A 61,624-nucleotide genomic window follows, 5' to 3' on the forward strand; every position below is an offset into this window, starting at 1 on the left:
CATTTAGCATAGAATAACTTTGGGCTAATGAGTAAAAGTGCACCGTCAACTTTTCACTGTAGAAAATCTACTTTATTGAACGATGAGCAGGCTGTTCGGCTTTCTTTTTGAATTTAATAATTAAATTGATTTATTTAACTATTTTAAATCTTCTGTCGGAGCATTCAGAGACCACCGTTTATGTTCTTACGTAGAACGTAAATTGCATTTGATCTGTTTCTATAGTATTTTTATTAAGCTTGCACGCCTTTTTCAGCGCCGCAGCACTAAGTTCCTGTTGTCACACACGTAGTTATTATCGCATTATTTAAAACTAAGCGCATTTATTATTATTACTAATGCGTCAAATATTTGTCGCCGTTCATTCGCAGCGTCGCAATAGCAGTAATAATCATCGTTATGGTAATATAAAGATAAGGGACAGAATCCCAATTCATGGACTAGAATTAGAGCGCTTAGGTGTTTTCAGCAGAGAAAAAACAATTGTCTTGTGAGTAGGTTTTCTATGTATTTGTATGTGGATACTAATGTGTACCGCGTGGGCGATGAGGTTCCATAGAAATCAAAATCATGTGTCTTATCATCTCTGAAACGAACGAAACTCGAGAGGTAACAAGGTTCTTTATCTTTCCATAGGCAATCTCCATTCAAGCGTGAGGGTATACATGTATTCTATATGTAAATATAATTTACTGTAACTAAAGCAAAAAAGTAATAACAGATTATGAGAAATATGCCGTAATGGCATCTTGTATATATATATATATTTCCCCCATTTTGTTTTGAGTAGTGCGGCTATATACAAACGATGTATGTATTTAATACAAGAAACTGCAGCGGGAATTAGTTCTGTCTTAAAATGACGTTAAACCGGAAAAATGACCTGGGTAGATTTCGTCGTCCGAAGAAAAGCCCCAGGATAACAAAGACGCGTACTTTTTGAAATAGTAATATAGTTAATTCTCAGAGTGGGAAACATGTGCTGAGTCTGTATACATGGCTGTATCTTCATGTGGAAATATATAGGTATGCTTAGATCGCATTGCTTAGTATAAATTATCGACTTGTTATAAACCAGTGTTCTAATTAGATTACAATTTTTTGTTTTTACTTCTTACTGCAGATATCAAAACCCGAGAATTTATATTAGGTTCAAGAATGAAACGAAAATTAATAGCTATTGTATGGTTTTTAACACGTGAATCTGCAAAAGAAAAACAGCCCTACATCTTTGTTTGTAGAAGTGCTTTAAAATATTTTAATTACGTTACGCATTAACTGATCCTTTTTAGTTGCGTCTGAAGTGAGTCTAATTACATCGTTACCGTAATTGTAATTCATTTAATACAATACAGATGTGCTCACCAAGGCCATTTCACCTTGATCACGAAACATTAAGAAATTAAACGGCTTGTAATTTATTAGAAGGGTGGAATCTTGTGTTACTACTTTTTTCAACAGTCTCTCTACTCTAGTCTTAAGCGTATTTGAATAGGTTTTATTTGAACTTCTGCTGAGGGTGCATTTTTGACAAGGTTAAAGTTTTCGCTTGACATAAAACGCATATGTAAGCTATTGACTATCTAGAAACATATGTTTACTATACAAATTCGTTCGCACAAATCAAATGATGAGTTATTTGGTACACTACGAAGCCTCCTGATTCCCTTCTCTCAATCTCCCTCTGAGAAGTGCATTTCACAAAAGAGCCATTAATCTTCGTACTGCTCCTTATCATTAGTAGTATTACTTTTACCATCATTAAATTATCGTTATGAACAGCAATGCAGCGCTGCTCTTAAGAATCGTACAAAAACGTAGTTGTGCTTTTGTTTCCTGTTCGCACAGGCTTTGCAAAATTCAAAATGACGATACTTTATATATATTGTATCTTGCTTAGATTTAAATTTACATATCGTTACATGCGTCCTGCCATTTTGTTTATAATACAACGAAATCATGTGGCGCATGGTCTCGAAACCGAGGATAATAACCGACCAACTTAAACCTGAATCAGGGTTGGTCGTTTCATATGCCTAAATTTTGTTGAATATTTGGCATATTAAAACATAGTTTTTCAAAGTCTCCTTTCCATCTATAATATACTAGAGAAATGGTAACTTCGACAAACGTACTCATTCCCCAGTCAATCGATGACTATAAGACGCTATTAATTATCCACTGAAATTTTCTTTATGTGTTTCAGCAGAATGATACAGGACAGACACCTTCTTGGTAAAGCAAGACAAAGCTAAGTAGAAACATAACAGGAACAGGTCAAAAAGATGAGTGCAATTCTAATCGTGGATCTATTGATCAGGGTCGTGCGCGTCTTAGACAGTTGTATGGTTAAATAGATAACGTAATTTGCGAAGGATCGGCATTTATTTGTAGTAAAGCGATGGCAAGGTTCAGTGTTGTATTCTTATATGAACGTGTGTCCCTCGAGGGTCAAGTAATTGCTTAGAATATACCTTTCATATCTTCATCGCTTTGATAACCAATGTTAATAGTAATGACAGTTAACAAGGTAGTCTGTTTATCCAAAACATAATGGCACGCACCGTAATCATAGAGTTTTGTTGTTCTATTAAACAAGTGGCTAATTCTTTCTAACACACAGAGAACGGCTAAAGATGCACCGATCCAGAGCCACACTCTGTATGTATTGACGGTCGTTTTCTTACGTATGTCCTGCTTAGGTCCTTGCTCGCAGAGGGAGTCTAGCTTACCTAGCGGTGTTCCATTTGCTCTTGCAGTTGCTATATCTGAATTGCTTGTTATAATTGCTATATGATGAACTTATGTTTTGCTTTCTGCTGCTGCTGTTGTTGTTGTTGTTGTTGTTGTTACGCAGTGCTGGAACCAGGGGTGCCACTAATGAAATGGAGAACCTCGGACGAAAGCCGCTTGCTCGAAGATGATAACGTTGATCCGTTTGATGAGGTCTCGCACTCTCGCGAATCCGCCGTTGAACCGCCAACGGATGGCTGTCGAAGAAACAAAAGAGAACTTCGTATGACCTATAAGCATAGTATATATACCTACTAATATCCTGTGTGATATAAAAGTATTACGTTTTTTCATCATCCAGTTAGCTATCGATATAGGTGTGATAACGATAATCAGTGAAAGGTACCCTTTGGTTATTGTCACCGTGCTGTTGAATATCGATGAGTTGTCGAGCAACATTAGCGTGGTTCCTCCTTAACTGTTGATGGTACTCCATCTGGTCAGATGAAATTAGTTTGCCGTTTAAATCGAGCGCTGCCTGACAGGAGGTCAGGAAGCGGTCAAATGTTTCTCGCAGCTTTTCTACTTCAATGGATGGTTGATTCACTACCGCAGACGGAGTGAGGAACGCTCTTGCGTAAGCCAAAGGGCCCGCATTTACCTATAGCGGATATTGATATGGGTCTTAGATTACGTAAACTTACGCACTTCCGGTACAAAATTCCTGTCCAACAGTTTCGGAGGCCCTCAGAAAATGTATATGGCAATTGTATCATAATACACCACAAAAAATTGCATGCTAATTAGATATTTAAACTTTTCAACATCCCTTACTCTGAAGTAAAGGGATTGTTAAGTTCGAGCGGCAACCTAAACATTATTTTTTTAAAGTCAGATCTCCAGGACTCTTGGTTCTCCACTAAGATTAACCGTGAATAAGACACGTTTATGCTTCATCGAATAAACCAGAGAAAACTACAAGGTACGGCACCTAATTTGGGTGAAACTTTTGCTGGCATATTGTCGTAACCGATTTGCTCTTGTCCGCCATTTCTAGTACTAGGAAGAAGCCTATTCTTTCTACAGAAAACTCGTAACTAGAGTTATTATCCAATCTCTTAGCGAACAAGGAAAAGCCATTTTTGATACCTATACTTTTGACATGGAACATTGACATGAACTGGGTCGTTCAGATAACGATCGTTATTTTTGCGATTTTTGCATTTTGGACTTTTTGACCGTATTAAATATCTGTATTTTTTTGTAATTCTGAGTCTGTGGCCAGTCCAAAATATTATTCTGTTGGACTCTATTTGAATGACATTTAAACTGATTTGCAGTAAACATATAGTGTAATATATGGTAATTGTTACCGCGATTAACTTTGTAGAAGTTGAGTGCAGATTAATGATAGAATATTTCGAAAATGATTCGTGAGTTATTTAGGTTTCTAATTGCGGCTGTAGTCACAATGGATGACGATCTTATTAGATAAAAATGACCGTCATGAATGTCACTTCTAAGACATACAAAAACATCATTAAAATACCTGTCTTTACTCAAATATATTCGTAGAAACGAACAATTAGAAAAGCTTCCAATGCAGGTGCCGTACCTTGGACAATAAATTCGCCTGGCTTCAAAAGGGAACTAATCTTTCTATGAAATTACAAATTGTGGTGGTTGAAAGCATATAGAGTGTTCCCTTTTACCTGCACGCTGATGCTGCCTTGTAGTTTAAGTTGTAGTTTCTTCACATCCGGAGGCTTCTTGGCTATAACTTGGTCGAGCTCAATCACACGTGTGCGCATTTCGTCAACCGCTACTTCGATCGGACTAAGATCGAATGATTTGCGGCTGCGTACAGCAATGCGTTTCTTCACATAAGGGAAACGGTACTCGGCTGAAAGGTTTAGATTCGGCCCAAACCTTACTATGCATCCATAAATCTATTACATTTACCATATTAAGAGCTAGTTGGGTTTCACAATCATCGTAAACGTCACCACAGCCGCATGGAATAACGTCTGACACATTAAGCGAGATAAAAGTCATAATCTGAGTTAAATATGCATGCTTATTAGTTTCTAGACTTTTAAATATTTTCAGGTAGTATGTGGCTAAGTAACTCCTAATATGCTTTTTCTATGCAGCCAATGAGTATGTAACTATTTTGGATCTGAAGATTAACTATGATCTAGACGTATACTTCAGTTTAAACATGCAACGTTCTGATCCGGAGTCACACTGTATACTGGGGTGGAGACGCAGTACCATTATGCCACCAAGTCCTGTTCACATGGGTACTATAGCACCGGGATGAACAAATCTGGGTATCTTTGAATCGTATAGATCACCTAGGTGACTACGTGAGCTAAACATAAATCGTCACAACAAAATAGTATGATCCAGTTTCAGACTGCCCCGAGCACATAGTAATGAAGGTGAAGTATTGCTCACTGGTAAGTACTGTACGACGTCTACACTGTTCGTGCGGTTCGCCTCGCGCTTTGCCCCCCGTTAGCGTAAACGGCGTTTCGAACATGAACTCGTCCACGTTGTGGTGCCGCTCAAAATCGGACATCTCCACATCCGCTGACTGCTCACCGAAGTAAGGCGTCACATGCGTCACCTGAATGTACGCACACTTCGGATCAAGCTCGCTTACCTTCACCTGCAAAATTGCACGTAAAAAATCTAAATCCATTGCTACTGATTAACTTTGTTCGCACAAGGATTACAAAATCACAGAGATCATAACAAGCTTTTTTCCTGTAACCCAAAGGAAATTCAGTTGTATCGACAACAAATATAGGCTAATCTTACTGCCAGTGGTTGATTTAGTTACCTGGCTCGAATCCATAATCATCTTGACTACATCGGACGAGCCAAATTTCTCGACGAACAAGTGTCGGAGTCGCTCCGAGATTTCCGGTAGCGACGTAACCTTGGGTTCTTTATAGATGTATTCTTTCTGATCCTCCTCTCCGAAGAACGCTTCGCCGAAGAACATGACTCGATAATAGGTACCAAGCAGTCGCCGTCCGGAAGTCTCCACTTCGATAATTTTTTGGCACGAGGCATGCAGTGTCTTGTAGCACTGCGCGAGTGCTTCGTAATTCTTGTTCCGTTCGTAGAAGGGAATACAAAGCATGAACACCTTTGACATTAGCTCATACCTTTCTGCCTGGTACAGAGCACTGGCGCATTGTTCCAGCCTTTCGACCAGCGATTCCTCACTGTACGGGAAGTCGTGCGTTCCGGTGTCTTCTTTCAAATTGCTCTCATCGCGAACGACGTTGGGCGAGATGTCCTTAAAGGCATGGCAGCCTTGCGGGAAGACATTCTGGTGCTTGAGAAATTCTGCCTCCAGGGCCGCTACATGGATGAGGCAGTACGCTGCTTCTGTAAGGTTACCATTACGCTCGTGTTGTCGCGACATGGCCTCGAGCCACGTGCGCCGTAATGCCGGCGTCGCACTATAGCTGTTTGCCAGACGCAACTGGAGGTCGAGTAGCATCTCAGGATCGTTTTCGTGCTCTCTCATAGCAGTCGTCGCCATCAGCACTGTGCGAACCTGTGACGCGTATAGAAACGTTAGATATAAGCCTAAAATTCGCACAAGTTTTCTCCTGATCACGACTCAAACTCAGCACCAGTGCCACGTTATGGCAGTACGACGGCACCTGTGCCAATTCTGTGGTTCATAAGAAAAAAAGGACGAAGTACCAAGACTCCCGTCAGTCCAATGGGAAGCAGCTAGGAGATAGGTAAGAGCGGCAGTTACGAGAGATAAGACGGGCCGGCTAACCTGATTATGTTAGCAGACAGCTATTGGGACTCGTGGAAAGCACAGTCACGATTCTTTTCGGTACCCGCTGTTCAATGAGCGACCCATTGATCCTTGAAATTGACACAATAGTTGATTGCTGCCAAGGCGCCATTTAAATTAATCAGTGAGGCCTAAACAGTTTTCTCTTTCATTTAGCGGACACATGTATAACGACAGCCATTGAGAAAGGAACGATCATTGCAGGTGCCTACGTAGGAAAGAAGGAAAACTATGGCGCTTATATATATATATATATATATAGCATGACTTCTTCCATGAACGAACAAATATTGTGTTTTACTTTTTTTGTGAGATCCTTGACTTGATTGGGGAATATAGTATGTTGCATGGCCTTGTCCGCGGCTGCGTAGTTGTTGATAACCGACAATGAATCTTGGAAGCGTGCAGAGTTCAGATTAGTAATGTCGCCTAACAATCGGGATACCGACACTATTAACTGAAGATGCACCTATAAGTAGTTTTCAAAGCAATGATTAGTTAATGTATGTTCTGCTCTAGTGAGCATAATACGGGTCTGTTGTTAAATTGACCAATCGGCTACAGTTTGCGTATCCTCAAATATCCATCAGTATCCGAACTGGTACAAGCCAGTTGTGACTGAAGACCACTGTTGTTGGGTCTGTCCGTATGTTTACCTTGAGTTACATATCAGTATTACTTCCCACTATGAAATATAAATACTGTGATGAATAGGACAAGAATCAATTAGTAACCCTTTAATATAATCTGTATTATTTAAAACGTTCAGCTAATAGCAACATACCCTAGTAAGAGCCCTTCGGGACGTATATTCGAAATTAGCTCTCATGAGCAAGTAGAGCAGCGCGCAAGCTTCCATTCTTACTGACGACAATTTAGAGTTACAACACCGTAGCAATTCAAAGCACAGTCTCCCGCATAGCAGGGCGCTGCCTGCAAACAGGGCTTGTGGAAATTTGTTTACGAAACCCCGAAAAGCGGCGAACACATGCTTCAGTAGCGTCTCTGATTGGCCCACCTGCAAGCCAAATTGAGCACCATTTGAATTTTACTGGCGCGTTCATTTTTGTTCTAAACTATGTTTATACCGGCTGACTACGTATTGTCCATTTCAAAAGCTTTTTCTTGTAACTAACTTTCTGTATCTTGTGGAATCTGGCCGTAAAATAGATTTCACAAGTTAGGCGCAAATGGTTTTGATTTACCTGTAAAAAGCTGAGGTAAATATCGAAGAGGCGCCGCATCAGCGGATTGTCACCTTCATTATACAACAGCGATTTTTTACAATTGCCACAGAAAAGCCCCAGCACGTCAAGGGTGATTAGGCCAACTTCTGTGGCCATGTTGGCTTCAAGCAGGGCCCGGTACATTCCATTGCCTTCATCGGATTCCCAGTTGGTACCGGCCGATCCTGGCTTAACATAGGCCGAATGTCTCTGGAAGTTCGGCGGATGGGTTCGAGCAGGAAGTGTCATTGACTTCAGATGGGCTGTTGCTGATGCTCGACTACGATGCTGTTTCTTTCCCTGATACTTGAATTGGTGCAGACACAGCTCGAACAAATGAAAGAAATCTAGGAGCTCACTATCCGTACACGTCTGCCACAATCCGATAAGCACTTCTGCAAGTACGACAGGAACAATAAGCTGCTGCTGCTGAGAATACAGGACGAAAAAAGGCCCTTTTCTAATCTGCTTCAACGCAGGTAAGCTGTAAAATAGATAGGATCTGTCATCGTGGTAAATCAAAGGTGAACAAGAGGTTCCTTTTTGAAACAAAGGAGCATGCAAATTAATTTGCTTCTCAATAGAAGTTAGCGCCGTGAAATCGTAAGGCGGGCAAATATAAGCTATCATGCTTCTGTTCTTAAACAGCAATCAAGCTGTCTAACTTCACAAAATTACCTGAATAGTAATCGTATGTACCTATCTGTCCGTCCTGTCTGTCTGTCTGATGGTCCGTGTATGTGTGTCTGTCTGCATGCGTATCTATCTGTTTGTCCATCTGTGTGTCTGTCTTTGCTCAGTTTTCTCACCTTCATGTAGATGCTTGACGATGTAGAGGAAGGAGACGAGAAGATCCTTGACTTCGTGGGCATCAAATTTGTCATATCGTACAACTCCAAGGGAGCCGGCGAACGGCATTGACGGAGAGCGCACATGACCAGTTCCGCCGGTCCCGCCAGGACCGTGAGCTGACAACGAGTGGGTAGGACTACCACTTCCTCGGAGAGTGTTTGATTCTGAGGTCGTCTGAGCAGAAACAGCACTTTCGAGAGATGTCTGCGAACCACTGGACATGGCCGACAAACCGTTGGAAAATGGAGGAAGGGATGCTAAAAAAAGATACATTATTACTGTTAGATATTTAAAGTTGTAGGGTCTCAATATTGACAACTTTTAAATTAAACGAATAAAAACAAACACTTTTAATATAGGCTAAATAAATCTTCCCTATCGCTTGAATATGAAGCCTGTGCTTCGGAGGATACCGTGTCTAATATTTGTGATACCATATCCAATTCCCTCATTTGTTTTTTCGTTGAGCAAATTGTGTTCGTATTGTATAGACTACTAACAGAGTTTCTCAAACAAACTAAAACTACATGAGCTTCAGTCTGTGAATCAGTCAGGAATGGACGTAATCACTAGCCTTTAGAAGCCTCGATTCCAGCCCAAGTAGTAGCAGTCTAGTTTAATGCGGTCTTGCATTGTTATCAAAAAACTACCCTGAATACGAACCTTTTGTTTTGTCAAGCCAAATGTTGACTATGTATAAAAGCCAAGTATTTGCACTACCTGCTTTTCTAATTCGATCTGACGAAGCCTTTAAATAGCGTAACATCAAATGAAGCGCCCGAATGTTAGCATTAACCTTTTGCAACCTAAATTCTCAACAGTATGTTCTTCATTTCAGATACAGTACAACAAATGGGATCAAAGTAAAGCAAGCCAGCTTTACCGACCTTTTGTATGTCTATTCGTTTTTTCATATACTTTTATATTTGCGCTTACCCTGACCAGCGATGATCGACAGGTAATTAGAATCTCGGAGGCTGGCCCTTTCCTGTGCGCTTAGCACGAGCGTGTTTCTTTTCGAGTGCTCGGGAGAACTGTTTTCACTGCCATTTGCTCCACCTGCAGCGAGTGTCACTGTTGAAGAAGCGCACGAACCAGCGTCCGATAAGATTTGGGACGTTCGTCGGGATGCTGCACTTGAGCACAAGGAACTACCTCCCATTGACAGGGAATCCATAGTCGTGATTGATGCAAACACTGAACTAGCCGCCGAAGGAAGGTCAGATCCTATCGCAGCCGAAGGAGGCCCGCCCGAGGTAGCCTGCGGTTGCTGCAGACGATTAATATTTTCCAGAAGAAGCGAGATCACCGGTAGATAAAGTGACGCTATCCGCATCTGCTGTGACTAGGCGCGATAAGCATTGAATCGAATGAACAAACAAAGTGTTATTTAAATAAGTGATTTCAAGCAGACTTACGAGCCCTGCTTTTTGGTACAATATTTAAGAGACCGGAATAAGGCGACTTTTCATATCGGACTTAATACACATGAAACGAATTCTATACTGACATCAAAAAGAGATTTGTTTCTTTTATGCGATTTATGCTGAAGTTAAGCATTTTTTTAAACGCTTACCGAGCCTTGATATCGGTCGTCGAACGCATGTTTGGCAAGTAAGTTGCAGAGCACCTTGATAGCCATTTGGCGCACCTTGAGTACCTCTGAGAGAGCAGCGCGAAGTTCCACAAGAAGGACTCCGACAAGATAGTGCGCCTGACAAAACTCCTCCGTCAGTTGGTACTCGCTTTCAAAATCTGTTGGCGAGCAATTGGCGATATCAGAAACATCCCAATCCAAGATGTGTACAATGGAAAGAGGATGAAAATTACATATAAAACGAATCACACATTAGTTTTTTAAACATTGGTCCATTTAGCTTGTCCGTTTAGTACAGATCAGAACTACTAAGAGGAGTGCAGCCCCAGGAATGAAAATGCACTCGTGCTAAGCATGTAGGAAAACATCACCATTTAGGATACACCCAACTACAGGATTTGTTAATCTTCGACTAGCTCTACAAACGACCTCTCCTAGTGTTAGTTACTCGCACTACGAAAACATGGGAAGACCCATGTCGTCACTGTCACACTGATTTAATGACTGCGCTGATTGATGATACACTTTTGCTTTCAGCAGATTCGTATCTATGGAAACGATCAGTAGTATTACTAAGGGAGAATTTGACTTGAAAAAATCTAAATGAATAAAGACATTTTTCGACGGGAATCAATTTGTTGATGCATTGTAACCCCCATAATGTGACGATTTTAGGAACAGCTAAAACCCTATTGCAACCGCAGTTTACGTGCATTTCTTTTTTGACAGAATAGAACGTCTAGGTAACACAAATGGGCACATTGTGTTACCTAGACGTTCTATTAGCTCGTTCTACACTAGATTATATTGTGCGAAATAAGTTAGTAATTTATATATGCGCGTAGGAAAAACAGTGAGTTAGTTGTAAAAGAAGAAAGAAAAGGGTATGGTTAGTTGGGTGCGTGATTGACGTGTAACATGAATGAACTTGAAAACTTTAAACGCTTTATGCGACCGTTGAAACGTCTTCGGACAGGTCACCATTTCTACTTTTCTCGAATAACTTCACGGCGAAGGAATCAAGGCCAACTTGGCAGCCATTCTACAAATCACATCTTGTCTATTGACATAATCAAGAAAATCTGATTGTTGATAGGCGTGTTTCGCTTCGAAGAAGTTCAACCAAAGCTCTATGTAGATTCAAAGTGCACACGGTGCAACGGCCAAAGCAACCGCAAGGTGGCGTACAGTCATCTGTAACTCCTGTTCTCATGCTAGCACTTCAATTCCATAAAATCGCATCTAGGCAAGCTCTTAGTTTCTATTTGCTTTTTTGTGCGTTCTATTATGCCATTTTGCTAAGGACTGAACAACGGAGTCACTACACTGTGATGCCGGCCTCGTTCGCGTTTGGTAGGTCGTGGGCGTTCCTCAAGGATACCACAAGCAAGGCAGGGCCATTGTGACACATGTTGCCTAAGGGATGCCTTTAAAGATGATCTGTTCTAGGGGTACAGACATTTCATTTCGAGCAAGCTTGTCTTTCAAGTTAACCTATGTAACTTAGCTCTTTGCCAAGACATTCTTCTTTCAAGACAACTCTTTTAAGACTTGATTTATTAAGTAAACTCGAAACAGTTATTTGCCGGATAATGACAAGGGATAACTTTAGCCATTGTTATATTTTTAGGTCGAGAGAAGCGTTGCCCTCCAGTTAACCCGGAATAAGTCGCAATTTATTTTTAGATCTGGGAATTGGCAATATTTATCCACCCCACTAGCTCAGGCCGGCCCGCTCGCAGGTAGCACTTAAGGTTCGCCAAGCAGCATGAGTTCCTCTTTAACTCATTTGCAGTTCTGTTCACTTACCCGGCGAGGGGAGAAACAGCTCCTCCTCAGCCACGAACGGCATGGGGGAGGCGGTACCTGAGCGACAAAAACAACGGTAATAACAGGGAACTCGAAATAACGAAGCGAAAATTTACGCAAACGAAGAGAGAGAGGGATACATGAAATAGGCAAAAATATGTCTTACAAATTATATAAAGCTAGCTAAATGACAAACAGCGAGCGATGGGGCTGAGGTAAATATAGAGACAGCATCGAAGTGAGGAACGGTACAATGTTCGAATGGATGAACAGTAAAAGCAAAGCTTAACTAAAAAGTGATAATGATCTACTCGATTTTTGCGTGTAAACAATACTACGATAGATTGACTCGAATTTCTGTATGAAAATGTAGAATCTATAGCTATGTGCTACAGTTCCTCTTAAATAGCCATAGTTCGATTGCAATTTTTTCCAATAGTAGATATGCAATCATCTCAAACGTTTACGTTTTATGACATGAGTCAATGAAATTTCTACAGGCAAAACTACACAGTTTTCTCCGTTCTGAATTAAAGCCGAGACAGGGAAGGTCTGGTGAGAGTATAAACAGCCAGAGACATCTTAAGTACAATTTTCTATGAAGCATGTTTGCTCTAAACAGATGAGCACAAAATGTACGGTGTCCTAGCCTTACTGAGTGATTCTGGCAGAAAAAAATGAAAACAGTATGTCCCTACAGCGTTTTATAGATTTATAGCACAGTATATCGTATGCACTTTTAAATATGCCTCTATTGAACATACTGCATCCTAACAAAAAAAGGGTGACAATGATTCTGTTTTTATTCGTACCTTTAGAGTTTTTGGAGTGTCCCCTAGTATAGTAGCCGCGCAGCGACGGGAGATTAAGGGCAACAAAATGTTCATGGGAGCAAATGATCTCGAGAAATTCAAATTTGAGCGCGTGGAGGTCGATCTCGTCTTGCGGCGAGAACCGCTCCAGGAATAGCGATACGAGCCGGAACGCAAAGCCGCGGTTCATCAGCGACAGGCACTTCTTAAGCAGATGTGCCAGCGCCATGTTGGCGCGGCGAACGTCCGCGCGGTCGCGTTGTTCCTTGGCCTCTTTACATTTCTTAAATATTTGCGCTCCTAGGGCCTGCACCAACTGGAGGACCTGCTCCTCAAACTCCTTCGGAAATCGTTCTTGCCGTTGCATCTACATGTAAAAGATTTACATTGCACAATTACTCGGTATTCTTACCAAGAATTTTAAGATTACAAGAAGACAATTTAGTTAATATGATATATCGTGATCCTATGCAAATAATCCTTGACGATAATGATAATTATTAGTTTAAGTAAAAATAGCCCAAATATAGTGAACGCTTTTTGCTTCTATCTTACCTTGATGCGTTCCGTATTTAGTAGAAAGAGAGCCATTGATTTGGCCATCACTTGGAAGAAGAACCAGGAGTGTTGGAGGAATTTATTGATGACAAGAAAATCGAGATTCTCTTGCGCGAACATCTTGCAAAGGGCTCGGCACAGTTCGTGATGGACTGTCTGGCCAGTTGGGGTGACAAGTGACCCCCGCGCATTACCGTTTTGGTTTCCGTTGGAGACGGGTTGCTCGTTATCGATTGTAAAGGCATACTGCACATACGAATGCAGCGCGTCTACTTTTCCCGCCTCGAAAACTGTCGTTACTACATGAATGAGCACCTTGACCGTGTTAAGTGATACCTCCTCGAGACCAGTTGAAACGAGTAGTCGAAATAGCTGATTGATGATGGTTGGGAGGAAACAAACTAGAGTGTGTCCATCCACTGCATGTAAAGCCTGTAAACCAGTAAAAGATGGCGAACACATGACGAATGGCGAGCGTTTAGTATACTTACGTCCATAGCAGTTTGCTCATTCTACCCAAGCAGCTAGTTAAGAAAATGGCCACGAGATTTATTCGTGTATCCAACGTACTAATCTAACGTACCAAATACGAAAAATATAAGTATCCGAGTTGTTTGTTTGTACTGCACTAACAAAAGTCAACCAAATGTTATGTCGTATTACTGTAACTATATCCTTTAGATTCACGTAATAACTGAGCTCTGCCACAGCAGATCAGAGGTCTTGATGGTATAGATAGGTGCGCAAGATAACCCTAAGAAGAAAGCGCCCATGCAAATCTTTATTTGCTGTGTTCATACTATTTGTATAAAGAAAATATGGCCTTTGTATTCTGTTATTAATGGAGAATCTTGAATCCATTTAAGTATAATGAGCTTGCATCGCTGAACGCAGACAGATGTCTTTCATCTCAACACAAGTGTATAGCTTTCAGTATAACCTCTCCTCAGTATATATATATATATATATAAATGGTGTAAAATTGAAATAAAAAGTACCTGCCAAAAAAATCAACTTTTGCACCATTTCTCCCTACCTATGAATCAATAGGCTCATTATCGGCATCATCATCGGGCATGTGACCCTTTGTCCCACCTCCATAGAACCTCTCCCACATGCTCTTTCGGTCTCTCAAGGAGTCGGTGCGCCCTTTTCTCTCGATAAATTTAATTATAAATTACCTTTATTAATTTTGTAATCTCTCTTCCTAGGTCGGATTCCGCGTATGCCTGCTCCTACGGTGCGAAGGAATAGAGAGAACGGGATCAGACGAAGAAGGTTGAACCACTGAAGCTCGCTGTGAGGGTGGTTGACCAGCTCAATCCGATTGGCGCACTTATATCCTATATACTATTGTTTCTATCTTTACATCTACATGGTCTTGGTTCTGATAATACCGGGTTGTTTTTTTTTTCTGCCTACACTTTATCCTTGTTACCCAATCCTAAACTGCACAGATTAGTGTGTGTGTGTGTGTGTGTAGAACAGGGGCTTCTACCAAGCGGAACACTTGTCAAGGGTTAAGGTTCTAGCATCATTCTACAGTCGTGGCCTATTTTCGCTAATAAAAAGTTAGTCAATCAACTATTGTCCGTGAAATGATTTTACTGGACACGTCCGGCATTGCCACTTTACTGGAAAAGTTCTTGGCCACGTCGAAAATCATAAAATATGAAGTAACTAATCTAGCTACGCGATAGTATTTTCAGGTAGCGTAAAGTATGTTATAGAATAACACTTATGCCCGTGCTGCGACAAATGAGGAATGGAATAATATTAATTACACAGCGATCTGAGCGCCGTTTCAACGGGATGCAAATTTTGATTCCGATTCGTTAGTCAGCAGGCAAAAGGCAAAATCAGGCCAAATCGAATCACACGAATAGCATCATTCACCGTTTTTTCTCCGCATTCAAATTATCAAACCGGGTCAGTTATTATTACATTCACCATCTCGTGCGCGACACCAAACATGTCGAACATCTCCCACTGATCTGCAACAAAATTGCATGCATCTTGGAATTGGAAACTCTACGTCCGAATGGAGCATCTGGTTGTGACTACTTCGAAAAGCGATTATCAACTACCAAATGGATCGCGCTGTTATTTCAACAAAAGATCATACCATATAAGAGGAGAACAACCAGTCATCGTATACGTTACTGCAGTTTAATAGGTCATGCATAACAGTGACTGATGCTCGTGCAAATTAGCCCAGGATTTGGTGTTCATGCGAACATCTTGCACTTTATGAAGATGCCTGGCCATGTGGTGCAGCAGATAGCGGCTTGTTATTATAGTGATCGATTGTAATAACAAACGGCTGTATAGGTCGGTAAGATTAGTGGGTCAATCAATGAACGCAAGTAAGGGCGGTAACAAAAATAAAGTGAATAGAGAATAAATAAAGGTGTGCGATCGACAGGGTTTACTGACTGAACCGAACTAAAACAGAAGTAAAATCAGAACCGGATAGTCTTGGGGACGTCCTCAATGAAGGCGCGTGAAACTTCTTTTTATCTGTCTGAACGTAGGTGCTTAACATACATTGTGATCATCAAACTGTGCCCATGGGGGCACGAAGACAGTTGACACGGTATTCGTAAAAAAAAAAACAAGGGCTCATTGCGAGAACTTCATCGCGCCGATGCACACCTCCAACCGAAATATTACTTCTTAGCGTTGACCCTCAACCAGAACAAACGATAGACGACCCTCAAAGAATATCCACAAACATCACAAGTAATTCAGTCACAGATGACTTACCTTCACGATGTCTACCATCGATGCTGCCTTGTTTTCAAACACTTTACTGCAGTGCACGAAAAAGTTGTGCAGGAACGGATCTTTGGATTGAACAGTGCTGACCATTCGGAGCTGCACTCTGTAGATTTCTTTGCCATTGTCTACCGGCCTAAGGTCCGGCCCGGCGAGCCCCTTTCCAAAACCTAACGGTTTACAGGATAGGTATCCACCGGGAAGATTAGCAGAGACCATCAGCGCGTGCTCCGCCGAAGAGATGTTAATCCGATCCTTGACAAGTAATGGAAGCCACGAGTATCCTGTGGTATCGTAAAAAACGATATGGGCCATTACAGGCTTGTCAGGCAAATACTGCTGCGACATTCCAAGCTCGAAAGTATAACAGATATCTAAAATCAGGAAGATACATACGGGGTACTCCAATGTTCTTTAATTGAATTTGATGGAACTTAAGATGCGAGCAGATTGTTGCGTTTTGGTTTTGTTTTTATGCTGAACCCTTCCCATCGATGTGCGAAACGTTATAAAGCTTCCGAAGTTTATTCGAAACCATGACAGCCCGATATGTAAAATGTAGCTCGATGACAAGCTACGACACTTTGTAACCGCTTTAATCATAGTTGAATATTGTTTGATTTTCGGTCCTGATCGCATTAACCCTATGTTTCGCAGAATGAAACAATATCGCGGCGGATACAAAAGGTTCACGTTTCTCAAAATGAACGGATTGTAGAAACGAGTTTATTTCCCACGGGCTTCTTTGGAGACGTTTGCTGGGTGACAAACGTTCCTCGTATGGATGATGGACAAAGTCTAAATGTAAGATTCTCTTCAACCCTGTGCACAATGCTTAATTGAAGTAGTTGTTTTCCTTAAGTAACTCTACCATTTTATTCGATTTTAGTGTTTCGAGGCTCGCACAAATGTGACTTGTCATGCAGCAAGCTGCTTTCCTGGAATCTTTGCATGAGCTGTTCCTAACTGGAATCAGAAGATGTTGCTTTTCATTCAAGCTGCCTACGAAGTTCCCGCAACGATTCGGCGGCATATGAGCTGTTGTTATCGTCGAACATTCCAAACAAATGATAACACTAAAAATCAAAGCTTTAGAACGCTCTACTGTCACCAAAATATCGGCTTTCCTGCTCATCATAGAAGGTTCGCGCTAAGACTCGCTTTAGAAGCCCGGTATGCACTTCCGAAAAGGTAAACCATTGAAAAACAACTTGCGACAACACCATAGTTAATAAGCTCGTACGTACCGACAACAGATTCAACAGCAGGATTCTCTTGACCTTTGGTCTTCTTTCCCGCCTTTGACGTATCACAGCTAATGTGGTAGAAGGTAAAAAGGAGATGGTGTCTCTCATGGATCAGAAGTGGAAGAGCAATTTTAACCTGAAAACAAGTTAATTTCTGAGTTGTAGCGCACAAGTCAAGGAAATCCAATCAAACCGCGCTTACGTACGGGCTACATATTACCTTGGAAATTGCAGACCAATATAAGAGGAGATGTATGTTTAGATACGCTTACCTCCTCGTAGAAGTCTGGATTCTGATTGTGGTGTGTAACGGCTGTATATGCTCGTGAGGTAAACAGTGGCTCCCCAGGTCGACCGTACACGCACCGCAACGCCGTCGCTCCCTCGGAATCGCTATCCCGCAGCTCGACACAACAAGCGAGATTACGAGCTTTTGCAAAGCTTTTCTGACCGTCATATTTCAGACTTTTCGGGTAAACGTATAGATGGTTAAGGTACGTACAGAATGGATGCGCATCAGACGGTGTATCCGTGGGGAACTGCTGCACCTCCAATGTGGGCTCCTCCTCAGGTGGTATTGGAAATGGCTTCACAAAAAAAAGATAACAATGACACTACGAATGCAGCAGCGAATGTATAAAGTCCCTTCCACTTCCTCAACATGCTCCTGTCACAACATTGAAAATCATTATTCTAGTGAAACTATTGGTTTGTTAGAGATTTAGTAATTACAACCAATTTGCTTACCTTAACCGGAATGAGCGCTGAAGTGAGGGAGTTAACAATATTCTCTTCGGGCCGAATGATTCGAATCGATGCCTTGACATAGCCTGGGATAGCGGTCATGTGTTTGGCCTTGTCCGGCTTCCGAAGCTCGGACAACATTTTGAGCAGGTCTTCGTCGGACAGCTTAGTCGCGTCCTGCCTGTAGAGGGGGCCGAAGTCATTGTGCTCGTCTAAGTCTCCTGTGAACTTTGTAAAGATTGCCCGCGAGGTCCAAGCGAATGGCATTCGGTAGTGTCCCAGATGTTGACAGCATTGTCGGACGCTTTTTTGCGTTTTGCTACCCTGCCGACTATCGCCATCCGCCGTTACCCGTATGTAATTCTCACTCGCCTGGCTGATGCTGCCCTGGAGCACCTTCTCGATCCGAACGACAAGGTAGAGTTCTGGCTCGGTATGCTGTACACTGAAGACCGCCTGTCGAGGAAAAGCTAACCATTCCTCGCCTAGGTCTTTGAATCCTAGGGTCTGAACGGCAGCTACAGTAACCGTAGCCTCTTCCGCGTTGTTGTTCGTCGAGTAACCAGTCCCGCTAGCAGAGGCGCTATTTTTTCGCGTTTTTGGTAACATATTGCGAATATATGGATGGTTGACGTCAAAATGAAAATCTTCAGAAACTTTCCGCATTCGCCTAACGTCGTAAATGGCCATCGTCGTAATGTACGGTTCAACCTGACATAGTTGACCGCGTTCCTCAAGGGGCGCTTGGAGTTTGAATTTAATCTCGTTACATCGGATAAACAGACGGGTGTCTTTCTGCTCCTCAAAGGGCTTCGCTTGCCGGTCGTACTCGCTAACCTGAACGGCGGAATCGGTCGTGCCTAGATCGGGATAGATGGCGAAAATGTTTTGCCTGCCCTGTTTTCGAGCGTGTCCAATTGTATACTCTGTTTCGCGCGAATATTTGACGAGGTCGGGGTTTTTCGAATGCTCAAGAGACTTCAAAGAATAACCGTTCAGTGTACCGTTTAAGGAGGGCGGTGGTGACTCTAAAAATTTTGCAGAGTTATTATGAAAGTAGGTAAGTTACTAAATGTACGGACAGCATACAGCTTACGGACATATCGATGCAATAATAAACACATTCATATATTGCTTACCGTCGGGCGATGTCACAGTACTATTACTCTTCTTAGCCTCAAGCGCATTTTTGTTTGACGTCAGAATGGCGGTCATAAGCCCAATCCAACCATCCTGTTCTTGAGCACTTTCCGACGCGAGTACACAAGATCGGCCTTCACTCATAGCGAGTTCAAAACAGTACTTATTTGAGCGTCGTGCATTACGGATCACCTAATGACAAGATCAACGCTGGCATTTATTACCGTCACTTTATTTATCATTTGTAGCAGTTAATGCGTATTCCATTACAAGCAGATGTATTACACTCATTTAACAATTTAATAAATGGACTTAAGCGCTTGAAATAGTGGCATTCGAAGAAATCTAGTAGTAGTAGTAGTAGTTGTGGTAGATTTTACTACAGCAGGCCCCTATTTGTCAGTAGCATGCTTGTGATGAAACGCTGTTAGCCCATCACAAAGCCAAATCGCAAACACAAATCATTAAGGCCTCCTCCTGTCAGTGCGCGTTTTTTACGTTATACATAAGATTCGCAATCAATCCTCTGTCCTGCAGCATACTCCAGCATACTCGAAATCATAGTAATTATATTGTATGGGGAGTACAAATGCTTACCTTGGTACAAAAATCCATGCACAGAGTCCCCTTTGAATCGGTCTTCTTCTCATCCTTATAGAACTCGACGATATGTGTGCCGTCGACGCCCCTCTTGAGTACCATGTAACGCTTCTTAAATGACTTTGTCGCAAGAGCCAGTAGCGAATCTGTGCCGGACTCCGGGCCCTTGAGAATATATCCTTCTTTGATAATTGCACTCTCTTCGGATCGAGAATTCTGTAAAATGTCGAGAATCTATGGTAAATTGTTACACTTACCTTGAACTGTTCAACGAGAAAAAGGTGTTTACAAAGGTAATCATGTATGCAGATTACGTATTTTACTATGTGAAATTGTATTTGCTACAAAACATACCGCGTTTTTGACTTCCGCATCAGCGTCCACTTCATAAATGTGCTCGTGCAGATCGGCCAATCGCTCGACTAGTTCTTTGTATGTGGCTCCATATTTCCCGTATTTATAATGGACCTTAACCCAATCAGCAGCATATGTCTGCAAGCATTGCCGTACGAACAAAGGCAGATCGCATCCCCTATCGGCTAATGTCGCCGTTTTGTCGGATCTGTCGACGTCCCCATGCACTGCACACGCCAAAGCAGGCGGAACCGTCGGCATTGTGGTTCGAATGCTCCGAGGAATAACGCATCGCTGTAAAGGCAAAGAAAAATTATCTATTAAATGGTGGCTAATTAGTCGACAGAAGTTTTCTAAACGTTACAATACAAACGAGTGAATGATAAACAAAGAAAAACTTCGAGAACGACAAATATTGCGTGTACCGTACGCACACGTCTATCGTAAACGAGAGAAGTCCAACTTGAATGATCCAACATACTCGATGATATAAAATGTCAAGTAGAAAATTTCCTACCACATTTGTCTTTCAGTAGTTTCTGCTTGGCTAAAATTGCTCAGTAGAATTTATCCCTAACAACGTTTTAAATGAGTTTAATACTGCCCAATGAGTTTAAATGCACAAATACTGCAATTATAAGCAGCTTCCGACAAACTTCCAATGGCTGAATCGGTGGACGAAGGAAAACGTCACCTGAAGCACACCTAAATGATTTGAAGTAAAATATGGCGTAGATATTTTTTATGTGTTGTACGATACGATTAAATGTCCAGCCTTTTAGCTCAGAACTTCACCAAACGAATAATACGATAGTACGCGTCGTGCGTATAGGTAACTCAAGACAACTTCAAAGCAGCGGGTTGTTCTTAGAGATGTTAGATTCCTATAGGCAGCTTTGCAACTGTATCTTTCTGTAACTAATGACTCAGCGCTTCACAGACTTATGCAGGTGAACATATTACGTAGAACTTACGATGTTTGGCCATTTATTTGTAAGAACTTGCATTTTAGAATACTAAATGAAAAAAAATCGAGCGAATTTCCCTAACAGCGTACGAAATTAATGCAATCTACTGTTTATTTATTATATCTACTACTGACAATCTATTTGATTTTCTATAGCAGTTTTTCTCGTAGGCTTTGCGTTTCGTTGCTGTGAACGTAACAAGTGTAAACCTGTAGATAATAACGATGAAATGCCCTTTGTCTCACTCAGTGAAGCTGTTACGTAAAAACTATCGCACCCGGATAACATAGCTCGGGTACGAAGAACAATGAAATACTGCTCTATACACATTTTGCTGTTTCGCCTTATGGATGGCACTGCCAAATAGATAAGCGGATACATTCACCTACAATGTACAGGGGCACAGTTAAACCTCGTACTGAGACAAATCACTGATATAAAGCTGTTTCTATAATACATAGATAAAAAAGCAACATTCTTAAACGTTCCTTTCTATACGCTAAGGGAGTGATGTCTGTTTTTTTCCACAACGTAAAACACCGTTCACCTTAATCCTCATTTCCGATTCGGGATATAAAGCATTCACCAGTCATTTGTAAAATATTCATCCTTTAATCTCTAAGTAAGTTTCTAATAGCAGTGTGCACGTGGTGGGCATAAGCTTGTTAAGACGTTGCTCTAAAACGCTAAATAGCGGAACTAAATTTTCGGCTGGCGGAAATGTCAAAGACGACCAAAAAAGTCGGAAGAAACAAAAAATTAACCGTTAGCCAGTTGGAGACCGTTTAATCCATCACGTGTTAAAGATTTTTCGGTTTGCCTCATAGGATCTTTCTCGGACTTGTTCATAGCTATGTAAAAACAGTAACAACGTAAATAATCGATTTCGCACAGACACGAAATGTTTTGTCTGTGTCTCCGGTGCGAGAGGACATTGGATGGTAACTGATCTTTGCTCAAATTTGGTGCACAAAGCGCCGTTTTTGCCATGGCAAGTTTATTCACTTTTTTTTTCCCCTAAAAAACTTTTCCTCCAGGAATGCTGATCTCGGAGGAACGTATTGATCAAACTGCAAGTGACTGTCCAAATGTAAACCTAACACTCTGTCTGTTCAGCAATGCAAATCAAAGGCTCTGTTCGGAAAGCAAATTAGACCTAAGCAACATCTATGCATTTTTACGTTCGAGCTAACGACTTTCTGATGCGATAGGGTAGGTCACTGTACAAGTAGAACTTTTATATGTTTTACATTCGTATTCATTTAAGGCCTATCTAAGTCGTGGCATGTTTGCTATCGAAAGGATTTTAAAAAACGATACACGGCTATAATGATGCTTTTTTCCAATAGTAAATGAATCATTAGTTAAAGCAACGCCAAATGTTTGGAGTGCGGTGGGACTAGCTGAAACACTCAGGGCAAGCTTCAGCGAAAAAGCACCTCTTGTAATCTGAATTCAAAATGCTATGGCTACTATTAAAACCTACTCTTGGCCATACAGCGGAAGGGCCCTCGTTGACCCATTGAAGTTTGCGGATTATTTAACGATGCTTACTGTAGAATCATATGAAGTTCACAGGCAGAAGTACTTACAGAGAGGTCATCGGGTGGAAACAGGAGCATTTCCCGTTGGGGGTCATTTTGAAGAATGGTCCGATTCTTCAAGACAAAAGTCTCGTAATCAAGCGGTTCGCTCAGGTGCGGACGGATCTGCAAATACAACCATATATTGTGCGTTAGCAATTTGTTTAATACTGCCGAAACCTTTCTACGATAAGAAGGTATCAGTACATTGATTAAACTGAAGATACGGTGGCCATATGTGATAACTATTATAGACTTCTAATTACTTCAAATTTATCAGCTGAACACATTGAGTGTATGCATTACTGTAGAGTATTTCTGACTGTTTGTCAGTATAGTATATGGTCCAATGCGTACGATCGACATCAACAAGGAGACCCAATATTTAATTTATTTGATGAGATATTCTAAAGCAGGCAATGTTTCCTAGTAAAACGAAATTTTCAAACATTGATAGGAAGACATGATCACTGCCCCGCTAAATACAAAACGGAAATTCAGATACTCGTCTATTGGTCAGATGTGCTGCGTATAGTCATGTAACATCGAAAAGTATAACATTTAATTAAAGCGACAAGCACACACACCTATAAATGAGCTAATTATCATTACATCTGGTATAGTCACGATGTAACAATAACCACAAACAGGGGCACAACGGCCATATAGGCAAACAGTTTTGAAAACAGCAAAACCAACGACGAGTACAAAAGTACTAGGGCCATCGTTCAGGGTCGAACGAACGTTCGATGCGTAATGATAGTTATTCTTTGTAGCTCAGACTGAAGCAGAAGATAAAAACAGTGATGTACGTCTCATCCAAACCGGTATGGTGACGATAGCTAGAAAGTACGTACAATGTGTGTCGAAGCCAGTTCCATGAGCATCATCGGAGAAAACAGTGTTTGTGTGTGTGTGTGTGTGTGTGTGTGTGTGTGTGTGTATATGTGGCAAAGCGAAGAACAGTTGCAGCTATGGCGGTACCGATAGCGATAGTTGTTGTCCAACTAGAAAATTGGAAACCCACGTAGCTTTGTGCTCTGGGTGGTCTAGACGGTCATGGTGACACGGTCCCGAACCGACAGTCTCGTCCTGGGTTGGTATCCTGGCTAGTTAGTTGCGGTGTATCTGCACGTAACTCTAATGGTAGAAGTAATGAAACTAAAACGATAATAGTCATGCATGCGCGGGTGGGTAGATGCTGTTGTCGCTTCTGATACGCCATTAGCAGCATTTGTACACTGTACACCGCTGATACATATTGTCTAATAATAATGTTTCAAAATGAACATATGAAGTGGCCCTGGTAGCTGATAGATGGCGACCCTGATGTTGTAGATTTCTACTATTGTATTCCTGAGAATTCTTTCACCACTTGTATTGCTACTATCAGTGCTTATTTCTACCAGACTATAGCAATTTTTTCAGCTGTTACTGCTGCATTGGGTTCTGCTCTTACCATCGTCATTATCGTCATTATGGCCAACGATAAGCAACAGCCGCTGTAGAAGAAGCAACAGCGAAAACGCAGAAGTGACTCTATGGAACTGAGGGCCGGGGGATGATCTTCTACGGACGCGTCTGCGTTCCCGCATGCATGCATGCATGCGTCGCAAATACGGTTCTACCCGCCTAGCTGTGAGGTATGAGATGAAATAAGAAGGAAAGACAAGACTGATCTCCTGCGCGAGTGACGATCGTATTATATTCACTCACCATCACGTGTCATGCCATCCTTACCTCTTGTACTCCCACAAACAAGGTGGGATCTATACAAGATCTCTCATCATCTATGTCAATATTCAAGCGTCAATAGATCGTGTTGACAATTGCATATTGCCAGTATATTGTATACAGTAGCAAGCAAAACTTCCACGGCGCCTAAGCCGAAGAAAAATAGACCGTGGGGCGGCTTCGTGATTGCGAATCTACCGTAAGTACTTGATAGTATCTGATAGGCATCTAGCCAAAAATACATAAGACCTGACTCGTATATATGTACATTCGAGACTACTATATCCTAATATTTTTTTCCTATAGTGTTTCTTCGACCTCACAGAGATAGACCTTCAATCATCTCTATATGGCCAGCGATGTCAATAATGGTTAAAGGGTGCTTTATTCGACTGAACGACAACAAGGTCGTTATGTAACTACGTTTAGAATCTCTCTGAGTTGTTCGCAAGTGCTTAAACACTTCAAGTGGCCGAGGAACGTTTAGCGAAGTTAGAAGTTGCAAGCCACAAATCGAAACTGTATATTATAAGGAAATATTACATTATTGGTAGATTCACCGGTAGAAAAAATAACTAACATCTCGTGATGTTCATAGCTCCTTAAAAATGTTCACGGCTACATAGCGATTACTGATTACTCGCGACCCATTTTAATAGCCAGGGATATCAGACACGTTCTAATGTCAGAAAGCAGAGCTCTAATATCATTATCATATTGTTGGTATCAACTGGCCTCGCTTAGTTTATTAATGCATGAATGCGGATAAAACGTGCCACCTAGATATGTGCACTTTGGCAATGATCAAAGATATTTCCACAATCTGCTATTGGAAGTATGGAGCCGTGGTGTCTTTGTTCCACTGGTAATGGCAGTGTGCGCACGAAGGCCTCGATCGAAAACTTCATTCACCACAAATTCGTGTAGACGGCAATGTGAAAGAGCGAGCACTTGAGTTCCACCTTTCTAGTCTTCCAGCCGTCGCATAATCCGGTCGCAGCCCATAGCAGTCAATCAATCGTATCGCTGAACCAATTACTGGCCATATATATATATATATATAGATCTCTGTCTATATTTTATAGACATAAGCGGAAGCGCGAAGTTAAACACTAGCTTTCAATGAGCACTCTCCGACGATTTCTAAACTTCGAGCGGTTTGTCTCTCATTGATCTATTGCAGTGATTCGTGGCTTGTCGCCTGTCTCTTTTCTCGTCTCCTACCCCCACTAGAACAGCTGTGTTGACACTTCCTGTTCTAGTACAAGAAAATAGCTACAATGCTGGCTAGCCAATAGAAATCGGTCATTAGCAGTCGGCCGACCGAGTAGCAGCAGCAGCAGCAGCAGCTTTCAGCTGAGCACGTAATCCCCGTCGATATCAACGCGAACAAATCAATGCCAATGGTGCATCAATACAGCGGACGACCAATCACCAGGATGACGTCTAGCAGCAGCGGCATATCTGTCGGCGACGAATCGACAGCGGAAGAAACAAGGCAGAAGCTGTATCGAAGTGCCTATTGCAAACACATTTCGAAGTGCTACTAGTACGCCCTAGAGATGCGTTCCGTTTGTGCGCGACACCAGTCTACGGTTATAGGCCCGCTGCGGACTCGATTTGCGTCTCAGCGCACCGGTAGCTATAATAAATACCTTTGTTATCCTGTTTCTTCACACGCACACAAGTATCATTAGAAACACCGCAAAGCTGTCGCTGCGTTGACAACGTACAGCTCGTCTATTGGACCCGCCGCGCCCCTCGTCTAGCTAGCTATTCGTAAACTGACAGGGACAAGTGTCCAGTAAAAGGACCACTTATCAGCTTGAATCAGCGATTGCAGTCAATAGAAGATGGTGGCGGAGAGAACGAGGAATAGAACACAATCGGAAGGCGAGCAGCTTTGGCATTGACATATCGCTGTCATCGTCCACAATACCATCGATCGTTACTCGGCAGGAAATGTATTGGAGATGAGTGGCCTAAGTATCTGTTAAGAGAGTTCAACACTGCTCATCAGTACGATTGGTGACAAGTATATACATACACGAAGGTACTCAATGTGATTTCTCTATACCCAACGAGGGTAACTGTGATTAATGAAGAACGTCCATTGCAAGGATTATTTGCTAGTGCTATCCAATTTCGATTTCGCAGACACTAGATTAGTATTCTCGTTTTTTTTTTTCTTTGCACCTCATTTCGTCATAGCAACGATAACAGACAGAATTTCCGTGGTCGCTATTCGGCCTGACGAATAGAAAACTAATCATTGTCTTTCTTGTTTGTTATCAATACTTCCGCGATGAGCGACCAGTCGGCCGCTCTACAAAGGAGATCCTGTTGGCAAAATCATTTCGTCAACCTGACAAGATTATATATAACGTCTAAAATTACCGCACGTTGTAATTTACCTGACAGAACAGAATTGTGCTCTATTCAAATAACACACAGTGACCAGTTTGGTAAAAAAAAAAAAAAAAAAGGTAAGCTTTTTGACAAATTACGTGGATAATGTCGAAACAGAAAGGCGTCATTAGAATGATACACAAACAACATAACTCACAGAACAAAAGTGATTTCAAGCTAGAATCATGCAAGGGTTATCAATCAAAAACAGTTCCAGTTAGTTTTTGCTACTGGATGATGTTGTTCCAAACGAATAAATCTTTTTCAGTTATTGAATCCTAATCACTTAATAGATTTTGTTCGACATGTACAGATACCGATAAACAATAATACGTATCTGTAGACGACTGTCCTACTGTGGCGGGAAGCGTGCTGCTGCGTTACCATGTAGAACATGTCTCGGTCATACAATGTATAATTTATAAGCACCTTGCTTTTTGCTGGTACAGTCGCTCGTATTAAAGACTTATAATAGAGTTTAACAAATGAACACTTTTTCTATGACAATCACATCTATTGTTCGAGAATGCAACTCGTTAGTGTAAAGTCTTGACATATGGAGAAGGGTAAATGTGCATAAGAATTCTACGCCCCCCCACCCCCTATCATAAGCTACCGCAGTTTCCGAAGTCAAAACATCGTCCAATTGAGGCCGACTCTACTGAAAGGATCAAAGGCAGTATCGTTCGTTGACGTGCCCGTACGTTGCTAGACCCTCGCAACGTTTATTCTTGTAATCGGATGAAGCTCAACGAGGGCGTTGCTGAAGCCCAGGCGTGAAAGCAAATGTAAACAAACAGCCATTCATTCAAACGAAGCCAAGCCCCGTCTCCGCCGAGAAAATATAAACACGACAGCATATTAATTCACTGGCTGCTAACTGCCGAAGTCGATGTGTCATTTTTCTGAGCGGCTTTTCCCTTTGCAGCGACCTCTCGCTTCTAAGATTTAAATGTGTCACCAAGTGTGAGATCGATGCCGCTACATGAGTGCGGCGTCTTTTCGCGTATGCATATGGGCCAGTGACTGCTTATTCTTTCTTTTTTTTACCTATTTCTCACTAAAAATGCTAGAAAATGAATACTTGTATCAAGATATTACTAGGTAAACACTTTTTGAGACATGGTCGTGTGTCAATGACTGGAATGTGATATTAGCCCTGTTTGTGCGAGCACTGCATATATTTCCACGATAGCGACTTCCTTCCGCCACATAGCCGCATCCGTATGAAAAACAAAGTAATAACACTTGTCTTTTATATAATATTATTTGTTAGTCTATTCTAACATTTTATAAAAATGCATACGCTAACAGCGTCCGGCGGTCAGTCCTTTTCACTGAGCTTTTGTAGATGATGAGCGACAGTTATACGGCCACAAAAATCACAAAGACATGTAAGTTGCAGAAAGTGCTAGGTTAAGCTGCGTTCTAAAGACACGAATGGTTTTAAATACTATCTAGTGAGCTATATTTTTATGGACACTCTCCAATTAGGCCAAATCTAGCTGGGCAACTATTCCGAACCACTCATGTTGATAGCACTGCTATCAGCAGGCCAATAATAATAATAATCCAATGATTACATAGTTTTGCTTTTATTAATGAAAACCATCAGTGAGCTAATTTTGTTACAGGGCATTGGTAAAACCCCTCAACTACTGGCGGGGGGATGTTTAGCATCAATGTGAGGCCCACTTGCCGTAAGGCGGCGGGGTCGTATCGGTCGATACTATAGCGGTATAACGATTACCCACAATCAACAAGAGAAACATTAAAGCGGTCAACTAAACGATTTTGGTTTGGCATTTCTTCGAGAGCGTTAATCTTCAAGGGCGGTTTTTCATCAATTCATTTAAGCCAGTCCCGCGAATTTATATTCTAGCTTTGAACTTAACATAAAAAAGAGACAGTGATATTATACGAATGTGTTTCGTATTCCAAGAAATATACTGAGTTAAAACCGTGCAATAATATATCTAAACAACGATAAATAAAATGTTGCTAAAAAAAATTAACATTTCTAGAAAAATTACCCTTATTCCTTGCAACAATCCTCGCTCGTTGTTTCTGAGATATCAGAGCAATGAAACGTTTATATTGCGACCTGTGCTTCTAATGCCTAAACAATAACAATTTACTATCGTTCGCATTAGATATATTGCAATTATAAAAGAACAATGCAAGTTGTTTTTATCATTACTGTTGCAAGTGTCCTTCTTGATCTTGGCGTCAGTTTTCGTTTCTGTTTTTCTCGTTGTTCTTGTTCCACTTCCACGACCAAAAAAGATTCAATGACCTGTTTTCTCAGTGTATAGCAAACGGGCATGTTAATCCGTCAACACAATCACATGTGCACCTTTACCTAAATGGCCTAAACTACGTGGCACGTAGATTACTGGTCCTTCCCGTTTCTCCTCAGTTAGCTGGCGCCCAATGCTGCCACTGTCGCTGGAACTGCGTCTTCATTAAGCTTCGACTCGGATGCTTCCTAGGCGTGCTTGGACCAAATTAGTCTTCGATCGACGTTCCAGCCATGTTGCTTAATCGAGCCAAAAAGATCAAATTAACTTTCATAGAACAAGCACCAAATCCACTGTCTCACGACTGGACAACAGATAGATATATTTAGTGGAAACACATTTTAAAACCTATCACATGCACACGTGCACACATTGATATGAACGCGATACGGTTCTGTCGCGTACTCTTCGCTGGCGGTTGAAAATCGTCATCGGGCGGTGACTGCACTGATGGTGTCGTTTTAGGTAGCTAGCGGAGTTAGCGCGGTTCGTTCGTACACCATTTGGCTCGCTGCTGTAAACTATTTCTTTCGCGTGCATTGCACGACTAGAGACGAAACGACGGGAAGCGAAGGATGGTTGGCCACAGTATGGTACGTTACGGTGACGCGGTAGAAACCTCAGGTCAAGCACGAACGAACGGCAAACGAATTACAGATAGCAACAATTCTCATCAGCGTTCATTTTCTAGGCAGATAGCATCCTCTCAAGATGCGTCACTGGGATTTTTCCATCTGCCTCACTGTATGTATGATAGCATAGCCGGAAGGCTACGGCTGATACATGCCAATAAGATATTAAATATGTAAAAAGACAGGGAGTCAAGTTATACTCATATGTACAAGAGTATACTCCTGTTATCAGCAACAATTGTGTTGACGGTAATCTGTAGAACATATGCACTGCTCATAGATATAAACGCTTCTTAGCACGAATACACGGTTCGTACCGAAGCAATAGCGGGAGTGTTATTGCCGCATTGCAAATAGAAATTTAGTTTCACTGTAACAAGATAGCCAGCGAAATTAATGGATGATAACATGTTCCAATAACCATTCAAAAATAACAATAGTACACACACACACAAACACAGGTAAATCAGTCGAAATAAACAATTTCATTGGCTCTAGATGAAATTCGTGAGACTAGTAACCTGTACACACATGACTTTTAACCACTGGCCGAATTCGGTTTGTATTTACAGATATTTGGCACTATAATTTGGGTTGAAAAATACGATTGCTGCATTATTTGACGCGTTTCGTCTGCTATATACACAATAAATAGCTAAATTAGCAGGCAACAACTAAGCGTTTGATGATTTATTTTACGCCTATTCCCGGGGCCGCAAAATCAACATGAGTCAACGCTGGAAACAGTTTATGCTGCTCAAGCCATTAGGAGTAATAGCAACAATAAATACACACTTATGCTGTTCCAGTTATAACTATGCTATCTTTATTGTACACCGTATATATGTGTGCTGATGTTTCATATATATATATATATATATATATATATATATACAGGCCAAGTTGCAAGGAACAAAACGTTACACCGCATCATGGCCTGCTGGTAAACTATGATACCAGATGAGCGGATTGAATGAAGCGTAAAGACGTGTCGTAATTTCTTATGCCGAAAGAATATATTGAGAAATAGTAAGTACCGATTGACGAGTAGCGGGCGCTTATTACTCGTGAATGAGTACAAAGGTTTCATATATATATATATATATATATATATATATATATATATATATATGTATAGAATATGTTATATGTCAGTGCGAAATATAGCTAGAGAAATTGATATGAGCCAAGGGCTCATAAATGTTAACGAGTTGTAACAAATATATGCGTATTAAGGTATATATATGTACACATGGCTATAAAATGAATGCTTAGGATACGCGGTACTGGTAAAGCACCTCATGGAGATGAATTCACCCATCGTTCGTATATTATTCGACTTTTTTTTTTAGTAAAGTTCCTATTAATTAGTAACTATGATATGCACAATAACTGCTGTCCTCGCTAAGCAAACACTTAAGACTGTTTTTAATACACCAAATAGATGTCCAATTCGTATACAACAGATTTGCTTATAGCGGTAGTAGGTGTCACTATTCAGACCTATATATATGTATATATTTTTATAGCTGTTTCAAAATCACTCACAAGCTTTCTTTTCCTGGCGAGTACTCGTGGTTTATGATCCTCATATCCATCGGCTGCGTCCCTTTTCTTGTCAGCACAATTGGCACTGGATACTGTCGCTCTGTCCCTTGGGAGGCTTGAGCTTCCTTGGTTAATAATTTGTTTTTTAATGTCTTTATCCCTATTAGCGTCCATAACTACAACGGCACCATCAACGGAACGCCCGCTTTCGCTGCTGTTCTGATTATTACCAGGTGGTTGTGGTTTTTCTTGGATATAAACGCTTTCGTTGGTTATTCCGTCTAGGTTTTGACCATCTTGCCATCGAACCTCCTTCCGGCCGACCGGGATTAAGTTGCGCCCGTTCACGTGAACGCTCACACTGCCAAAGGCTACGGCTGTGGTCTGCAGTCGCGACAATAGCTCATGATTTGCTGTTGGTAACTGCCCGGGACTTGTGACCATTACGTGCTGCGCAGTCGGGGTCTCTGACTGTCCGTTGATGCCGGCTACGCCTGCGCTCGTCGCGTGACTTTGAACGGGCAACTCATGGGCCTGGTGAACCATCTTGACGGATCACTTATTGACGCGAGAAGTGATGTCAGATGGTCACGACCTGAATGAAGCTTCAGTGGATTTAGCATGAGATTTGTACGCAGTATCTTTCCGGTTTATCACTAACCACTCGCACTAGTTTACCAGATGGATACTAGCACTCTGTTTACTATCACGTGTCTGTGCAAGACCACAGGAAAAGCCTCACATTACAGTGCACTTGCCTTAACCATCGACGGTGCTTTGACTATATTACGAACGAAGGAGGTCCCTGCAGGGGGATCTGTAGAGATCAGCAAGGAAGCGATTTGAAAACACTATCAATGCGTAATTGGTACTTATCTATATAAAGGGCTATACAAGTCAAATAGATCAAATTTGCACTAAAGATAGAACATTCTGTGGTGCCTCTTCGACAGTATCTTTAACAGTTATGCGAGATTATCTAATAAGCACATGATCCTTGAGCGCTGGTCGCTTGCCTAATCATGTAATGTTTTTCTGTACGTCCAGGCAATCTAGCTGATTGGTACGCGGATAAGCTGATCTACGCTGATGGTGCATCGCCAGAGTGGCTGCCGTGAGTGCGCATTGTCTATTGAAGTTTCTAGACCACAAAGCGGACCTAAACGATGTTCATCAATCCCGAACACCTTGCAAAGTGATGAATACTATACGGTTTCGTTAATGTTCATTTGTTCTTATACGATTTTTGTTTTTCATTGAAAGCAGATGGAACTATAACGGCTACGAGGGTAACTCTTTGTGACCTTTCCCGATAGTTAAGAGGCAAACATGTAAGTCAGCATTTGCTCCATGACATGAGCTCGTCCGATTCACAGGCCAATGTAAAGAAATGACGTGATTCTAACTTCGTCAAAACAAAACAACAAGACGAGACCCGATATGCGCCTCTAAACGCTGCAAAGATATATTTCTCTTGCTCTCCAGGATCTTTTTCAGACGGAATCACTCAACGTCGATGTACAGCGACATCATCATTGGCCGTCTTCGGTGGCAATAACAGTCATAACCCTTATTAGCCCTCTATAATAATTATAAATGCATTATGGCGGGAAATTCGAATGGCACGTTTATCTTATCATCGGTTTGTGTTTCGACGATGTCTGTTGACACATCAGTGAATATTTATTCTATTCTAGATAGACCACGTGTCTTCGTACGTTACCGTGCTCTGTGTGCCTACCGATTGCACACATTAGCAAATGTATCTTCATTTAATTAGCACATTTCCTAAACTAGCCCTTGAATCGACTAGTAGGAGTGTAGGGGCAGAATTGAAATTTTGCTGTTGAAAAAAACACGAAATGAACAACGAAGGCTCGGCAATATTCTGGTATTCGGCGACTTGTTCACGATAGGAATACTACTATGTCTGCATAGTGTATTCATTAATAAACGGACGCTATTGTCCGTCAGACGATAGACATAAGATGTACAACAAAAGCAGAAATCTATATCGATTTTTATATTAATTTATACGACATTTACGGCATCCATGCATTTGCGCTTATCGGCTTATTATAGATTACACCCGCCGGATTTTTTTGTGATTTCCCGCGGATAATATTTATCTGTACAACGCTGCACATCTTATTTTGCCCCTGAATACTTCATTGCGCATTTGTACTGTTTCGCCCGCTTTGTCTCGAGCGAACGATCTATAAGGAGAACGGAACCAGGCAAATTTTGACCACCGAGAAGTATTCACTCCATATTAGGAGCGCACCACGCAGGCGGCCAGTTTTACGTGACTGCTGTGCATTGTGCATTGTAATAGGTACAGCGTAGTAAATATTGCACATATATATATATATATGTACAGATATATTGGAGTTAGACAGTGTAACGGAATAAAGCGTAACGAGATTAACTGGACTTCGTATCGCCGTTAATGTTACTGTTTAGTGAAATATACACAAGCCGAAGAGGCCGTGTCGCCTTACCACTCACTAAACCCTGTAGGCAAACAAGTCCAATAATGAAAAAAAACCTAAACATCCCTTATACAATTTACGAGATTGAAAGAATATGTGCATGCACTTTTCTCAGCGGAAACATCTAGCCATAGACACCGGGGTCTTCACTCAAAGATTAATGGCTACCGAAGCATAAGAGAAATGTCCCGATAATACGAAACGGTAATAAAATTAGACAACGTCTCGATAACGAGATCTACTTGAACGTCGTTCTTTAACAGATACTGATCGAAGATTGGCCCAACTTTCTAGATTGATTATATGCGTATGCCGCTATGCCCAGCTAATTGATTTCTACCTGCTTTTTAGCCGGATTAGTTCTTTTCGTCTTAGTTTGACTGTAATCCTATTTAGTTTATTACATTTTCCTATATTTCATCTAAAATTACCAGCTGTCGCCGGTCGCCCGTGAAACTATCGACAAGTTGCGCACAGGTTGGACATGGTACGGCATGCTTTATAATGCTGAAATTCCTCGCATTAGCGGCAATAGATAAATGAACAAATTTACTCATTGCTAGGCCGTCTGTCTACATTAGGGGTGGCTGTGAAATGTATTCGCCAGCCATTAGAAGAAGCGGAGATGAGGGTGGGCGTGGGGAAGTAAATGCCTGAGGGCAAAATGCCGGGCACCATTCCTACGGAAGGATATTTTGCCGTCATTTGTTTTTATTTGACTGTGGGTGACATCATCCGTTCCTCGCGGAACTACTGCACGTACTCTGCATGCTATCATTCATGTCGTGGTCACTGCCGCCGCTGTCGCAGCTTTATAGTCGTTCCATCCGTTCGCATAAACAGAAGCATTATTGTGTCGTCCCCGGACGGAAGTACGGAAACAACTGAATTGAGCAGCAAGTAAAACCACGCCGTCGTCTACGTCGCTTCTGGCTCCAACATCCGCCGTCTTCGCGGTCGTCGCGTTTTCGCGGCGGCGGCAACGTTATGGGTGTTGACTAGTTAGTGACTCACTCGTCTCATGAGGGTGGTTACCATTTTAAAGTTTCTCTCGACACGACGGGAAGGAGGCTATTGGTAGCACTCTACCAGCGATGCATATACAGAGGCATCTCGATCTAGAGGGAAAAAAAACACGCTTATTATCGTACAGTGGCGTCTGCTACCGTTTCTCCAACCACTTGCCCAATGTCAACGAATAGAACCGTAGAAATCGGCATAGCAGATTAGGTCGACGTTACTGGATGCCTTCTACACTCCGCGATGACTCGTTTTACGCGGCGAACCGAAAAATTACGTGACGTTTCGTTTACGGCCAGATTTCAATGGGCAAAAGGGAGAGAGAGGGAGAGCAATTGTAAGATCTCTGATACCGGCTTGCTTTATTTGAATAGTAGATGTGTTCGATAAATACGTACGCCTTTTACACACCTGGTCATCTCTGGTTTCTATTTATAGTTAGTGTATATGTTTTCGATATTTATTATCGCATGTTTATGGTGTGACGTTCCGCTGTTACAGTTTTTCAGATACGATATTTCCAGAAACAACAGATAACGACTGATGACGGGTCTACCACAATTCCTGAGTATGTAGTCATCAACTCGCGATTCGGTGCAGCGGATTATTGCATCTGAATGGACTTTAACCTCCTACTATACGGCTCTTATAATGCTGCTATCAATGAAATATCTGATATTTCGATTTATAACGTTCAACATTTCAGCTATTGGTTCTAGCCAGACGTGCGAAGTTTTTGACATTTAATCAGTTTTAGTGACACACCGTAGAGTCTGACCGCGATTAGTTTGATAGAATTCGTATAAAATGCACCACAACTTAAGAGGAACCAATGTTTCTGTAAGCATTGAAGGCGACGTTTCCAATAAAAGTGACGTAGCAAAGAAGGCCAAACTATTTGCGAGTATTACAGTGTGAAAGCCGACTCTTCAATCAACGCGTTCTAGACTTTTGCAAAGTAAACAGGTGTTTAAATAGGCCTTGCAGGCAGCTGCTGGTCTACAGTTAAAAACATTGTATTCGTTTTCCGCCCATTTTCAATCTGTACCTTATCAATACTTAAGCATCAATACGCTATACATGTAATGTATATGCTTAAGACGATCCATAGCAATAAATCCAAAAGACGCATTTTTATATCATTGGTTGTCCTGATGGCACGCACCGTAAGTGTGATTCTACACAAGAATACTGATGGAAAGATTAGCACGCTTCGCTTCGCGTGATTCTATATCTTCGTCGGCCAAATCTGTGCTGGTACCCATTCGTCTGTCTGCCCACCCCACCCCACCTTCGTAAAAACTGCTAAAATGCTAATTTTTTCCATAGTCGACTATAATAAAACGTTGCTGCTCCGATCACTTGACCGATTATTCGTCGTCCGTTCCCTAAACGCTTATCCGTTTTTTCCGTGACTTTTCCGTGTTCATGTCTGAAGCGATTCACTGTTGCTGAGTGTTGTCTAACTGAATGTCCCACGCTTTCAGCACGGTAGAAGATGATATTAGATCAAACGTTTCTGACCCTCGAAGATCTATTACGAGGGCTCAATGCTCCTAATCGAACCTATGCGAACTCACGGAGTATTCGTCAAAGGCTTGACGTACAAGCATATCGTAATAGTCGTTGCTCTTCAAAGCACCTCGATCGGCTATGTTACCGTCTGATCATATCGACTAATAGATTCTTCCGAGTTTCGCATGCACGGCCAGTTGACTCTGCAACTGTCAGTCGACTTTTCCGCTGCCCCAAAAAAAAGCTGAAAGCTATTGTCGATTTGACCAAAAATAAATAGGTGCGTCTGGCCAATCTAACGTCAGGCCTAAGTAGTCCATGCGAAATCGGCCTACGCAAGCAGTATTCAGGCGAGCAATTAACAATCAACAGTCAGTACTAGCATTATGTTCCGGTACCGATATATGTGTATACTTGTAGTGCATGGTATACAACAGGCACACACGCTTGACAATATACATAGCAGAATTATGAACGGCCAAAAAAATACCAATAATGCGTACAGACGTAATGAATGCTGTGCGAGTATGGCACCGTTATTTTTCGACATAAAAATCAAAACAAATGTATAAGGATATATTGGAGCGTGACGAGGCGCTCGAACATTTTTTCATTTTTGTCTGCAATCCTCAATGTAGAATTCGGTGAAATCACTAAGTGCTTCCATTGTAAGGTTGCGCGCCAATTCGGTTAATTGGAGACTAGCGCAATAGTGTATATGTTTTCGAAATACAATTTTCTTTACAAGCTTCTTTAATCGTAGGCCCCATAAGTAATCTCCAGGATTGTTCTACTGTCTCAATACTTCATGAGAAGAAAGACACGGTACACCCTCGCTGTTTGCGATTCGACCTAGACATGTCGTACATCTATTGGCAAAATTTGTTGTCTTTACAATGGGAAAGGAGACATAAGAGATAGAAACAGAAAGGACTACTATTACAATGATTCAATCGGCCTCTGTTACAATGGTGACGCTAGCAGAATAGATGAAAAATAATGAGATCGAATAACTTACTGATGATTGGACAGAAATAGGAGTCGATAATGAGGGGCCGAGGAACAACTTCTAAATCTAAAATAGTTATGCTAAACGCATGTCGTTGTGTCGACTTATAGAATTAGCACGAACTTTGTTCGGAGAATAGGCCATGATACGTTGTGCCTGCTTCAATCGTAGGATAGTATTTTATGATAGTCAGTTATCATTTTGAAAATGCATGACGTGGCGTCCAACGCACTGCGGGACGCACGAGGCCTGCGCAGTTACACACTGGAATTGTCCTCGCTTGATCATACGCCGATACCAGTACACACTAATTAAGCCTAAAGAGTTGCTTATGTGAGCTCGAAAAGTTTCTCAACGATAATTGTCTGCCATTTGTTTTTGCGATTCACTTTATTTATCCATCTAGTCTAGCCAGGAAGAATAGAATAAATCAATTTGACCAGATCAGTTGAAACGTATACTACTTGTGGATTATTTGTCGTTTATAGTAGCGTTTGCATATAACTCTCGGCCACTACTAGCGTCTGCCAGATGTGAACCGACATATTGACGCCCTTTCGTCCTGCCTCGTAGAGTAATCTGGCTCAGACTTCGAGAGGCTCACCGCTGGCATGTTCTCTTTGTTAAATACTATGTTATGGTATCGTATCCTCTAATATCCTCAGACAACAGAACCCAGTTTGGAGTAATAGTGGCCTCCCTCGTGGGAAGGTGCCGACTGAGGAGACCGCTCGCTTAAAGCATGAGTCGATCGGACCAAGCCATATATACCAAGCTATTCAGTTAATTCTGTACGTTCAAAGCGTAACGTCGCGAACTCCACGCCACGCTATACAGGCTGCTACAAATAGCAGCAATTGGTACAATCATGGCTATGGCTTAAGAGCACTGAGCAACACTCAAAAGATCCAAAAGGAAGAAACGAGCCATCTGCTTGCATATGCGGAGTATACTATAAGAGGAGAACAAAAAAAAAAAACTTTTCCTGTGAAGGGGTCTGGACAGTGACAATGGAGCCACCCACATGTTCACGACGAAACCATGGTAAACTATACATGGGACAGCGAGCACAACTTAATCCACAACTTAGTTAGAGAGTACCAATGTTAGCAATTGTACACCCTTTGCTCACACGTACACTCACAAATATTCACATCACTCTTTAGGTACCGACGTTAACAGCTGTGCTTACGATTGCCACCGTATAGCCTTGTAATTTCCATTATGGTTTTACAAGCCGCGAGACAGTATGTTTCACTGTTACCATTGCTCACATTTCGAAACGGTATTAGTAACCGGCTATTTCTATAAGCGACAATCGACAGTCCCAGGTTAACTGGGCGGTCTATCGGGTCGGTTCGCGCGCGGACGCCACAACCGCAGCGACCTCCCAGTCGGAGAGAGGGCACGCAGACAAACGTGGAGAGAGAATCGACTACACCCGCTACAAACTAGCTAAAGCTAAAGCATTTATCGAATTTGTTTCGTCTCATTACTGCTCATTAGTACGTGCACACAAATCATCCCGTGAGGCTATTTGAGCTCATGCGATGGATGTATGATTCATACTTCTATGCAACTTCTATGTGCTTACTTCTATACAACTCCGTGTGAAGAAAATAACACTGTATGTAGTGCTTTTTTTTTTAGGGCGCAACACAATCCTACGGTATATTGACGAAAGCTTAGCGTCTAAGTACGTAACTAGCGGTGGACCTTTTTCTCCTACAAATTTCGAGGCTATAGATGTCGAAGCGAGCCCAATTTAAACTTTATAAAAAAAAAAAACAGTATATCTGTGAAAAGTGATTTCAGAGGATTGAAGGCTGCAAACTTCAAATCTACGTTCGCGTAACGTTGGTGAGGCAGCCATGTTTAACGTAATTTAGAACAGAACTGAAACAATTCCGTTGGAAACAAATACTTTGAGAAGCGTTTGTTGCTCAATACAGTCCCAGCCCATGCAATGCTTCTTTACAACTATACTTTTATGTGGATATTGTATAAATTTATGTTATATATAATTATGTATGCACGTTGCTATATCCATAAGATCCACATAGTCCTATAACAACAGGACGGGCCGTATTTTTTTGTATTTAGCGATATGTGAGCTTATAGGGAACGAACGCAAAATATTATTGAACATATCTTGCATCTGTGTTTTTCAACCTGCAAAATACTATAAAAAAAAAAATCATTATATAAAATAATAGTGACAATATCTTTTATGACATACATATACATTTTATTAATTTGCTATTAGTATTTTTATGACGTCGGCTTGGCTTTTTGTCATTTACTATTATGTTCTTGTGTGACAATGTGGTTCAGTATGTAAGTAGGAGGACAGCTGCATCTCGCTGATAATACGTGTATATGTGGTAATGTTATCTATGTTTCTGCCAGGCAAGTCGTTTGTAAAGTTTACATAAGGCAGACTGAATCGTAAATAATTTCGTTGTACAAATTATATATACATAGATTTTTCTCAGCGTTCAAAATGTCAGCTCATAAACTAAAGAGATGGTTTTTATGATAGCATTGTTTATCCCTTTCTGTACACTGCTTTATGTTACTTTTTTTTTTCGTCCTGTAGCTGTTGTTGCAATATAAGAAGATGTCGATGTATGTCCGCATCCGATGGCTTACTTAAATACTACTTACAACTAAATTTAATCCACAGGGTTCCCACGATGCAGGATACGTCAGAGGTCTGAAAATGGCAAGCGAGAATCCCCCGTAGCAAGTTGCTGATTGGATACAGTTGAGATATAAATAAATCTATCTTGATAATAATAGCCATGATTATGACAATAAGAGTGAGCAATTAGAATGTGTAGGTGTGTCTAGGTTGTAACAACTATGTACGTTTAACTCCCAATATATCCCACTATAAAGTCTAATTATTTTGTTATCTAAAACGAACGACTGGTCAACAAATTTGTAAACAATCGAAAACCTAAAATAGTAGACGATGCTAAAATAAAAGGATAAATTTTTCATTTTTCTGACCTGATTACTACTTTTGTTTGGCTTAAACACTACGCGTACTGTAAAGCGATGAAGAAAGGCAAAAACGAAACTTATGAACGTTATAGCACGATATGTTAAAAAAAAGAAAAAATGTCAGTTGATTGGGCTGTATACGATGGCGTCACTAAAAAAATTAAATGATGCTTTTACATTTTTATTATATTAGTATGATTTTATCACTGCAATTAGCTCACGGGTGTCTTCAATTCGTTCGCCGCACACCATCGCCTTTGCAATCCCTTCTGATGGATTCGTGCAAGCATACGTCAAACTGAAAGCAGTCATTTTTAGCGGTCGGCTTCTGCCAGCAGATTGTTTATAAACACTAAAGAAAACATTTGAATGTTCAGTGTCACCCCGGCATGAATACAGACAACCAACAAAGCCGAACTATCAGATTCTCCGTCCTTTTTGCTTCGAAAAGCTTCAAAGAAAAGCGGCCCATGTTTTCACAGCGATAGACAGCATACCTTTGCTGGTAAGTCTGGTTGCTCAGTGCTTACGCGTCTTCACCTTGATTTCTTAAAACAGCGTTTCGTTGATCTACTTCCTCCGATATTCCACTCTTGGTTCAGTCGTCGATTCTCCAGAGAAAACTGGATAATCACTAATCTAATATTTTTCCTCCATTCGTTCCTGAATTAAAGCAGCCTCATTTCACTCAACTTGACAAAAGTAAACTCGATCTTTTTAACGGCCTCTTGAAAAACGCATAACGAGGTAGCAATTTGTTTAACGATAGAAGACTGTGACCATTAGCTTTTCAGAGCTGGATAATTTCGGTATAGGCACGTATTCATAATTCGCCCAGAATTTCCGTTTCGGATCAGTGAAATATACCAAACTATACCACATACTTTTCATAGTGATAAATCTGTGATAGGCGATCATGGCTACGAACTCCTTATGGATTAATGGAACTGTATGTTTTCAAGTCCTACAGTAACACCATAAGCGTCTTAACACTATATTATAACCGTTGCTGACGTACAGCCATATCATAGGGGACCGACGTCAACATCAAAATAAACTGTAGAACTGAGGAATATCTAACATCTTCAAACAGAATACTATACACCTAGTAGAAAAAGCCGAGATCCAATTCTCTGCAATAATAGGTAGCTACTCTGTTGATATGGCCCTCTGACCATCTAGCGATAGAGCAATATATATATACATATCTATTATGGACATTGAAAGTATCAGAATTTCCAGGCAAATTCAGTCCAAATCTGTATCTAAACGTCTGCCTGAGGCTGCAGCATCTTGATAGTACCAGCAGTAGATCGAATCGACAATAACAAACTGAGCCAGATAGCCGACGATGTTCGGAATCGACTACCAACGAAGTCAGAGTTTCAACCAGTGGAGACACGTTGATGGGTCGCCAGCGGGCCCCATACTCGAGGCGTTTGTCACTTGCTTGTCTGCGGACATCGTGAAGGCTGTACCACCGTCGGTCTGCTTACTCGGCCTGTCGCAACTGGATTACATGGCGCCTGTCAAATGCATTATTCAATTAGAATCCATTACTGGCCTTTCTGCCAGTTCATGATGGTAGCGCTCGAGTTATGAGTCAGCAAGATCGTAGTCCAAAGCTGTTTGATGCTGCCATGGTTAATTAGTAAAATCTCACCCTCACTTTTCTGATCACATGCCCTTTTTAAACTATTAAATCCATTATCATGGAATTCCGCCGCGAGCGTGTAACAGACCCATTGAAACACGAAAGCTAGCGTAGCGAGATTTGCTTGATTTGACGTTTCAATGGAATGGAAATTCAGTGCATTTATCCACTTGGCGCAGCATAAGTACATCTTAGTTTTCTCCTATGTAGTCATGTTTCTATTACAGTTATTTTTCTACGTTCTTTATTTTAATTTTCGGATTACCTCCCGTCAGCCTTTAGTGTCTGTATACATGATACGAGTTAACCAAAGGTCGTATGCATCACGGTGTCACACATAAAGATATACTAGATCTGACCAATACAGATAAACATACGACCACACCAAGGCTAACGCATCGTTCCTTCCTGATGTTTCTCGGCCTTCCTCCTGTAACCATTCTAGCGGTCAACAGGTAAGTCACGATTAGTTGAACCGTCCAGGATGGTTGCAATTATCGTCGCAATTATCATTATCATCGCAAAATGTACGCTCATATCCCATACACCCGTGCCTCTTTCTTCCACTAATAACAAGTTACCCACTAGTGACCACCTCCACTAGTGATATTATATAATAGACGTACCCATGAGCTTTCCCCCGCATCTGTTTCGTCATTGATTAATTTATGTTTACATTGATTGCTGGCCTAGGCCAACAAAAACTCGCTGGTTTTTGCTGGTCTAGGCGCAGGGTATACGAGTTGTGATAAGATTTCGTCACAACTCCCGTGTTATCTAACCCGTTACCCTTTTGTGGTTACTTCACTATCCTGTTATAGTCACTTCACCAGTCTGACTTATTAGATTCACCAGGGATCTCAGGTAATTCTTGATCTGTCTCGCTCATGACACGGTAGTTTTTAGTATATTTATATAGCTCGATTATAGGCTTTTTGGTTTTAGCTGATTGGCTGTGTTTCTGAGGTGCACGTGAAATCGCTAGTCGGCCTACCTCCGAGGGACGTGCGCCAATCGAGCGGTATTCATTCACCTTTCGATAGACGTTGCGCGAAGTTATCGACTCCGCTCCTGAAACGTTACCAAGGCTTAAGGATTTTTTTGTTTTTCGCTTTTTAACAATAAGTAGTTATAGATTTATTTATATATAATAATTTGTTTAACGTGCTAGTTCGGTTCCTGAGACGTCACCAAAGCTCAGTCTTTAATCTTTATTTTTTTTACACTACAAAATTACGTGATGTTTTTTGACTATTTTGCATGAAAATCAGCCCTACATTAACCGCTACAACTCTTCAGCTGACATTTATGGGAAATCATTTCAAAAAAGTATCCCAAAGGAACTAGGTCGACACAAACAATAGGGTTTTAGCTACTTTAAATCAAAGAACTTACCTAAAGGCATACGGATTTGTATAATATTTTATTCAGCTCGTCGAAACCTACCGAGTTAGGTTTTATCGACAGATTATCATTTTAAGAATTTTTACTTTAAAAACTGAAACCTAGGTCTGTGAACATCCATTGCGTTTCGATTCAGCTGATTGAGAGCTTTTGATTGGTATGGAGGTCTACTTCACATAGACATTCGTGTCAAAAAAATTTACACTCGCGAAAGCGGCCTCATTCGTTTTTTGGCCTATTTTGCCAAAACATCGATTTTATAATATATATCGAAGGGTATATTATGTCCTTGCTCCGCTAGTGAAATTGTATCGATTGGTGTGGAAGACTGGGTCCAAAAATGGTACTTCGCATAGAAAGAAATACTTCCGATATTGTAGTATCTCTCAAAAAATTCATTAATAAATACTACATTTTCTAATGATTGCCATATCAGCCGGTTGAACTTTCCATTCGACATTTAACAGGAAATCCTAAAAAATCTCTTACAAGATTTTCCCATCGTCGCATGGGGAAACAGATATCACGTTCTGTTTTTTGCTTTTTACGCCGAAATGCCCTCTTTAGGCTCTTTCTTATATTGAGCATCATGAATTTTTTCACTTTGAACCTGACTTTGGAGTATAAAAACATGTATAACATTTCAATTTACCATTTTGAGGGTTTGAAAGTGGCACTAAAAACGACTTCCTTTATAGATTTCTATGTATAAACCTTTGGCTGGCATTTTGTCAAAAGCAAATTTTCGACGAAAATACCATGAAGATATAGCTTATTCCAATTCTTCTAGTTCTTATAGGCACATATAAAAAAACTTGAAGAGATCGCAAGTTAAACATATTACTCGTATGCCCTTATGAGAGAAAATAACTTCACGTCTGAAAGCAATGTTCTGAAGGAATTCTACCTATTATAAACAAAATGTGAGCAAAGATTACCAATTGTCTGCTAAGCAGTAGACAAAAAAAAGCAGGAACCGAAAATTTTCCCCTAAATCCAATTTCCTAGAGCCTAAAAAACAGATGATCCTTTAATATGAATCATTCGTAAATTTTCAATGGTTATCCAGCAGATCACAAGAAAGAAATTCACACAAATTGACATTGTGGTCCATGGAAAAAGGAGATTCCCCAGTCGATATCACCGATCTTCCACGCGGGGCCGCCTATCATAGAGTCTTTCCGTATCAGAAAAAAAATCAGTTTTTATTTTTTATACGATTTTTTAACGACTTTAATACGCAAGATAAAGTTCCAGTAGGAATGCAGATTTCCAGTAAAATACTTATTAGAGCGCAACTCTCCAAAAAAAGCTACTACCTTATTGTTTAAAGAAGAATTTTTTGAGTGTTTTAGATGGTAATATTATTTTTCTATTATTATCACAATTATTATTAAAAGAAACCCTTAACAACCTGACTTAGCATCGCAAACATTTACTTTGTTTCGGGTTCTTTTGAAATTAAAAATAGCGGCCAGCTGTTCTCTGTACAGGGATAGCTTTTTGCGTATGGTTTAAGTCATGCAACGCTCCTTGGTCACACTTATTCATGGAAAAATATATTTTTGTATATCTGATGATTTATCTGCGCGGACGATGCTGGTGGGTGCTTTGATAAACAGTACCTCGACACAGTGTTTTTGAACATAGAAAACGATTGTTACAGTCGATTTATGGCCAGTGAAATTAATATTACCCTCTATGGAACACAGCAAACCCGTCTAGTATTTGGATGGGTAGGACAAGTATTTGGCCAATCGGTTCCACCTTCGCCCTAATCTGAGGCGCTTATGCGGCTGGATGAACGGACAAAGCTTCGACAGTCACATGATGACCGTGAGTGCCACCACTGGTAACTGCAACTGCTGCAGCAGGAGCACCAGCCCCAGCCCCAATAGTAACCAACAGCATCAGCAGCAATAAACACAGCCCAGCAATAGCAGAACAAACCGTTGCCTTTACTTTTCATTGGCGTCGAACCGCCGATTCACACGAATTTAATTTGGCATCATTATCCTACCGTTTCGACCGATGACGAATGATACAGGTTGGAGCCACTTGTGCAGTATTGTTGGAGACACGCGAACAGCGACGTAGCAGTGTCATCCGTTCGGTCAGCAGCCGTAGCAGATGCAGGACGGCCTTTCCATTGACTCACCGAGCGACGGTCCAACCGACGATCAACTGCACCTTCTGCTTCTGCTGCCGCAGCCTCTAGACCGCAGTCAAACAGGATAAACACTCGCTCTAACATTTACCCTCTTTTTCTAGCCGTTTACGCTCTTGCAGTGTCGTCGACATTGTCGTTGTTGTTGCCACTGGCGCAGTCGCATTTCAGCAGGAACCTGCCAAAAGTCATTTACCATGCTGCGGAAAGCACCCCAGGAAGTCGTTTGTTGTCCATTCATTCAATTTCATACACTTTCACCCACCCCTTTCCCATCAGTGACCATCGTGCATCAACAGGCTTTCAAAGCAGGTGGTTTGCGATAGCAGTAGCAGCGACTGCATGTAGTTATAGTTTGCAGGAGCTGATGATAATGCAGGGCAGTTAGTGTTTTACTTGCAGGTGTGTTTATATAGGGTTGGTGCAGCTGCACAGCTGTTGCGGTTTACCTGCTTGTTTCCTGTGTGCATATGCTGCCTCGGCCGCTGTTACTGCCGTCCTTCGTTTCATCCAAAGCGTTTCATTTGACCATTAGCGCTACCACTCGACATAGGGTTACCCTAGCTCCGTTTATAGAATAATAGCCCTCGGCAATCATTAAATCAGGCAGCTATCTGTCTGTCCACAGCATAAGATGGCAGTAGCAGCAATCAATGTTTTGCTTATATTGATCAATACAGGTAGGTACGTGCTTCCGCGCTATGTCTACTGCCCTTGTAATATAACATTACATAAGTATAAAGGAAGCAGGGAGGCGATACTAGCCAACATGACCAATGAAGTGTCGATGTCATAGAAACATTACCAGTATCTATCTATTTCGTTTTTACTTCAAAATGTCATCTAATGGGTTAGCAGTCTGTAGACAAATCATTAACCATCATACATAAATGGTCTTTGCTTTTGATATCCAAAGTAAGAGTGGTTAAGAGCAACAACGTTTTTATTCCTTACCTTCCTCGCAGCCTCGGGATGCCGCAGATTGTATCATAATGTGTGCTGCACATTGGCTTTATGTAATTGAACGTAGCTTGGCGCTTCAACGCGTTAATGGTAGTGGTTTTGGCACCACGGTCGATATACCTTTCATGCTTAGCCTGAGGCAGGCGCGGACAATCAAAACGCGTGAACAGAGCGACATCAAGTCTGCCGCAACGGTTGCTGCAGTCGACTGATAGATTTGGTTTTCTTTACGCACATGATACAATGTCGCTGTCATCAATAACGTAATCGAAAAATGCCAGCTACAATCCGTTTAGGGAAAACTAATACGATACAGAGAGCTAAAGTACAAAGAAGTTCAATATAATTTAGTTATATGTAGGAGTTACCGGTTTATACCAAACGTTATGCTGGTCAGAGCAGCAACTCATAAATTGGCCTTATATTAAATTCTGTCATTTTCGCCGAATTAAATTAACATTTTCCGAATACCATTTGAAAAATAAAGTGCCATTAGATGAAATAGTTGAAAATTAAATCTTTTTGGGCGCCTAAAACTTCTCAGGCCCAATGCTTCGCTGGAGGCTTGTGACTGCTCGTGGTGTAGTTGGGACCAGTTCGAACACAAATAGGAATTGTATAAAACGTTTACGTTGACCAAACGTACTTTAACCAGGGATCTCATGGTCGTGAACGTGGCACTTCACTCATTCACACCCACACATGCAGCAGTGCTTACTTAAGTAAGCTTATTAATGTACATGTAAATTGCCTGTGTAAGCCCCTAGAGTACACCTCCGGTGAAAATGTGCGTTGCGTTGCAGATAGATATATATTGTGCCACCGTATCTCGAAATCGGTTCTGACGTAAGTTCGTTATTGTTGAACTGAAAACCATTTAAAAATAATCGTCGCCATCGGTATTGGTACCCTGGTTTTCACATTAGCAGACGACGTCTTCTAGACCCGACTAATTCAGTAGTCAGCGGTTACTGCTCTTTCAAAAGTCATCGAACGCCGGTAGCCCCAGAAAAGTTAGATACATTGTGATCCGAATTATGGTAAATCGAAAACAAAATCAATGCAGTAGTAGATGGTGACGGTAGCTGCCCAATGTTGAGACATAAATATATAAACATTGGGAAATGAAATATATGTTTCATTTGTGTGTTCAACGTCATTAGCTTCGTGTTTTTTTCTTTGAGTTTTTAAACACACACATACACGTACACAGTCAAAGAATCACTACCACTAAAAATTTCACGGATCATAGTAGGAGTAAGTTCACTTTTGCCAGGGTTATTTCACCGCATCAAATACTAGTTGTTTATACACTATTAATAATATTACGCTCGCTGGTTTCGTTTCTTTTACCCGCTTAAAACAAGCGTTCATCAATGTATTTATCAACGGTACGATTATTCTAATTAGGGTGATGGTGCCATTTGATATTATTGTGGTTAACTGCTGCAAGACACTGTGAGGTGTAGAGGGGAACACGAGCTTTTATGACCCCTTTCGCCAAGAATGTGTCTTGACCCAAACAATTCCTAATATACACGTAATGATCACGTACAGATACTACCTTCGAAAACAAAGCCATATACAGTATCTACATGTACTGTTGAACGACATTACAATAATAAAATTAACTTACCCCCTGTACATCAGTCTTTTTGTATGAAACTCATATTAATACACCGAAATACTGCGTGGCGAAACAGGTAGCGCCATCTATTGGACGGCTGTGGAATATTTGTCTTTTTAAGCATTTCAAAGGGGCGCAGCGATTTTCTATTCTAAAAATCTTACTACGTCTGCACCTATCTCGGTGAGGTTATCGAAGTTAATGTTAATTTATGCAGATATAATTGATCCTCTTCTTCCGTAAAAAATAATTCAAAGTTCTCGAACATAAAAAGGGTTTATACCTTATTTATATGCGCGAATTGATAATAACATGAGAGTGTCATTCACTATAATTGCATATACGTGCACCGAACGTCAAGCGGCGATTGCAAAGTTTTAGAGAATTAAGGGTGTCATATACATCGAATCGGACGCATTTTATGTCAGCGTTCTGCATTAGACGTCAAGGTGGATTTAGAAGGGTACAAAACCGCTTTTATGAAATGATGGTTTCCCATACTGCCGATAATTATCCTTTTATTTTTGATTAATTACACACTGTATAGACAAGATCATCGACCTTTCTTTATTAATCTGGTGAATCAAATCAATCAATCATAAAAGGTGCTTCGTACCCAAAAGATACTTTTAGCATTTCGAGTTAACTGATATGTAAATATGTATGGATCTCACTCATAAATACAGTAAAAATTACTCAAGTCTCTAGGGTAACATTTTTTTTATCGTAGTTTTTGCCTGTTGCGAAGTTTGATACGGAATGGAACGTAATAACATATAATCTTTGCTGCATAAATTTACTCTAACTTGTCAAGAACCTGGTCAAGAAAACATTTATTGCAGCATACGAAAATATACTATGTGCTTCATTTTTTTCAAGTAAAAAAATAAACGCAATAATATTAAAAAATAAAAAGTGTATTTCGAAGAATTTCTGTACAGTTTAGTTTAATGAGCGCTTATATTACTCAAGCGTATTATTCAGCGCCTGTCATCTGAGACTAATAAATATCAATGAGTATTTTTTCTCTGATTGTTTCAGTGTTCTTATTACCTGATTCCCAGCATTGCGCGGGTTTCTATAATCTCAACGAGTCGACTTGCACTTGTGGTTCGATTATTTGAAGCAGTGTAATTTCTTCTGCTGGTCTTATCCTGTTCACAGTCCCCACCCTTCGAGTCACCTGTTACTGGGCCGCCAGAACGAATCAACACAAGTAGGACATAACATTGTCCTTTTGCCGTTTCTGATCGTCTGCTATACTCACAGTGTCACGCGATTCATACGAAGGGGTGGACCCCTTCATGCTGCCAATTCATATTTTATATGTGGTTTTGGAGCAGAGCGTTATTTTGACTGATGCTTTCAGCATGTTATTTTGTAATGATAGAACAAAGCGAGTGCAAGCGAAATAGCGGTAGCGTAAAGACAACGGTAATAACTGTATATAGAGGGTGTGGTTGAAGAAATTATTTTATTCCAAAATATAGATATATTGAGTTCCAAAAACTGTGGGAACAATGGCACGATATCGATTAGGTCAAAAATGAGGTCGGGCAGGCTAAATGACCTGAAAAAGATCTCTCTATTTAGATAGAGCTTTTCTGGAATAAGCACTATAGACCATTCACTTGACATTTTTATTAGGTAGTCTACTAGGTCTACCAAAGATCTACTACTACCAAAGAGAGAATAGCCGCATATTATCTCCACAGAGTAGTCTTGAAAGCCTAGTTTAAGGATAGTTCCAAGGTAGTTCAAGGACTACACCGGGCATCAATGTTTTCGAGTCAAAGTAAAGGTAAGATATTCTCGTTCACTCTACATGTTCCACTTTATTCATTTAGCTAGATACTTCTAATGCAGTCGTGACGTAGAAATCCATGCTTTTAGCTCAGAGCTTAAATCGAAAGCATCGATTCCCTTTACGTGCGTAGCTTAGTCGAAAGACTACACTTAACATATTTCTGGAGATTGTGCAGCACTTATACTTTGCAATTTTTTTTCCAGAATTTTCAGGCTTAGATAGTAGAAGGTACCGGGCATAAAGATCCTGTCTTATTTCTTTCGCCTTACAATCGGCGTAGGTGTTATATTCTATTGCTTAATCCGTCAGTATCCATAGTAACTTAAGCCATTTAGACGGTTTATGGGAATGAAACTGCACCTTTTTCCTTTAATCTGATATGCAAACAATGGTGAGAAGCGAGCAGTGCCGCTTAGTTGCAATATAGGTAAACTGACAGCTGACAAAAGCTCAGTTAGGCTAAATTTTTCTTTTGATGAGTAGCCGCTACAGATGGCAGCGTGCAATGCCACTGCCGCTTCTACGAAAGGAAAACTCTGCATTTGATTATTCACTATACCACAATCTCAGCTTACCCATTCACTCAGCGCGCTTATTCGAAATCCGACCCGATCGAAGCAATCCCGGGAACCTCTGCTTTTGTTTTCTAAAATGTATTTACCTTCTAGCGCATTAGACACCTATGATTGAGTTGTATCACCTCCTTCTGGCAGCAGTACCAATGGCCGGCAGACGCTGATAGGCCAATGGCAGTTGTAACTTAGTAGGTCCAACGTTACTTGGAAGGAAGTTAGATCAACTTCCTGCTACCTAAGACCAATGATAAATTTGATCGACCGTTCTTATGACGTTAATAATGCGATGCACTTGGTCATCTTGGGCCATTCTTGCTGCACCACCCTTAGTTTTGTATGAACTTCTATATTCACTATGTGAAAATGAATTAGCAGACATGTAAGACCGTACCAAGCATGGACAAATTGTGCCATTATTTATAGTTATGAGATGACATAGCAAGTTTCGTCAACTAAGTAGTGGTATTAGTATGATTGCCAGTATCTTGAGATGATCGGGGCGACCTCGCTGCATAGTTGGGAACAACCTCAGGTAGTCATGAGCGAGACAGAAGGATAAATTTAGCCAGTCAAAAGAGACATGTTTATATCATCTGCTGAACTAGTGCCTATAGGATAATGAACGTGTGACACAGGTGGTGTTCAAAAACTCCAGCGAAAACGAAAAGCCGGCCGACCCGACTAGCTAAGAGGTCAGGTAACAAATGCGTGTCGACTCTTCAAGAGAAACGGTAATGTTGTTGCTGCTAGCTTTTTCGGTAGACTACCGTTGACTAATCCACCTAGCGTGACATATCTCTACAGATGTCACACGACCTAAAAATCGCTCTGATATACCCCTAACGATTCTATATGAAATATTCTTGCTAACTGTTGCAAGCGTCATCGTTTTGTTCGTACCTTGAAATCAATGGACTAATTGACGGTCGTGCTGTATGCTACTGTTGTATGCTTAATCGTAAACGAGACACAGGATACAACCTGTCGTGTAATTTTTGTGCATTTGACGATTTATTGATAGAGTGCAGAGTTGGATTGGTCGTCTTAGCGACTAGTTCGCAATGGCTAAATCTTATGGGATTGCTTTAATTCTTTGGGCCACGCTTGGCATACTCGGAGCCCACCACTTTTACCTACGTAGAGATCGACATGGAGTGGTTCATCTACTCACATTTGGTGGTTTTCTTCTTGGCTGGCTATACGACTTACGAAATCTGGACAACTATGTTCGTTGGGCAAACTTTGATCGTGAATTTAAAGAGAAATACCTTGAAAAGATCGAGATGAACAAGGAGCCGGAGGATCCACTGTTGAAGAATCTTTCCGGTACGGCTCTGTGCCAAACAGCGTCAGCTCTACTGATAATGGCTGTTCCGCCAAATCTCGCTTCAAATGAAACCTTTTCGTATTACGTGATGCCAATTCTTACGGCAATGTTAGTTGCGTTTATCGTCTATTATCTTGGTAACATCGGCGAGACGCAAGGCACATACAAAAGCGCCCTCAAAGGAGCCCTGATCTCAGTACCATACTACTATTATAGTCCCACAGGCAGCGTTATTTGGTGTGTTTTTGCATCGAAGAATACATTTGAGAAAAAATACCGTCCGAGACCTGAGGATAACGGAAATTTTTGGAGACGTCTCTATCGATCTCTTCTGGTGACTGGTCTCATTGGCGGTCTCTGTGTTTGCTACTTTATTTACAATTGCGAAGTAGGAACGGATGACGGCGAATCAGTCAGCTGTGTCGACTCTCTGCGTTTCCTCAATGCGTCGATGTGGAGTAACTTCAAGGAAACCATGATAGATCTCTACAACTATATGAAGTACAACGGTTTAGGCAGCTTATGGAACGACATCGTGAAAGCGGTCGATATGACTGGGACAGACAATGCTATTAAACTCCTTGGACTAACAAAACCCGCGTCCGAAAGCGACATTAAGGCGAGTTACAAGAAGTTGGCCAGACAGTACCATCCGGATAAGGTCAAAGACCCTACAAAGCGATCAGTTGCTCAGGAGAAGTTCATGGAAATACAAAACGCTTATGAGCTGCTATCCAAAACGAAGGCTAAGAGAGGAAAGCACAACGGAAAATCTCGGATGGATGATAAAATTGAGCTTTAAATATAAAAAAGTACACAACGCAGGTATATACATAGAACGATTTGTTGTCAATGTACAACAGCCATACAATAACTAAACACCCCTGCACGCAACGCCGTAGAGCAACGTTATAAGGTACTAACGTAAGCGGAGAGAAAACGCCAGGTGCTCAGTGATTTTATTAACGCCTGTGTGGTAAGAGCAGGCTGTGGTAATAAGCAGTATGATGCAAATTCTATTTTCAGGAGTACTCTAGACTCGTATAGCTTTTAATATGTTTTCTATAAGTTTAAAGAAGTGTTCTCTACAAATACGGATACACATATTGTGCATTTCTTTATATTTCATAGGTTCACTACAGTTAGTCAATCATATAACTATTAAACATGCTGCGAGGTCTTCAGACGACTGGAGTCAACAAACTCCTGGCCTATAATAAGAAGATAATGCCTTTGTATTTACTAAACGTGTTCGTGTAACGACTCCTTGGAGCTGGAGCTTCTCAGTAGCCAGCCTGCCACGAGCTAGGTTACTGTCTGCGTGTGAATAACAGTAATCAATGCAATGAGCCTTCCAAAGGGGAAAACAGTTTACGCAGAGGATAAGATCATGAAAACGTCACGACGTCACTAAATGGGGCCAGGGCAATTCAGAAAATGACCCAAATGACCCAAAAAATGTGTGCTTGTTTCCAGTGGTGACGTTACTTTATCTGAATAGTATACTGAGTTCGATGAGAACTCAGTTCTGGCAATGACTATGTTTTCACGAAATCCGAAAAATGCGCAAGAGAGATTGTTCTCAATAATAATAAATCTGTAATAAGCAGATATTTTCCTAAAACTTAAATTTTAACTTATTTTTCTAGAGCGGATTTGATGAGGCTTTTTAGTGATTACAATAAAAGCCGTGATCAACCAATAATTAATTTGTTTCAATAATTTGGCTACAGTTGTCGCAAATTTTTTTTTCTAAAGTCTGTTACTATTAAGATTATAGCACTATGCTTCATTTACTAGGGAGTGATATAGTTATCCGTCAATGCTTCAAAATTTATTTCCATGGAATTAACAAAGCATTTCTTTAACCCTAAAGTTAATCTTCCAGCTTTGGCTATACTGAGATTGGTCAACCTTTACGGAAAACGAACACCTTTTAGTCTAACATATATCCGACATCTGCTGCCCACACGGATTGATCTGGCAAATGACAGGATTACAGTAAACTCAGCATTTTTCGTTGTTATACGTGAAATTCGTATACAGTGATAACAGCTGAAGCCAAACATCCTCACAGTTTATAAACTATCGATGACGTTATCATGCTGCCAGAAATACAGAGTTCTAGTGACACATACTTGCGTGACATAAAGATGAACGTTCGCGAAAATGGCTTGAAGTATTTTCGTGGCCATTACCCAATTACTTTAATGATAGGGATCTCGATTTGACGTCTAGGTAACGAAAATTTCCTCTGCGGACACCCAGATGACGAAGCGGAATATCTCCGTCCGTCTGGTTAGTTTATAGTATGCATAGTGTAACTTCCATGTGGCTTTATGATATTAAAAATATTTAATTCTTATACGGAACAAACAAGAATTGCCATATAAAATCGTATAATTCCTCCATATCAAGAGAGAAATATAGAACTGAAGAAGGTTGAATATGCAAGATCATCATTTAACCTTGAGTTGAGTACTTTACACCCATATAAAATAGCAGTCCGCGAAAACAACAAAAAAAAAAAAAAAAAAATAGGTTTGGCAATTAAATAGATACTAAATTTCTTACGTTAATGTGCAACCACATTCGAAAAACTGTATATTAGATAGATTCTATCTTCTACCTCTAGAAAACTATTTATACAGGGTAGGTCATCAGTTTTTTTTTTTTTTTATTAAACAAGCAATAAGGCTAGCGACATAATGATTACCGGTCTCGAAGCTAATAAAAACGCTCTCACTCGCTTAACATTGTTCTAGCTTGCCTAGAAAATTTCCAGTTACAATTGCCTACTTCCATCCGTATATGCCTACCCCTTTTAATTTATGCCCATAATCGACCGAATACTATCTCCGTCATTATCACTACAGTTCACCAAGGCTTCAGAGCAGCGTCATTTAGGTGTCTCTCGATTCTCCATTCGGCTCACGTTATTCCTGTTATTGCAGACGATTAGTAATTCTCACTGGAAACAACGGCGATTGGTGGCAATGAGTTTTCGCATTGCCGTGTACCGTGAATAATGTGTATTGTTAAATTATTGGACGGGCAGCTCCGATAATGGGTTCTCGTTTGGGTAGTGACGACGACGACGACGACGACGACTATCACTGTTGATTCAACTGATCAGTTTGATAAGCCTGCGTGCTGGTAAAGTATCTTACAGAACGGTGGCTGATATATCTACTACTGTGATGACTGGCCTCGTCGTGTCAACGACACGTCTTTTAGGTTTATTCATTGTTACAACACCATGCGTACAATTGTAATTATTCAATAAATCTCACGTGGATTAGAAATAACGGAAGCAGCAGGATAAAGCAAACATAAATAGGTTTAGTAAAAGGTTTCTTCCTTTAACTCGAAAGAATAGCAAAGGGATGTTATATTAATTGTTTTTTATTGTTAATTATTCTTATATAGAATAATTAAAGTATAGGAATATTGGTCACGTCAACACACAGCGGGTAATTTTTCTAGATATCCCGCGGCACTGAGATCGAGCTCAGCAACAACCACTGTCATGGCAGCTAGATCAGCCATCGTCGCATCTAACTTAACAATACATATGATACTAGACTATAACACGGATCACGCTTACCTGAGACAGCAGATAGTTTTAAAATTATCACACAAAATGGATCACACCTCTGGCGTTCAGGAGAGACATAGGGAGTCTAGGAATCTAGGAGTCTGATACCCACAATAGCCATTGAACTAATAATATCGTCAACTCGGATGGCGTACTGCATGACCGTCGTTTAGGGGAACAATGCTACAACGAGCTGTTGATACGCCAGGATGCCTTAGGTTTATACTATAAAAAGTGCCTTTCGTTGCGGCATGATTACGCGAATATTATGTCCTATACATCTTCACTTTATAAAACAATAGTAATGACGATTCCACCAGAGTTTCCACTCTGCTGTTAGAACTGTAATATTAAATATATGTTTTGCAGGCAAACGTTGTCTAACGCACATAAGAATGTGTCACTAGCTGTTTACCGATTTCAGTTCCTAGGAGCTGGATTACGATTTTAACTCTATACCTGGTGGTATTAGTGTGTGTGGTTGAAGTTCTATAAGGATTAGTTTGGCGAATAATTCCAAAGATTTTACCGTACTCATACGCGTATGTACGTGCTTGCTCTGGAAGTCAATGGGGGGATCGACTTCTAATCGTGATACAAATTCTACTCATTCTACCTTTAGCTTCAGGTACTGAACGAGTATGCCCGCGAGTACTTTACATTATGTCCTTGTGATCAAGGTATCAGTTGCAGCCGTCCTCCATGCCTGTGCCAGTGGAAAAGTGAACAGCACTCTTTGAGAGACTATATAATGAAATTCCACGCGCTGATTTATTCAGGCTAATAAAAGTGCTGCCAGATCGAGATTTTTGAGCCTGTGTAGCCATTGTGGGAAATCCTGTTTTGACAGTTTGTTGATTAATTAAAGATACGTCATCTAGCATATGTAAACTTTCCAGTTCAAAAGGGGACAACGACAACGATGAGACAACTGAAACGATTCCTTTAATTTGACTTAAATTGTTTTCCTTTGAGCGATTTTAAGTCGCCGTCTAGCTCTTAAGTAGTACAACTATTTCGGATAGTTGTACTACTTGCCCACTACTTAGCCTACTTACTACTACCTAGTCCGAAATATCTGCCAGCGTAAATTTACATACTTCTGCAATGAATGCCCTCACGGTCATATCCATGTGTATAGAAGTCACACTGGCCTTTATTAGGCAGTAGTGACAGTTGTTAGAATAATTATGCACCGGAACCAATGAAGCGCCAGAAAAATTCCCTTACATAAAACAAGCTCGGATAAGAGAAATCCACATAGGAAATGACAAACGATAACCTTTATGCTTATGATATTTAGCTCCATATATAATCTGTATCTATAGTAGTGCATCGTATAGATTGCATATTAATACTTTGTACTTGTAGTAATGTTGAAGGAAACGGTCAACAAGGAGTGTGCGATTTTGTAGTTACCACCACCACAGCCTCTATAATTAGATCAGTCTATATTACAAGGTACCTGATATATGGTAGTTCAAAGGAGCACTCATGAAGAACGGCCCCATTAAAGTATTGGGTAAAACGTAGTCTATACCTAATCGTTTGGTAAAATGTTTATTCACGACGACCAATAATAATTCGCCCACTGTAGCAACAAACGGATGCTCAAAGACACAGTAGTTGTTTTATCTAGGCCTGTATGCCCAACAGACTTCTTTTCGTGTAACTCCGTTTGAATACACAATAGCGGTATAATAATGTATCATTTGTGTCATGTGTTGCCCTTTTTCCCTACTTTCTCTACTACTTGCCGATAGATACATAAACAGATAATATATCAATAAAGGTTAGTCAGCCGTTATGGTAATACTCGTATTTGCCTTTAGGATCTCGTTCACTATAGCCTGCCAACGAACGCTGTTTTCTCCATTTACCTGCCAGTTTCACGGCGTTTTGTATTTCAAAGCCGCCTGCTGTTCTGTTGTTTCTTGAAGCTCGGTCTCACAGCACGAGGGTACCCATGCATAGGTCTCTCTTTCCTGCTCCCTGTCCGTAAAGCTAAGTCCCACTAATTACAATAATAATAACAGTACTGCTGTTGTACTTCGTTATTAGTAAGTACAACTGTGGGTCGTTAGGTGAAGCTATCTGTTTTCCATTGTGCTTTTGTCTGTTCATCCGTAACATAAATCCTTCAAATCGAGAAGTTATTAAATGTCAGCGGCAAGGCAATGCAGCGATCAGCAGTAGCAGTTCTCTTTCTGGCATAGTTATCTAACGGCTAATGTTACTGTTATTATCACAAAAATTTAATCAACTTCAGTAGCTACCTTGCTATAGCGATTACAGACAACGAATGAAGAGTGAATGCGATCAGATAGCGAAAAAACGCAAACGAACCTGGAAAAGACCTATCCTATGCACACACACACACACACACGCATGGATACACGGCCACTCATACAATAAACTGCACATCGCTAACAACCGTGCGAGAACGATGCGAGTCAATGCTGTTAATATTGGTCAACAACAGATACAAAGAATAAAGATTTTTGGATCAAACGGTATCGTTACCCAGACTTTTGGCGAGTTCTAGCGAGCCATAGAAAATGAAAGAATTCATAAAGATGAGTTTCATCTTGAAACTACAGTGGTGGAAACAGTTCGCCGTATACGAAGTATACGGGCTATATATATATATATATATATATATATATATATATATATATAAGGGTTTACTACTAGAGATATGGTGAGCTGTAACTGAACCAGAAGCATTGCTTTGTGCAGACGCATAGCTCCTAAAGCGCATTATGTTTGCTTAAATGATCTAATGGAAGATACGATAAAAAATCCTGCATTTAGCAGTTAAGTTTAATATGCATAGGTAACTTTTTTTCCATTGCACAGCAACAACAACAACAACAACACTTAACTTCACGCCGCAAAAAAGGCAAACGTTACAGCTGGAGGCTTTCGGTAAGCCCCGATATAAAGCAAACATTTCTTCGACAGATTACAATTTTCTTTACCAATTTCTCAGAATCTTAAAAGATGTATTAAAACCGGCCTCGTAAAATGTCTAATTGCAAGTACTGAGGGTTAGTATTAGTGCCCATTTGCAAAGTGGGAAACTATTCAGCCGATCTTCACAAGTTGCCGAATCGGATATACGTCAGCTGAGAATACTGCCGCGATAACGATAAGAGCAGATTCAATCTTATATCGTTATTTCACGATAGGAAGATTATCACTAAAACATTTTCCTCAACAAATTCGACATTAACGACCATCGGCTTTGAGCTTTACATAATATACGTGCGTGAAAAAGCACTACGTAGGGTAACTAGTATAGTATATATAACGTAAGCAGAAATTAAATAAGCCTCTCATAGCCATGTGTTAGAGCCTGTCCCGATAGCGGTGATCTGGTCAGAACGAGTCCGATTGATTCGCTGAACACTTCTCGTTCCTGATACCTCTGGATAGCAACTGGAATGTGTCTTCATATCTCACAAGCTATCTGACTTGCGCTACAATTTACATTATTGTTGTTCAACGTTTCGACAACGTCGATGATCGACAAAGCACGAGATTTACTCCTATTAATTCCTCTTAAGGCATCTACATATGTCACTTTTACAATAATATGCGACTGCGCGTGTGTCTCTAAGGAGTGGACTGCCGTGCGCGATTATAGTGAATCACTGTGCCCCGTCTGTTCGTTTCCCGTCCTTGAGCAGGGCGGCGTCACCGCGCTGCTAATTCTCCAGCGCTTATCGTACCTTTTGTTGATACCTTCCTACACTAAACAGTATCGTGGCATAAAAAACGACGTAATAGTTAGGAAAATAATGGCTTCAAGAGTCCCTAGTCGCTTGCAGTGGAGACGTGCGCCGATTTGGCCACCAGCATCGAGGAATGCCTGAACAACGGTGAAAAAGAATCTCGTAAACATTGTTGTTATCACACAGTTGACGCTACGCGTTGGCCAACAAACATTTCTCGTCTGAATCCACTCGACTTCTACCATCCGCGTGGCCGTATCGTATATGTACGCGTATGATATTTTGTTTTATACTATTTGATTATCCTCCGCCATAGGGCTCGTCTCATACGTCTCGTCGTGTAGATGTGTGATGGTGTTATCTGAGCGCTGTCCAAGGTGGCACTTACCGCTGATGTCCTCTCTCGTACAGCATCCCTCACGGTTTCCCGAGCCTGTGCCGCACTCCCGGGTTTGGCTAGACTTCGGGAAAACTTTCTCTCTGCCATGTTCTATGGACGCCAGGCGTTAGCCAGGCGCGTTCTCTTTTCCCGTAGATTGGAGGTGTGTCTAAGTATCGCGCCTGTCTCTGCTAACGAAGTGGCGGAAGTAGAGCTGGATAACGCCTGGCAATATTTGTCACCAACATCACTATAACCATGACTGCGGCGATGTTTGTCACTCACAGGCCGCGCTACTACTCCACTATCACGTTCACCTCCGCACGCATTGTACACAATATATCGTGCTATACCAAACAGAAACTATTCGATTTCCACGACACCGAACGACACGGCGGACCGCTAAAGCACAACATAGTGAAGAACGAGTCTGCCGCAAGACGCACACTCACCCACTCACACTTACACACACACACACACACACACGCTCAAAACAACTGCACAGAACTTACGAGGATTAAGTGGATGTCAGTGGTGGTAATAGGACTGAACATAGTGGCGGCAACGGCAAAAGCTCGCTCAATGACACACATGTACTACGTCACTCACTCACGGGGCTCTACAGCCATATGAGCAAGACGCAGCGGCGACAGCAGCAGCCGTCAACAGCCGCCCGATGGACCACAACAAACAACGGAGGTTATGGGAGAGCGGGCCTGACCAGCCGATGATGACGGAGTTGGCCATGATCTTGCCTAGCGCATAGCTGACGCTTCAGGCGATCTGCACATACAAGAAAAATGAACAATGATGATCAAGGAAGCCAAAGCACAAAGAACAGTAATGTAGTAGCGGTTCAATAAAAAAAATGTTGGGGACAAAAAGCAGCAATGAAATAAATCAGTAAAAACACCTGTAGAAGAGGCAATTTTGTCGTATTGCATTTAAAAGCATTGCCTACGTTATTATTGTTAATTTGGATTAAGAGCGCACTGAATAAGGGATGCAGATCCCATCCAGTGCTACCCAACCATGTACGTTCCGTCCCAATTACAAATCGATCTGCATAGATTATTAGAGCTAGTTTTCATCGATTACCGGTGTTCACTTGATGCGCCATACACTTTGCGGTCCGTTGTCCACACACCTGACAGGCCCTCTAGTAAAAATCGTATCTGCAGTTTTTCCGAAGGTACATCTATGTTTTTGTAGAATAGAAGAAACGAAAAGGATATGAATAAAAAAATAATTGTAGAGTATTTCCATTTAACCTTGAATTTCAATTTTTCCAAACAGTGGTTGATTCTCTCCAAATTAATGATAGACGACATGCTTTCGTTCAAGATTGTCGCACGGCACAATATGGCTATGAGTTCGTATCCATTGTGCATTGCATAGCAAAGACCTGCTAACTGACAGATCGATCGACGTGTGTTCAGAATCAGGACAAGGGGTGAAAAGACAATAAAATATAGAACGCTTGCTTGTAGTGTGCAGTAACCCAAATGTATCAAAGTGTCTGTATTCTTTATTCTGACTCGCAGGTGTTTTCAAGTAACACAGGGCAAGTCTTTCACCAAAAGAACTATTGGGTTTCCTTTTCGAATGCTACATATACCATTGAACTACGCACGCTCTTGCAAGAAAGTATCAGTCTTATATTGATTTTCACCTGTTTCGTATTTTATTGGTAACCGTTGCGATTACTTAGGCTATTTACCCCAAAAAGATGTTGACAGATCTTGTCTATTCAACGTTAATTACCGATCCGGCACAAAGAAGCGTTCTTCATTCCTACACAGTTGTTAATTTAGGTGACGACAGTTAGATAAGAGCTGCAATGCTAAAAATGGCTTAAAATATACTCAGGCTTATAAAAGCTAAA

At 41.0% G+C, this 61,624-nt stretch overlaps 2 protein-coding genes and 1 long non-coding RNA gene across 15 annotated transcripts; 2 read left to right on the top strand and 1 right to left on the bottom strand.

Moving 5' to 3' along the window:
- Positions 1-1,470: 1,470 nt before the first annotated feature.
- Ziz (dedicator of cytokinesis protein Ziz) lies at positions 1,471-60,420 on the bottom strand. 12 transcript variants are annotated; one of them, XM_086976056.1, is made up of 26 exons: positions 59,749-60,419; positions 43,150-43,226; positions 40,160-40,208; positions 22,843-22,959; positions 20,283-20,576; positions 19,926-20,144; positions 19,328-19,520; positions 18,192-19,216; positions 17,717-18,031; positions 17,445-17,580; positions 16,186-16,481; positions 14,601-14,654; positions 13,417-13,851; positions 12,862-13,228; positions 12,050-12,106; positions 10,220-10,398; positions 9,580-9,988; positions 8,601-8,900; positions 7,771-8,186; positions 7,350-7,583; positions 6,867-7,034; positions 5,582-6,310; positions 5,194-5,407; positions 4,446-4,636; positions 3,140-3,394; positions 1,471-2,990 (listed from the first exon to the last, which is right to left on the bottom strand). In XM_086976056.1, the coding sequence occupies exons 2-26, from the start codon at positions 43,182-43,184 to the stop codon at positions 2,850-2,852; spliced, it is 6,828 nt and encodes a 2,275-aa protein (XP_086832182.1). In that variant the 5' UTR covers positions 43,185-43,226; positions 59,749-60,419; the 3' UTR covers positions 1,471-2,849. The 12 variants fall into 12 exon arrangements, with proteins under 12 accessions (XP_086832182.1, XP_086832176.1, XP_086832175.1 ...); XM_086976050.1 differs by lacking the exon at positions 43,150-43,226 and adding an exon at positions 31,457-32,273 and having other exon boundaries at positions 59,749-59,817; XM_086976049.1 differs by lacking the exons at positions 40,160-40,208; positions 43,150-43,226 and adding an exon at positions 31,457-32,273 and having other exon boundaries at positions 59,749-60,420.
- Positions 29,730-34,189, top strand: LOC147754620 (uncharacterized). 2 transcript variants are annotated; one of them, XR_015317947.1, is made up of 2 exons: positions 29,730-29,869; positions 32,504-34,189. It is a non-coding gene; the product is annotated as an uncharacterized LOC147754620 (long non-coding RNA). The 2 variants fall into 2 exon arrangements; XR_015317946.1 differs by lacking the exon at positions 29,730-29,869 and adding an exon at positions 32,188-32,324.
- wus (TM2 and DnaJ domain-containing protein wurst) lies at positions 50,702-53,655 on the top strand. The gene has a single exon (XM_022815301.2). The coding sequence runs from the start codon at positions 51,760-51,762 to the stop codon at positions 52,825-52,827; it is 1,068 nt and encodes a 355-aa protein (XP_022671036.1). The 5' UTR covers positions 50,702-51,759; the 3' UTR covers positions 52,828-53,655.
- Positions 60,421-61,624: the final 1,204 nt, after the last annotated feature.

The sequence above is a fragment of the Varroa destructor genome, unplaced genomic scaffold (genome assembly GCF_002443255.2).
Source record: "Varroa destructor unplaced genomic scaffold, Vdes_3.0 BEIS01000007.1, whole genome shotgun sequence".
Classification (NCBI taxonomy): Eukaryota; Metazoa; Arthropoda; class Arachnida; order Mesostigmata; family Varroidae; genus Varroa; species Varroa destructor.

What these genes read in the sequence shown, in the direction of transcription:
- wus (XM_022815301.2), top strand. Translation starts at nt 51,760, where the DNA reads ATGGCTAAATCTTATGGGATTGCTTTAATTCTTTGGGCCACGCTTGGC.
- Ziz (XM_086976049.1), bottom strand. Translation starts at nt 32,002, where the DNA reads ATGGTTCACCAGGCCCATGAGTTGCCCGTTCAAAGTCACGCGACGAGC. An exon ending in CGTCAAGCATCTACATGAAG is followed by an intron (nt 8,187 to 8,600) that starts GTGAGAAAACTG and finishes TCGTACTTGCAG; the next exon opens with AAGTGCTTATCGGATTGTGG. An exon ending in TGATTATGGATTCGAGCCAG is followed by an intron (nt 5,408 to 5,581) that starts GTAACTAAATCA and finishes GCAATTTTGCAG; the next exon opens with GTGAAGGTAAGCGAGCTTGA.